The 62,977-nt window shown below is 41.9% G+C and overlaps 1 protein-coding gene across 2 annotated transcripts; it reads right to left on the bottom strand.

The window, feature by feature from the left end:
• Window positions 1-30,598: 30,598 nt before the first annotated feature.
• On the bottom strand, window positions 30,599-56,450 carry LOC309964525 (kynurenine/alpha-aminoadipate aminotransferase, mitochondrial-like). Of its 2 annotated transcripts, XM_082843618.1 has the most exons (13): window positions 56,166-56,450; window positions 55,432-55,600; window positions 54,116-54,248; window positions 50,850-50,924; window positions 45,442-45,651; window positions 44,806-44,871; window positions 43,496-43,578; window positions 42,979-43,075; window positions 41,699-41,760; window positions 41,366-41,430; window positions 39,966-40,072; window positions 32,027-32,128; window positions 30,599-31,115 (listed from the first exon to the last, which is right to left on the bottom strand). In XM_082843618.1, the coding sequence occupies exons 1-13, from the start codon at window positions 56,230-56,232 to the stop codon at window positions 31,074-31,076; spliced, it is 1,278 nt and encodes a 425-aa protein (XP_082699744.1). In that variant the 5' UTR covers window positions 56,233-56,450; the 3' UTR covers window positions 30,599-31,073. The 2 variants fall into 2 exon arrangements, with proteins under 2 accessions (XP_082699744.1, XP_082699745.1); XM_082843619.1 differs by lacking the exon at window positions 50,850-50,924.
• Between the last annotated feature and the right edge of the window lie 6,527 nt (window positions 56,451-62,977).

Genomic DNA, 62,977 nt, shown 5'->3' with positions numbered 1-62,977 from the left:
ATTTACGAAAGAACTAGGGTGCCTTTTTCTTAAGCCATAAAACAAATTGGAGAGTGATTCTTACCCCGTGAGTTATTTATGCAGGGAGATTAATAAAAACATTAAGCATGATGAATGCATGTGCTGTGACAGGGTTACAGCAAGAACGAATAATAACGAATGCCACATTTTTAATCGGGCTGAAGAATTTTACTACACAGCAAATTAAGGAATCTTATTGTTGTCTGGCACAACATTAAAATTGTTTTATCATGCAAACGGCATTGAGCCACATTGCGCATCCCCCCAAACCAGTTGGAACTCCTGGAGGACGGAGGCCACGTCTCCTGTCCATGCAGCCTCTGCATCCAGGGTGTTATCCTACACATGGTTGGTACTGGCTCAGTGTCTGCTGGGTAAAACCTGAACTTAAGAGTGACTTAAACAGTGTTTTTTTCTTTAATTAGTTTTTTTTGGAGTATAGCTGGTTTACGATGATGTGTTAGTTTCAGGTGGACAGCAAAGTGAGTCAAAGCGAGTGGACATACACATATATCCACTCTTTTTTAGATTCCTTTCCCATATACATAGGTCATTACACAGTGTTGAGTGGAGTTCCCTGTGCTATACAGTAGGTCCGTATTAGTTATCCATTTTATATATAGTGGTTTTAAGTGAGCTAGTTTTCATGAGGAAATGTACATGAAAGAAAGGCAATGACTTCCTTTTGAATAGTTGTTTACCTAAAAAACCTGAATGATGATTCGATTAGAAGCAGGTTGGTATTTGGGGAGGTGGCTTTTCATGCATGGCTAATCTCTGAGATTAGTATGTAGTAAAAATTACTCTAGAAAAGCCCGTGCCTTGACCGTAAAGCTTAACATTCCCGTTTGAGTATATAATCTCTCTCCAATGGGAGAGTGAGAGGAACGTCTCTGTACAAATGTCCGGGCAGTCCTATCCACGGTCTTGAAGGAATCCCTCTACTCGTTCTGCCCTAAGGTTAAACCTTTCTTCTTTAGTACATTTCACCATGAGGATTAAACGTAAGGAGTTGCATTTTCTGCATCCCACGTAGGGAAGGGTCAGATGCGGGGTCAGAGACCACATTGCCTTTTGTGCTAAAAGTGGGGTTTCTGTGATGGGAAGGAGCCTGGAAGTCAGGGCAGTTCTTTGATTGAGTTATGTTAGATGAGAAGCGGCCGTTCTGGAGCTGGGCTGCGTGCACTTGTGTTGATCCAGCTTGAACTATTCAAGAAAGGCCTGTTTGGTTGGTTACTGCTCTCAGGTCACAGGACACACCAGCATGACAGTAAAGCCAGGGTATCATTTATGTTTGGAATTTAACCTCACTTTGTTGTGGTTTTAAGATGGTCACAGGAAGTTGCACATGAGGCAGAGCGGACGAGTGTAGCTTGTCACCGATATTAGAAAACCGGGAAGATCGGGTGGGCAGTTGGACGTTGATTTTATGTCTGAATTGCATCATCAGTACTGTCTATGGACCAGAGGTGCAGTATTCCTGCTCCATTGGTACGAGTGCACTGTGTGTTTCTTGGCCTTTCCTTTTAACGATGACCTTGCTAATCTAAGTGTCATCAGGGTCCTGTTTGTAACCTGCTCAGGAACCTGGGTGATCAAAGCCAGTGCGAGATTTACTCTGAAACAACCTGATGGTTTAAATGCCCGGGATGCTGCTTAAGTTTAGGCTTAAGTACCAGGGCCCACAACGGCTTGTCTTCCAGCACAAGGCATGCTGACAGCGGGCTCCAGGTACAGGGAGCCAGGTGGGAACTGCATGTGGAGAGTGTGGATTCCACAAGCTCCGTGAGTTTGGTGTCTTCTCATTTGTATTAATTACATTTAATTTTTATTAATAGTAATTCTATTTAATTTAATAATTTAGTAATAATTAAGTTTCATATTCCCAACAACGAACCCTTCCCGGCGGCCTAGTGTCCCTCGGTGGCCGAGCAGCTGGACCTCCGTGTGCTGAGTTCCTCAGAAGCCAGAGGCTCTGCCTACTGCTTGTCCTGCCGGCGTCCCCTGGCCGTCCTGCCGAGGGGCGTCTCTCCCCCACCCGTGCACTCCTGCCGTCTGAGCTGCCCTGCATTTACCAGGGCGCCTGGTCCTTCCCCGACGTGCCATGACATTGTGCGCGAGCGAGTGTGTGCCCTGCAGGGCCCTATGCGTGGGTGTCCCCGCGTCCCAGCACCTGGGAGGGGGCAGACCCCAAGCCCACTCGGGAGAGTCCCGCTGGGCTTGTACCAACTGTGTGCCAAGGAGTGATGTCCGTGGGCAGGACCGCAAAGGCGGGCAGGCTGGGTCCATCCTTCTCTGTGCTGTGGACGGAGTCCTGTCCGCCCAGAGGTCCCATGTGGAAACCTAACCCCCAGCGGGATGGACTTAGGATGGTGGGGAGGTAATCGGGTGGTGAAGGGAGAGCCCTCCTGCTGGACTAGTGCCCCTGTGAGCAGAGCTGGAGAGGACCTCCCCCAGCATGGGGACATGGCAGAGGCAGCCACGCAGGCGGAGGGGGGCTTCCCGGGAAGCCGGCCCTGGCTTCGGACTCCCTGCCTCCAAACTGCGCTAATAACACCTGCTGTTTAAGCCCCCAGCCTGGGGAATTTTGTTACAGCAGCCTGGGCCGCCTAAGACAGTACGTTTCCAGACAACGTTTTTCTGGAACATGGTTTTTCCCAGACTCCTGTCTCCCAGTGGAGCCATCAGCTGACAGCAGGGCCATGGGGAGACCGTCTGAGGGGGAGTGGCAGCGTTCGTGTCACCTGAGTGCAGGTGCTGCTGGGAGGGGGCAGAGAAGCTTCCTTTTTGTGAGATGCACTGAATGAAGCTTTCAGAGTAGAGCACGCGGTACTGCCATGGGGTCGTTTGTATGTGGTGGTTATGGGACTGAGATTCCAGTGCAAGTACCAGAGATATAGCTTTTGAAGAGATGGTTCTGGGTTTTGCTTGTTTTGAGATCCTTTAGGGTAATTCAAAAGATCTCCTACAGAAAAAGCCTATCATTTACGTGTTCACACTGAAACTCTTGGATTCTGATTTTTTCTTTGAAAATTTTCTTAAAAATTAATTTGTTAAAAATGTAAACTTTTCTAAGTTATTCCCCACTCCTGCCTCTTTTCTTGCATTGCTTTTCTCTGTACAAAAAACTTGTCAGGAATTGTAGTGCTTGAATGGTTATTTCTCTAGAAAAATTGACTCACTCCATTCATTTCCATTTTTCCTATTTCTTTTTGCACTCCTTGTTTTCCTGTTATATATTTGGCTCTTACTATAGTTTTTTCTATCTTTAATTTTTTAAAAAAGTTTGATCACCATTGAGTATACACAAGAATAAGTTAGAAACATAAAAAATATTTTTCTTCCACGAAGTAAGTTTTCCTGCAATATAAGGAATTATATTGTCTTTCGGAGCCTGTTACAGGGGAACGTGATGAGCAGATCATAAGAATGAGTGAGGACTTTTCCCCCCTTTCTCTGCCGTGGACACTAATCAGTTTACCTGTGATTATCTGCTATGTGTAGAGGATGATGTCCTGGCCGATAAAACTTATTTCAGAGTTTGAAACACGTGTTGATCTAGGAGCACAGACAGACGTTTCCAGGAGGTTTCTGAGAAGACCTTACAATCCCATAAGAGCAGACCTTATAAAACGTGTAACAGTTTATAATGTACATGTTGGCCAGGTGTTGTTTTTAAGTTACCTCAAGTCCTTTTTGGAAGTAGGGGTGTCTATTAATAAGTCACCCAAGACACAAAGAATCGTGGCCAGTGTTTTCACAATCGGCATGGTACTGCCACCAGACAGAGGGCGTGAGGGTCAGAGTCAGGGTCACAGCATCTTGGGCCCTCTTTCAGGTTGGCATCGGAGCTGAAAGCCCAGCTCTGCCACACGAGGTGGTCCCTATGCCAGCGGATGCCCTGCTTGACCAAGAGCAAGAAGAACTTCTCAAGGAAAGCATTGTGAATACCTTGATGCTCCAAACAAGCCGCTGATGGACAGAGCAGAGATGCGAGAGGCCCTCCACGTGATGCGGAACCCGCAGGGTGGCCTCATCGGCCCCTTGGCTACTTCACTGGCTGCCACCAGCAGCCATGCTTGATTTTTTAAGGCAGCAAAAGAGGCTCTACCCAGACTCTTTGAATTTAGCCAGCCTCTGCAGGAAAGTTTTTTTTTCCCCCGATCTGTAATTCTATGGCTGACTGCATCTGAATACTTATGTTGGATTTCACCGTGTATGTTTACACATACCAAATATTGAGATGAAGGTAGTGAATTCTGGTTGATGTGTGTTAGTAGTTTGCTAACAAGTAGTTTGTTACTACGTACCACAAACTGAGTGGCTTAAAGGGAAACTTGTTTCTTAGTTCTGGAGGCTAGAAATCCAAGATCACGGTGTCAGTAGGGCCGTTGTCCCTCTGGGGAAGGATGCGTCAGGACTTCAGCATATGAATTTTGGGGGACACAGTTCAGTACATAAGAGTGTGATCGGCATGAAGATACTCAGTTTATGGAGGGGTAGACCCAGTAGGGTCTTGGGAGATGGTTGGGTGCAACCTGATTATTTTGTACGTGAGATCAGTGGGCAGTGAAGATCGTATTATTTTAAAAATTAAATCAGGTAAAGGGTCCTTCAAATGCTGCAAAATAATTAAAGCTCCTTTGTTTGCCCATGTGTCCCTCCAGCCCCAGTGGTCCTTCTCGTCTTTCTCCGACTCTGCCCATCCTCCTGGCTCCAGCCCACCTCCATCACTACCAGGAAACTTTCCCTAGCTGTTCTCACCAGCAGACGGCCCGACTCTGTACCACCAGCCTTTAGTAACTTGGTTCCTTCTGTCTCCTGACTTTTATTAACTGAAATTTGAAATGTACACACCATCTTATGTTTTAATCACGCCATGCGTTTATTAGTCTCCTGGCATTAGTTGATGCAAAGATTTCTGGTTCCGTTATTAAAAGGAAGTCTGATACATAGGCATGTAAAATTTTTCTGAAATACAAGGTGGGTTGTTTTGGTTTGGTTTGGTTTTTGACCATGCCACGCAGCAGGCGGGATCTTACTTCCCAGACCAGAGATTGAACCTGGGCCCCCTGCAGTGGAAGTGTGGAGTCCTAACCACTAGATTGCCAGAGAAGTCCCCTGAAATACAGGTTTTAATCACCTGGATTTTGAAGAGTGGATATGTGGGGCTGGGCTGTGGAGTGGGTGGTAATGGGTGACCCAGGTAATGAGCACCTGGCTGGCCTTTCTTTACCTAAATGTGAAACTCGCTGACATTCTGCACCTTGATGACGTTAAGTCTTTTGTTGGGACTGTAGGTGCAATCATACCTTTGACAGCTTTAGAAAGCTCCCAGGGACATAAGACTCTGATGGTCTCATCTGTATAACAAAGCTATGGGCTCCTTGAAGGCAGGAACCTTCTCTCTCCTGCTTCATGCCAACTTCCTGCTGGGTCAGGGCCATACTTGTTGACCTGTCACACCAGCTAGGGAAGCCAGAGGTTGACTTCATGTAAATAAGGTCAACAGAGGAAAATGTGTTATCTTACTGCACTAGACTCGGCAAATATTTTGAGAGTAAACATATACTTACCATGATTATCCTACAAGGTTTACCATTTTGAGTACTATATGAAATATACTTTTAAATATTATAAAAAATCACAGCCACGTATTAATCTTTCTGAAAAGTTAAAAGTAAATTTTGTTATTTCTCTACAATGAATGAAAACTTGAACTTTTTGATGAAAACTTGCACTTTTTTTTAATTAAATGAGACCCAGGAGTATGCAATATACAGTTAGTGACAGGCCTCACATAGGAAGACAAAATATGTTAAATATCTTAATGGGGAAATCAATGTTTAAATATATTACTTCCTCCCACTATGACTTAGAATGGCCTAGACATTATGCATTACGTGGAGTGTGCAGAAATGTCTTGACAATTAATTCACTTAATACCTACATGTATTATCTTGTATTCTTGCAGTTAATTGAATGAACACATTCAGACAACATTATTCATGAAACGCAAGGCCATAGTATGATTAAACAATGCTGCGTTCATAATTCCTGCTAAATATGAGATACTTTTGGATTTTTGTGGTGGTATCACTCAGAATCAAAAATTTACTGTCATCCTTTCTGTGAACTTTTGAAGTCATCATGAGGCAAGCCTGCCACCTGCTGGTCAAGGCTTGTTACTTCAGTCTACATTTCAAATAACCTGGGTATTACAGCCAAAGAATGTAATGTGGGACTTCCCTGGTGACGCAGTGGTTAAGAATCCGCCTGCCAATGCAGGACACATGGGTTCGAGCCCTGGTCCGGGAAGATCCCACATGCCACGGAGCAACTAAGCCCGTGCGCCACAGCTACTGAGCCTCTGCTCTAGAGCCCGCAAGCCACAACTACTGAGCCCCCGCGCCACAAACTACTGAAGCTCAAACGCCTAGAGCCCGTGCTCCGCAACAAGAGAAGCCACTGCAATGAGAAGCTCGCACACCGCAGTGAAGACCCAACGCAGCCAAAAGTAAATAAATATAATTTAAGAAAAAAAAAGAATGTGATACAGTTTGAAGCAATCCTACATATGGACTTCTGAGATTTCCCAGGCTGTCATGAATTATTGAAGCTTGAACATCCTAACCATTGTCATTCCCACAAGCCTTTCATGTGTATTCTTCCCTTCTGATGACCGATGATGATAAATCTAGGGCCGTGTATTTCTGGGCATTTGATAGAGAGTCCAGGTTCCAGTCAGGCTTCTTTCTCTTGAGCAGTTGTGTGCCAAGTCGGCCCGTAAATGCAGCCCGCCCTCCTGCAGAGTCTCACTCCTCTGCCTCTGCTTTCCTGACCACATTGCACACACACCCTGGTGCAGCCGCCATGGCCCCGTGGCGGACCCCAGCTGGGCTTCCCCCACTCCTCTGTGTGGCCCTGAGCCCAGCCCAGGGTCATTCATCCCCCAGGTGTCCCAGAACCTCAGCTTCCTCATCTGTGAAGTAGGGCTGATGACTCCTCTGGGTTGCCTTGAGCATTAAGTCAGGTAATTGTGGGAAAGCACTTGGCCTCCTGACTGTAAGACTCTGCTGTGCGTGTCCATCGTCAGCAGTTCAAAGACTCGCCAAGATACAGCCCTGTGACTTTTCTCCTCATCTGTGTCATCCAACCTGGCTTTTAGTCCTCATTTTCTTCCCTGTTGTACTTTGAAGACCCGCTTCGTGGGCAGGCAGACTGCAATCCCAGGGACTGGATGTTTAGGGCATCACCATGAACAGCGTAGAAACCGCCTTGAGGCTGGAGAGAAACGTCGGTGGGTCCTGCAAGCATCTGAAGCTTCTCCATGTTGATTCGTCTGCACTCATTAAACCTGACTTTGTATTTGCTAGAAAGGGGGGTAATTGTCACGACTCAGGAAAGAGAGCAAGGGAGATAATTAGTGCAATAAGTGTTAATTAAGTGATAACCATACACAGTGACCAGGGGAGGTGCTGGGAGCACGAGGTCAGGACAGGACCCTGTCCAGAGCCCTGTGAGAAAGTCCCCTGACTGTGTCAACCCCGGTAATAAGGTCCCTTCCGCGGCTGTTTTATGTGTTGTGTTACAGTTGGATTTCCCCAGGTTTTTTACGTTTTTAGGTCTTCTGAGCTTCAAGTGCCTGAAATTTCTGCTTTGCCTGCTTCTCAGTGGAGCTGACGGGTGTGGGTGTGGCTGGCACTGTGCTCATCCTGGGTAAACGTGGCCACAGTGTAGAGTAAGCATTCGGCAACCCCGTTCATCTCCTTAAATGTGGCGTTTAGCACGTTCTTGCTGCATGGAAAGGGTTCCATAAACGTCTGTTTGAATTACTGAAAAGAATCTTCAAGTTGTCAGGGGCCTCATTAATTTCACAGTGCCCCATCACTGAAGTTAGGGAACAGTAGACGGGATGTGCGTCGTCTGGTCTTGTTGGGAATCAGGAGAAGGTGGGCACCGCCTGGGGACTGTTAACTTTGCAACAGTTGAACTGTTATGTACTGGACTGTCTCATGTACCACTGAATTTGACCTACACTTTCTATGGCTCAGACCTGAGCGCCCGGGACTCAGTCAGCCTCAGGCCAGCGCGGGCTGCTTGTGGTTGAAGCATTTAGAGGGGAATGTTGATCACTGTATTTTCGCTTATTATAGACGGATTTGCATGGTCATTTTTAGCTCCCCAGTAGAGAGGTGCAGGGGACGGGACCTCACCTGGAGCCTCCTGACAAGGGCACACTGCCTGCTCACATTTTCATACACGTCGCCAGGTGTTTACAGTGAACACAGCGGTGTGGGGTCTTCCCCTCTCACTCTGTCCCAAGCCCCCTCCAATCAGCTTTTCACGCCGCCTCTACACCACGAAGCTGCTTTCGTCCAGGTCACCGGTGACCCTGCTCCGCATGACGCATGGGTTGGTCCTCGGCGCCACCTGACCTCAGCAGCACTGGGCACGGCGGGTGTTCTCTCCTGACCTTTGCCCTTTGTCCTCTGGCTTCCAGAGTGCACACTGGCCTGGTTCTTCGCCTCCTTCCTCCTCCTGGTCTGACTTGGCCGCCCCCTCGCTGCAGCTGTCTGTGTCGGCTTCCCCAGGCTCAGTTCCTAACTCTCCTCTCTCTCTATCTGGTAGTCATTCAAGTTCAAGGTGGTTTAGATGCTGCCATTTGCTGACGGCTCCCACTGTAAGCAGCTCTTTGTAGGAAACCGCCCTCAACAGGAAGCCCCTTTCCTTGTCACTTTAGCAGAGCTGTATTGTGACTTTTCACCAGGCACCCCATGCTCTACTCATCTCGGGCCCAAGCACACCTTTCAGGTCTTCTCATCACACGATACTTTGCCTAAAGTTGTCCGTTCTTTCTGTAGATCAAAGATGCAGAAATGAATCAGTAATTAATTGGTGGCCAGATCTCTTCCCTAGCATCCCCTCCAGTAATCTCCTGAATGAACCGTGTGACCGAACTTGTGATCGAGAGAACATCTAGAGGAAGATGACGAGGATTCCACGAGCCTGCACACAGTGGGGGACGGCGATGACCCTGACCCCCCATCTCAGTGATTAACTGAGATTACTCCCATCCTTCCCTTTAAAACTCACATGGCGAGCAGAATCTCAGAGATGGTTTTGGGGAGACATGGAGTCCACCATCTCCCCACGTTGCCAGCATCCTGATTAAAGGAACTCTCCTTTCTAGCAACATTTCTCTCTCTCGAGTGTTGATTTTTGAGTGGTAAGCAGCCGGACCTGATTGGGTAACCCCAAGTCTCACCTCCAGCCCCAACGTCTCTCCAGACTCCAGGTGGACACTTCCAGCCACTTCATCCATGCCTCCATCTGGGTGTTCTGTCAGGAAAAGAGATGGTGCTCTCTGCGTTCTGAGTACATAGTTTGTTCAGGGGATTGGGACTTAAGACCATGGTGAGAAGGCCTCGGGGAGGGACAGTCAGCCAAGCTGTCACTCTGTTTCATCTGCAGCAAGCACACACTGGAAGCCACCAGGTGTCAGTGTCCTCCGGCCAGCTCCCTCAGGCTCCCGCAGTATACTGTCCTGAAGATGATGTGAGTATTTGAGCCCTGATCCAGGAAGATCCCACATGCCACGGAGCAACTAAGCCCGTGCGCCACAACTGCTGAGCCTGCGCTCTAGAGCCCATGAGCCACAACTACTGAGCATGCGTGCCACAACTACTGAAGCCCACGTGCCTAGAGCCCATGCTCTGCAACAAGAGAAGCCACTGCAATGAGAAGCCCACGCACCACAACGACGAGTAGCCCCGGCTCGCCACAACTAGAGAAAGCTTGCATGCAGCAACTAAGACCCAATGCAGCCAAAAATAAATAAATACATAATAAATAAATTTAAAAAAAAAGATGCTGTGGGTAACAGGCACCCACCAGCATCCCAGATGTGGGCCGTTATCCCAGAGCTCACTCAGAAGCCACTGCCAACCTCCCTCTGGTACAACCACTCCCAGGGAATTGGGCCTCATGTCTGAGGCCTCTCATTGGCCGACTGATGGAGAAGGGATTCCGGGGAAGTGGTTCCCGGCCGCTGGTCAGCAGATACTTGGTGAGAGGCCACTGCAGACAGTGACGCACAGATGCCTGGCAGGCTCCCCAAAGGTGACACGTCCAAGGCTAAGCCCCAGTTCTTTCAAACTGGCTTCATCCTTTGCTTCATCTTTGTGGTTGTCAACTCCACTCCCGGTTGCTTAGACGAAAAACTGGGGGTTTTGATTCCTCCTTCTGTCACCCCTCACATTCAATCCATTAGGAGACCTCCTTGGCCCTGTTTTTAAAAACCTGGACAGCAGCCTCTCCTAACAACCTGTCTGCCCTCTGCTGGGTCCGAGCCGCCATCCTCCCGGGCCTGGGTTACTGTAGTAGCCTTTGGACAGGCCTCCCTGCCTGTTCCCCTCAATTCCACAGCCAGAGCCACCCACTCAGACTGGAGGTCCCCTCTGTCTTGTGGTCGCAATCCCACCATGGTTCTCCCACTCTCGGAGAGTGAAAGCCACCGTCTTCACCTCGGCAACAAGATGCTCCGGCCACCCCACCCTCCTCTCCCAGTGGGTCCCTGTTGTTTGCTCCGCTGCAGCCACACGGGTGCCCTGGCTGTCCCCTGAACCGAAGAGGCTCAAACCTGGGGTCTTGCTACCCCCTCAGACACCCGCGTGGCTAGTGCCCACTTGAGTCTTCGCTCACCTTCTCAAGGAGCAGGCTAGCACCTTAATTTTAGGCTGCACCATGTTCCTTGCCAGCCTCCCAACCTGCTCTGCCAGGTGACCCCCCATGGCCCTTTGTCCCATCTCACAGGCTATACGATGTGCTTGTGTGTTGTGCTTATTGTTTGTGGTAAACTTCCCGTGCTAAAACGTAAGCCCCATGATAACAAGTGTCTTTATTCACGGATGGGTCACAAACACTTATAACTGTGCCCACAAATACGGGCATTCAGAAATACTGGTTAAACAGTGTATATATCCTTTTGTCAAGCAAAAAAAAAAAAAAAAACCCAAAAGCAAACAAACAAAAAACACCGGGGTCATATTGTATAAATAAACTGCTTTAGCAAAACTCTTTTGCATGGTGTCTCTTGAATATTTTCCCACGTCAATAGACATGCAACTCAAACTTCTTTTTCTAACTACATTAAATGCCACCGTATAGTAATTCTCTTTAGTGTTTAATTAGTTTACTTGTTTTAATGGTAATGTCTTTTTAAAAATTGCTTTGTTGAGACGTAATTCACACACCACAAACTTCCCCATTAAAAGCACGCAATCCAGTGGCAACGCATATTTACTGGAGGCCTGCCCTCAGCCAGGCTCTGTCGCAGGCCTCGAGGACGCAGCCAGGACGAGCATGGCATAGCTCCTGTCCTCATAGATGAGGGCTTGGGAGAGAACATCAGTTAACAAGTGCACACGGGATTACTTCTTGCTGTGGGAAAAGCTACAAAGGAAAAGAGATCAGGCTCCTGGCCTGGCCGTGGGGTCTGGGCCTCCTCTCCAAGTGTGTGGGACCTGAGTCCTCAGGGTGAGTGGGGATGGGGGGGTGCCGGGGCAGGACGGGGGGGCACTAGAAGGAACTCGAACCCCTCAAGTTTGGGTTTTGTTTTTTTTAACATGTTTATTGGAGTATAATTGCCTTGCAATGGTGTGTTAGTTTCTGCTTTATAACAAAGTGAATCAGTTATACATATGTTCCCATATCTCTTCCCTCTTGCGTCTCCCTCCCTCCCACCCTCCCTATCCCACCCCTCTAGGTGGTCACAAAGCACCGAGCTGATCTCCCTGTGCTATGCGGCTGCTTCCCACTAGCTACCTATTTTACGTTTGGTAGTGTGTATATGTCCATGCCACTCTCTCACTTCATCCCAGCTTACCCTTCCCCGTCCCTGTATCCTCAGGTCCATTCTCTAGTAGGTCTGTGTCTTTATTCCCATCTTACCCCTAGGTTCTTCATGACCTTTTTTTTTTTTTCTTAGATTCCATATATATGTATTAGCATACGGTATTTGCTTTTCTCCTTCTGACATACTTCACTCTGTATGACAGACTCTAGGTCCATCCACCTCAGTACAAATAACTCAATTTCATTTCTTTTTATGGCTGAGTAATATTCCATTGTATATATATACCACATCTTCTTTATCCAGTCATCTGCTGATGGACACGTAGGTTGCTTCCATGTCCTGGCTATTGTAAATAGAGCTGCAATGAACATTGTGGTACATGACTCTTTTTGAATTATGGTTTTCTCAGGGTATATGCCCAGTAGTGGGATTGCTGGGTCGTATGGTAGTTCTATCTTTAGTTTTTAAGGAACCTCCATACTGTTCTCCATAGTGGCTGTATCAATTCACATTCCCACCAACAGTGCAAGAGGGTTCCCTTTTCTCCACAACCTCTCCAGCATTTATTTTTTCTAGATTTTTTGAAGATGGCCATTCTGACTGGTGTGAGATGATATCTCATTGTAGTTTTGATTTGCATTTCTCTAATGATTAATGATGTTGAGCATTCTTTCATATGTTTGTTGCCAATCTGTATATCTTCTTTGGAGAAATGTCTCTTTAGGTCTTCTGCCCATTTTCGGATTGGGTTGCTTGTTTCTTTGTTATTGAGCTGCATGAGCTTCATGTAAATTTTGGAGATTACTCCTTTGTCAGTTGCTTCATTTGCAAATATTTTTTCCCATTTTGAGGGCTGTCTTTTCGTCTTATTTATGGTTTCCTTTGCTGTGCAAAAGCTTTGAAGTTTCATTAGGTCTCATTTGTTTATTTTTGTTTTTATTTCCATTTCTCTAGGAGGTGGGTCAAAAAGGATCTTGCTGTGATTTATGTCATAGAGTGTTCTGCCTATGCTTTCCTGTAAGAGTTTGATAGTGTCTGGCCTTATGTTTAGGTCTTTAATCCATTTTGAGGGTTTTTTTTTTTGTGTGTGTGTGTGTGGTACGTGGGCCTCTCACTGTTGTGGCCTCTCCCATTGTGGAGCACAGGCTCCGAATATGCAGGCTCAGCGGCCATGGCTCATAGGCCCAGCTGCTCCGCGGCATGTGGGATCCTCCCGGACCAGGCACGAACCCAGGTCCCCTGCATCGGCAGGTGGACTCTCAACCACTGCGCCACCAGGGAAGCCCTTGAGTTTATTTTTCTGTATGGTGTTAGGGAGTATTCTAATTTCATACTTTTACATGTACCTGTCCAGTTTTCCTGGCACCACTTATTGAAGAGGCTGTCATTTCTCCACTGTATATTCTTGCCTCCTTTATCAAAGATAAGGTGGCCATATGTGCGTGGGTTTATCTCTGGGCTTTCTCTCCCATTCCATTGATCTATATTTCTGTTTTTGTGTCAGTACCATACTGTCTTGATTACTGTAGCTTTGTAGTATAGTCTGAAGTCAGGGAACCTGATTCCTCTAGCTCCATTTTTCGTTCTTAATATTGCTTTGGCTATTCGGGGTCTTTTGTGTTTTCATACAAATTGTGAAATTTTTTGTTCTAGTTCTGTGAAAAATGCCAGTGGTAGTTTGATAGGGATTGCATTGAATCTGTAGATTGCTTTGGGTAGTAGAGTCATTTTCACAATGTGGATTCTTCCAATCCAAGAACATGGTATATCTCTCCATCTATTTGTATCATCTTTAATTTCTTTCATCAGTGTCTTATAATTTTCTGCATACAGGTCTTTTGTCTCCTTAGGTAAGTTTATTCCTAGATATTTTATTCTTTTTGTTGCAATGGTAAATGGGAGTGTTTTCTTAATTTCACTTTCAGATTTTTCATCATTAGTGTATAGGAATGCCAGAGATTTCTGTGCATTAATTTTGTATCCTGCTACTTTACCAAATTCATTGATTAACTCTAATAGTTTTCTGGTAGCATCTTTAGGATTCTCTATATATGTATCATGTCATCTGCAAACAGTGACAGCTTTACTTCTTCTTTTCTGATTTGGATTCCTTTTATTTCTTTTTCTTCTCTGATTGCTGTGGCTAAAACTTCCAAAACTATGTTGAATTAAGAGTGGTGAGCGTGGGCAACCTTGTGTTGTTCCTGATCTTAGTGGAAATGGTTTCAGTTTTTCACCACTGAGGACAATGTTGGCTGTGAGTTTGTCATATATGGCCTTTATTATGTTGAGGAAAGTTCCCTCTATGCCTACTTTCTGCAGGGTTTTTTATCATAAATTGCTGCTGAATTTTGTTGAAAGCTTTCTCTGCATCTATTGAGATGATCATATGGTTTTTCTCCTTCAGTTTGTTAATATGGTGTATCACATTGATTGATTTGCGTATATTGAAGAACCTTTGCATTCCTGGGATAAACCCCACTTGATCATGGTGTATGATCCTTTTCATGTGCTGTTGGATTCTGTTTGCTAGTATTTTGTTGAGGAGTTTTGCATCTATGTTCATCAGTGATATTGGCCTGTAGTTTTCTTTCTTTGTGACATTTTTGTCTGGTTTTGGTATCAGGGTGATGGTGGCCTCGTAGAATGAGTTTGGGAGTGTTCCTCCCTCTGCTATATTTTGGAAGACTTTGAGAAGGATAAGTGTTAGCTCTTCTCTGACTGTTTGATAGAATTCGCCTGTGAAGCCATCTGGTCCTGGGCTTTTGTTTGTTGGAAGATTTTTAATCACAGTTTCAATTTCAGTGTTTGTGATTGGTCTGTTCATATTTTCTATTTCTTCCTGGTTCAGTCTCGGCAGGTTGTACATTTCTAAGAATTTGTCCATTTCTTCCAGGTTGTCCATTTTATTGGCATAGAGTTGCTTGTAGTTGTCACTCATGATCCTTTGTATTTCCGCAGTGTCAGTTGTTACTTCTCCTTTTTCATTTCTAATTCTATTGATTTGAGTCTTCTCCCTTTTTTTCTTTATAAGTCTGGCTAATGGTTTAGCAATTTTGTTTATCTTCTCAAAGAACTAGCTTTTAGTTTTATTGATCTTTGCTGTTGTTTCCTTCACTTCTTTTCATTTATTTCTGATCTGATCTTTATTATTTCTTTCCTTCTGCTAACTTTGGGGTTTTTTTGTTCTTCTTTCTCTAATTGATTTAGGTGTAAGGTTAGGTTGTTTATTTGAGATATTTCTTGTTTCTTAAGGTAGGTTTGTATAGCTATAAAGTTCCCTCTTAGAACTGCGTTTGCTGCATCCCATAGGTTTAGTGTCATTGTGTTTTCATTGTCATTTGTTTCTACGTATTTTTTGATTTCCTCTTTAATTTTTTTCAGTGATCTTTTGATTATTAAGTAGTGTGTTGTTTAGCCTCCATGTGTTTGTATTTTTTACAGATCTTTTCCTGTAATTGATATCTAGTCTCATAGCATTGTGGTTGGAAAAGATACCTGATACGATTTCAGTTTTCTTTAATTTACCAAGACTTGATTTGTGACCCAAGATATGATCTATCCTGGATAATGTTCCATGAGCACCTAAGAAAAATGTGTATTCTGTTGTTTTCAGATGGAATGTCCTATAAATATCAATTAAGTCCATCTTGTTTAATGTATCATTTAAAGCTTGTGTTTCCTTATTTATTTTCATTTTGGATGATCTGTCCATTGGTGAAAGTGGGGTGTTAAAATCCCCTACTATGAATCTGTTACTGTTGATTTCCCCTTTTATGGCTGTTAGTATCTGCCTTATGTATTGAGGTGCTCCTATGTTGGGTGCATAAATATTTACAATTGTTATATCTTCTTCTTGGATTGATCCCTTGATTGTTATGTAGTGTCCTTCTTTGTCTCTTGTAATAGTCTTTATTTTAAAGTCTATTTTGTCTGATATGAGAATTGCTACTCCAGCTTTCTTTTGATTTCCATTTGCATGGAATATCTTTTTCCATCCCCTCACTTTCACTCTGTATGTGTCCCTAGGTCTAAGTGGGTCTTTTGTAGACAGCATATATATGGGTCTTGTTTTTGTATCCATTCAGCCAGTCTGTGTCTTTTGGTGGAAGCATTTAATTCATTTACATTTAAGGTAATTATCGATATGTATGTTCCTATTTCCATTTTCTTAATTGTTTTGGGTTTGTTATTGTAGGTCTTTTCCTTCTCTTGTGTTTCTTACCTAGAGAAGTTCCTTTAGCATTTGTTGTAAAGCTGGTTTGGTGGTGCTGAAGTCTCTCAGCTTTTGCTTGTCTGTAAAGGTTTTAATTTCTACATCACATCTGAATGAGATCCTTGCTGGGTAATCTTGGTTGTAGGTTTTTCTCCTGCATCACTTTAAATATGTCCTGCCAGTCCCTTCTGGCTTGCAGAGTTTCTGCTGAAACATCAGTCGTTAACCTTATGGGGATTCCGTTGTGTGTTATTTGTTGTTTTTACCTTGCTGATTTTAATATGTTTTCTTTATATTTAATTTTTGATAGTTTGAATAATATGTGTCTTGGCATGTTTCTCCTTGGATTTATCCTTTATGGGACTCTCTGTTCTTCCTGGACTTGATTAACTATTTCCTTTCCCATATCAGGGAGGTTTTCAACTATTATCTCTTCAAATATTTTCTCAATCCCTTTCTTTTTCTCTTCTTCTGGGACCCCTATAATTCAAATGTTGGTGCATTTAATGTTGTCCCGGAGGTCTCTGAGACTGTCCTCAGTTCTTTTCATTCTTTTTTCTTTATTCTGCTCTGCAGTAGTTATTTCCAGTATTTTATCTTCCAGGTCACTTATCCGTTCTTCTGCCTCAGTTATTCTGTTATTGATCCCTTCTAGAGTATTTTTAATTTCATTTATTGTGGTGTGCATCATTGCTTGTTTCCTCTTTAGTTCTTCTAGGTCCTTGTTAAATGTTTCTTGCATTTTCTCTATTCTATTTCCAAGATTTTGGGTCATCTTTACTATCATTATTGTGAATTCTTTTTCAGGTAGACTGCCTATTTCCTCTTCATTTGTTAAGTCTGGTGGGTTTTTAACTTGCTCCTTCATCTGCTGTGTGTTTTTCTGTCTTTTCATTTTGCTTATCTTACTGTGTTTGGGGTCTCCTTTTTACAGGCTGCAGGTTCGTAGTTCCCGTTGTTTTTGGTATCTGTCCCCAGTGGCTAAGGTTGGTTCAGTGAGTTGTGTAGGCTTCCTAGTGGAGGGGACTACTGACTGTGTTCTGGTAGATGAGGCTGGATCTTGTCTTTCTGGTGGGCAGGTCCACGTCTGGTGGTGTGTTTTGGGGTGTCTGTGGCCTTATTATGATCTTAGACAGCCTCTCTGCTAATGGATGGGGCTGTGTTTCTGTCTTGCTAGTTGTTTGGCATAGGATGTGCAGCACTGTAGCTTGCTGGTCGTTGAGTGAAGCTGGGTGTTGGTGTTGAGATGGAGATCTCTGGAAGATTTTCGCTGTTTGTTATTACATGGAGCTGGGAGGTCTCTTCTGGACCAGTGTGCTGAAGTTGGCTCTCCCACCCCAGAGACACAGCACTGACTCCTGGCTGGGCACCAAGAGCCTTTCATCCACACGGCTCAGAATAAAAGGGAGAAAAAATAAGAAAGAAAGAAAGAAAGAACAAAAGAAAGAAAGAAAGAAAAGAAAGGAGGAAGGGAGGAATGAAAGAAGGAAAGGAGGAAAGGAGGAATGAAAGAAGGAAGGAAGGAAGGAAAGAAAGAAAGAAAGGATAAAATAAAATAAAGTTATTAAAATAAAAAATAATTATGAAAAAAATTTAAAAAGTAAAAAAAAAAAGAAAAAAAGAATGGATGGACAGAATCCTAGGGCAAATGGTGAAAGCAAAGCTATACAGACAAAATCTCACACAGAGACATACACACTCACAAAAAGAGGACAAGGGGAAAAAATAATATATCTTGCTTCCAAAGTCCACCTCCTCAATTTGGGATGACTCGTTGTCTATTCAGGTATTCCACAGATGCAGGGGACATCAAGGTGATTGTGGAGCTTTAATCCACTGCTTCTGAGGCTGCTGGGAGAGATTTCCCTTTCTTTTCTTTGTTCCCACAGCTCCTGGGGTTCAGCTTCGGATTTTCCCCCACCTCTGTGTGTAGGTCTCCGGAGGGCGTCTGTTCTTTGCTCAGACAGGACGGGGTTAAGGAAGCAGCTGATTCTGGGGCTCAGGCTCACTCAGGCCGGGGAGAGGGAGGGATACAGAGTGGGGGGTGAGCCTGCAGCAGCAGAGGCCCGCATGATGTTGCACTAGCCTGATGTGCGCCGTGCGTTCTCCTGGGGAAGTTGTCCCTGGATCCGGGGACCCTGGCAGTGGCGGGCTGCACAGGCTCCCGGGAGGGGCGGTGTGGATAGTGGCCTGTGCTCGCACACAGGGTTCTTGGTGGCTGCAGCAGCAGCCTTAGCGTCTCATGCCTGTCTCTGGGGTCCACACTGATAGCCACCACTGGCGCCCATCTCTGGAGCTCCTTTAAGCAGCGCTCTTAATCCCCTCTCCTCGCGCACCAGGAAACAGAGGCAAGAAAAAGTCTCTTGCCTCTTCGGCAGGTCCAGACTTTTTCCCGGACTCGCTCCCCGCTAGCCATGGACCAGTAGCCCCCTTCAGGCTGTGTTCACGCTGCCAACCCCAGTCCTCTCCCTGCGATCCGACCGAAGCCCGAGCCTCAGCTCCCAGCCCCCGCCCACCCCAGCGGGGGAGCAGACAAGCCTCTCGGGCTGGTGAGTGCCAGTCGGCACCGATCCTCTGTGCGGGAATCTCTCTGCTTTGCCCTCTGCACCCCTGTTGCTGTGCTCTCCTCCGTGGCTCTGAAGCTTACCCCCTTCGCCACCTGCAGTCTCCGCCTGCGAAGGGGCTTCCTAGTGTGTGGAAACCTTTCCTCCTTCACGGCTCCCTCCCACTGGTGCAGGTCCCGTCCCTATCCTTTGTCTCTGTTTAGTCTTTTTTCTTTTGTCCTACCCAGGTACGTGGGGGAGTTTCTTGCCTTTTGGGAAGTCTGAGGTCTTCTGCCAGCATTCAGTACCTGTTCTATAGGAGCAGTTCCACGTGTAGATGTATTTCTAATGTATCTGTGGGGAGGAAGGAGGTCTCCGTGTCTTACTCTTCCGCCATCTTCTCCTCGAGCTTGAGTTTGGGGTTTTTAAGGCATGAGGCACCCATCTCCTTGCATGGCCCTGCAATAAACCTTTCTCTGTTCCAGACTCTGACATTTCAGTATTGTTTGGCCTCTCTTGTGTATGAGGCACCTGGACTTGTGTTTTGGTAACAATTATAGCGAGCCAGCCAGGATGTCTGTGCCAGTGGCCAGTGGACCCCAGCCAGGGGCAGCCCCTTTCTTGAGTTCTCAGCAGCTTCTGGAGCTCATTTTGCTCCAGGGAACTGGGAGGGGCTCTCCCTGATAGAGGTCAGCCGCCCCAGTGTACGAGGCTGTTGGGAGCAGAGAAGCATCCGGAGCTGTGGTCCACATTTGGTGTCGCTTGGGGGTAAGTCACTCCAGCTTGCGCAGGCTGGGAATTCTCTCCACTCCATTTGGGCTGCTTCTGTTGCAGCAAGTGAGCCACTTTGGGTCCGTTCTCTTGAGAGCTGGACCACTGTGTTTGGAGGCCTCCGTCTGGGAGTGGAAGTGGAATTTTAGACTACCCTTCCTCTGATTTTCTGTCTATGCAACTGTAGGTTATTTGTTGTTTGTGTTTTTGTGTATGTCATTTTGGGGTGAGCCACTCTGGCTTGTGCTTTTGTTTGTGGGACCGTGTTTGTTATTTGTATGTTGTATGTGTGTGAATCAGTACTTGCATTGGCTTGTTGAGACGTCTGTGGTGAAAAACGGAGCTCAAGTGTGATGACACCAGGTATCCTTTCCCATTATGTTCGGTTTTGCCTGTGGCGGAGCTTTGGTTGGGATTTTCCCTTTGCAGTGGGTGGGAATCTCCTTTTTGGTGCTAGGGAACTGTGATCCCGAGAGACCATTTTTTGCACTGCATTTGTTTGTTTGGTATTTGATAACACCTGCTGTGATAATCAGAGCTCTATTCCATCTTATAGTGCCCCTAGCATAAAAGTAAGAAGTTTCTTTGTTTTTGTTTTTTTTTTTTCTGCGGTACGCGGGCCTCTCACTGTTGTGGGCTCTCCCGTTGCGGAGCACAGGCTCCGGACGCACAGGCTCAGTGGCCGTGGCTCACGGGCCCAGCCGCTCCACGGCATGTGGGATCCTCCCGGACCGGGGCGCGAACCCATGTCCCCTGCATCGGCAGGCGGACTCTCAATCACTGTGCCACCAGGGAAGCCCAGAAAGAAGATTTTTTAAACACTGCATGGGCACTGTATTTTTTACACTCTAAAGAAAGATTGGTTAAGATGAAACTCTTTTGGAATTCCAAAATTGTTTTTTTTTGCCTATGCAGTTAGAGAAACCTGGCTTGATGAAATACTTTTTTTTCAGAATTCTGACCCTGAGAAAATAAAAATATTTCTTGGAAAAAGCTTGAAGTTAACTAAGTAAACTTAACTTATTCCAATGTTTATTTTTGGTTTTGCATTTACCAGGTGAATTGCCATGACACTTGTGGTCACGATTCCCTATCTTTCCATTTGCATGTTGTTTGTTGTTAAAAAGAGGGATCTTTGTTTGAAAAAGTTAAGGAAATTGTTGAACTTCACCCTTTTGTTTTTGTCCTGTAGGAAGTAGGCTTTGTTCTTTGTGTGTACGTTTGATTTGGTCTTGTGTGTATGTTTGATTTGGTCTTGTGTTTAGGTATGCTGGCTATGGGAAACTCAGATTTGTTTCCCAAATGCATTGCCTTGAGGGGCATTCTCCAGATTTGGACCATTTTTGGTTACAATACTGCTGAATTAACTTGTAAATGAGCTCTATTTAACTGACTCTAAAGTAAGTGCTTACAAATTAAATACTTCCTAATACTTAGAAAATTGCCCAAAATGAATTTCAGGGCCTCATGATCTGGGTTGATATCTGGTATTGAAGCTAGCTTAAGCTTGTTGGTTTGTTAAGTATAACATTTCTGTTGTACCTAGGTTTATTAGAAATCAAATAAGACCTTATATCTGTTGCAAATTTGTCAGCAAGGAAAATAACTTGATATAATGAAACTTTAAGTCTATCTAGAATAGCCTATCTAGATTTTGGTAACTTGAAACTGAACTAAGTTAAATGACAAGAATTCATTGACTATCTGGGTCATTTCAAATAGGATAAAATATTTGAACGCTGGTTGCTGGGCAAATCTAACTTTATCTACCTTTGCCTTCTTAGGAGAGAAAAACTAAAGCATAAATTTCCAATCAAAATGCTGGACTGACAAACAGTTCACAATTACTTGCCTCTTGGTTTTCTCTAAAAATTAAGGTGTTTAAGAGTTGAGGATTCTAATCTAAATATGTAATTAAAGCTACTAAAAATCGAATGAAAAAATTTTCAGTATAAAGTGAGGAAGTAGGATCTGTGTTTTGAGTAAAAATGGAGTTTTGTGCACGGTTGGGCTGAGATTACATTAAAATTAGGTAAATAGATTTTGTTATTAAAAGTAAGCTCTGCGGGCTTCCCTGGTGGCGCAGTGGTTGAGAGTCCGCCTGTTGATGCAGGGGATACGGGTTCGTGCCCCAGTCCAGGAAGATCCCACATGCCGCAGAGCGGCTAGGCCCGTGAGCCATGGCCGCTGAGCCTGCGGGTCTGGAGCCTGTACTCCGCAACGGGAGAGGCTGCAACAGTGAGAGGCCCACATACCACAAAAAAAAAAAAAAAGTAAGCTGTGCAAGACTAGATTTGGTTCCTCTCTGCTAAGAGTACAAGTTTATTTAGAATGCCGCTTTTGATAAGAGGTTATATGAACTTCCTTGCCTTTAAGTGATCTGTATTTGCTTTTAAGATCTCTTCTCACTTCGGATAAGAAACAAGTATTGTCTTACAGTGACCGATAATCTTATTTGACCAAGTGTTTTGAAACATTTTGACAAACTTCCCAAATACCAAATTTTAATTAAGGTTCTTTTGACCTCCAGCTAACTTCGGGATTCTTCAGGGGGCCCTTAAGTCATGTCAAGGAGGAATATTTAGTAAGTATTATTTAGTGTATTGAATTACTTGGGAAGCATTGTCAAAGGAGTGATAAGCCTTCTAAGATTATCCAGTACATATAAACGTTACTACTATAGATATTCTAGAAATTATATAAAGTGTCAGAAATGTAGATATGCTCTGGTATAATCTATCAGCCATAAGTCTGGTTATATCATTGCAACTTGATTAAGCTTTTTTGTCAAACCATTGTAATCAGATCTTTAACTTTGCCTTTTAAAGTCTTTAATAGACAGTTAAGCTGATGCTTTGCAAAAGTGCTTCATCTTCAAAAGATATAATAATTGTAAATATTTATGCACCCAACATAGGAGCACCTCAATACACAAGGCAAATACTAACAGCCATAAAAGGGGAAATCGACAATAACGCAATCATTGTAGGTGACTTAACACCCTACTTCCACCAATGGAGAGATCATGCAAAATGAAAATAAATAAGGAAACAAAAGCTTTAAATGATACATTAAACAAGATGGACTTAATTGATATTTATAGGGCATTCCATCCAAAGACAACAGAATACACATTCTTCTCAAGTGCTCATGGAACATTCTGCAGGATAGATCATATCTTCGGTCACAAATCAAGCCTTGGTAAATTTAAGAAAATTGAAATCGTATCAAGTATCTTTTCCGAACACAACACTATGAGACTAGATATCAATTACAGGAAAAAATCTGCAAGAAATACAAACACATGGAGGCTAAACAACACACTACTTAATAACCAAGAGATGACTGAAGAAATCAAAGAGGAAGTCAAAAAATACCTAGAAACAAATGACAATGAAAATACAACGACCCTAAACCTACGGGATGCAGCAAACACAGTTCTAAGAGGGAAGTTTATAGCTATACAAGCCTACCTTAAGAAACAAGAAACATATCAAATAAACAACCTAACCTTACACCTAAATCAATTAGAGAAAGAAGAACAAAAAAACCCCAAAGTTAGCAGAAGGAAAGAAATCATAAAGATCAGATCAGAAATAAATGAAAAAGAAATGAAACAATAGCAAAGATCAATAAAACTAAAAGCTGGTTCTTTGAGAAGATAAACAAAATTGATAAACCATTAACCAGACTCACCAAGAAAAAAAGGGAGAAGACTCAATAGAATTAGAAATGAAAAAGGAGAAGTAACAACTGACACTGCAGAAATACAAAGGACCATGGGAGATTACTACAAGCAACTCTGTGCCAAAAAAATGGACAACCTGGAAGAAATGGACAAATTCTTAGAAATGCACAACCTTCCGAGGCTGAACCAGGAAGAAATAGAAAATATGAACCGACCAATCACGAGCACTGAAATTGAAACTGTGATTAAAAATCTTCCAACAGAGGCTTCCCTGGTGGCGCAGTGGTTGAGAGTCCACCTGCCGATGCAGGGGGCACGGGTTTGGGCCCTGGTCCGGGAAGATCCCACATGCCGTGGAGCGGCTGGGCCTGTGAGCCATGGCCGCTGAGTCTGTGCGTCCGGAGCCTGTGCCCCACGATGGGAGAAGCCACAACAGTGAGAGGCCTGCGTACCGCAAAAAAAAAATAAATAAATAAAAATAAAATCTTCCAATAAACAAAAGCCCAGGACCAGATGGCTTCACAGGTGAATTCTATCAAAAATTTAGAGAAGAGCTAACACCTATCCTTCTCAAACTCTTCCAAAATATAGCAGAGAGAGGAACACTCCCAAACTCATTCTACGAGGCCACCATCACCCTGATAGCAAAACCAGACAAAGATGTCACAAAGAAAGAAAACTACAGGCCAGTATCACTGATGAACATAGATGCAAAAATGCTCAACAAGATACTAGCAAACAGAATCCAACAGCACATGAAAAGGATCATACACCATGATCAAGTGGCGTTTATTCCAGGAATGCAGGTGTTCTTCAATATACACAAATCAGTCAATGTGATAAACCATAATAACAAATTGAAGGAAAAAAACATATGATCATCTCAATGGATGCAGAGAAAGCTTTTGACAAAATTCGACACCCATTTATGATAAAAACCTTCTAGAAAGTAGGCATAGAGGGAACTTTCCTCAACATAATAAAGGCCATATATGACAAACCCACAGCCAACATCGTCCTCAATGGTGAAAAACTGAAAACATTTCCTCTAACATCAGGAACAAGACAAGGTTGCTCACTCTCACCACTCTTATTCAACATAGTTTTGGAAGTTCTAGCCACAGCAATCATAGAAGAAAAAGAAATAAAAGGAATCCAAATTGGAAAAGAAGTAAAGCTGTCATTGTTTGCAAATGACATGATACTATACATAGAGAATCCTAAAGATGCTTCCAGAAAACTACTAGAGCTAATCAATGAATTTGGTAACGTAGCTGGATACAAAATTAATGCACAGAAATCTCTGGCATTCTTATACAATAATGATGAAAAATCTGATAGTGAAATTATGAAAACACTCCCATTTAGCATTGTAACAAAAAGAATAAAATATCTAAGAATAAACCTACCTAAGGAGACAAAAGACCTGTATGCAGAAAATTCTAAGACACTGATGAAAGAAATTAAAGATGATACAAATAAATGGAGAGATATACCATGTTCTTGGATTGGAAGAATCAACATTTTGAAAATGACTCTACTACCCAAAGCAATCTACAGATTCAATGCAGTCCCTATCAAACTACCACTGGCATTTTTCACAGAACTAGAACAAAAAATTCCACAATTTGTATGGAAACACAAAAGACCCAAAATAGCGAAAGCAATCTTGAGAATGAAAAATGGAGCTGGAGGAATCAGGCTCCCTGACTTTAGACTATACTACAAAGCTACAGTAATCCAGACAGTATGGTACTGGCACAAAAACAGATGTATAGATCAATGGAACAGAATAGAAAGCCCAGAGATAAGCCCACGCACGTATGGTCACCTTATCTTTGATAAAGGAGGAAGAATATACAGTGGAGAAAAGACAGCCTCTTCAATAAGTGGTGCTGGGAAAACTGGACAGGTACATGTAAAAGTATGAAATTAGAACACTCCCTAACACCATACACAAAAATAAACTCAAAATGGAATAAAGACCTAAATGTAAGGCCAGACACTATCAGACTCTTACAAGAAAACGTAGGCAGAACACTCTATGACATAAATCACAGCAAGATCCTTTTTGACCCACCTCCTAGAGAAATGGAAATGAAAACAAAAATAACCAAATGGGACCTAATGAAACTTCAAAGCTTTTGCACAGCAAAGGAAACCATAAACAAGACGAAAAGACAACCTTCAAAATGGGAGAAAATATTTTCAAATGAAGCAACTGATGAAGGATTAATCTCCGAAATTTATAAGCAGCTCATGCAGCTCAATAACAAAGAAACAAACAAACCAATCCGAAAATGGGCAGAAGACCTAAATAGACATTTCTGCAAAGAAGATATACAGACTGCCAACAAACTCATGAAAGAATGCTCAACATCATTAATCATTAGAGAAATGCAAATCAAAACTACAATGAGATATCATCTCACACCGGTCAGAATGGCCATCATCAAAAAAATCTGGAAAAATTAAATGCTGGAGAGGGTGTGGAGAAAAGGGAGCACTCTTGCACTGTTGGTGGGAATGTAAATGATAACAGCCACTATGGAGAACAGTATGGAGGTTCCTTAAAAAACTAAAAATAGAACTACCATACGACCTAGCAATCCCTGTTTTGGGCATATACCCTGAGGAAACCATAATTCAAAGAGTCATGTACCAAAATGTTCATTGCAGCTATGTTTACAATAGCCAGGACATGGAAGCAACCTAAGTGTCCATCAACAGATGAATGGATAAAGATGTGGCACATATATACAATGGAATATTACTTAGCCATAAAAAGGAATGAAACTGAGTTATTTGTAGTGAGGTGGATGGACCTAGAGACTGTCATACAGAGTGAAGTAAGTCAGAAAGAGAAAATAAGTACAGTATCCTAGCACATATATGTAGAACCTAAAAAAAGAAAAAAAATGGTCAGAGGAACCTAGGGACAAGATGGGAATAAAGATGCAGACCTACTAGAGAATGGACTTGAGGATACAGGGACGGGGAAGGGTAAGCTGGGACGAAGTGAGTGAGTGGTGTGGACATATATACACTACCAATCGTAAAATAGATAGCTAGTGGGAAGCAGCTGCATAGCACAGGGAGATCAGCTTGGTGCTTTGTGACCACCTAGAGGGGTGGGATAGGGAGGGTGGGAGGGAGGGAGATGCAAGAGGGAAGAGATGTGGGGACATATGTATATGTATAACTGATTCACTTTGTTATAAAGCAGAAACTAACACACCATTGTAAAGCAATTATAATCTAATAAAGATGTTAAAAAAAGTGCTTCATTTTCAAGAAGATTCATAGGAAAGACTTTTTGACAAACACAGATCTAGAGTAAATTTCAGATTATACCGCTGAACTGAGTAAGAAATTTAAAATCCTAATGGAAGATCTGATGGCTTCATAAAAAGTAAAAGGATTGGTTATTGTGTAAACTGGTGTATATGGTTATGTTTATGGGTTTTGTCTGGAATATTACTGATTTTGATCTGTGTTCTCCAGATATAGGGAAGCCCTTCCCCTCAAGTTACTCATGACTTACAGCAATTTGGTAAATTATACTTCTGTGAGTCTGGCTATCTGGCAACCAGTGTCCCACAGAGTGCAAGATCCAGACTGGTTTTCAGTCTTATTTTCCTGAATCCCTTATACAAGATCTTTCTTATATAAGACTTGGATCCAGGACTTGGAACTTGGGATTATTTCCAACTTGGTATCCATTCCCCAAATCAAGGTAGGACTACACCCCATTTCAGCAGGAATTAGCTAGAGCAGTCATCGTCCGATTCCCTGAAAGACTTGGGGAAGGATGAAACAGGATTGGAAGTGGAGACCAAGTCCCACCAAAACCGAATTCCTCTGCCGAGTTTATGATTAGCCACTCTGTCCAAAACGTACCCACGTGCTCTCCTCAAGACTGAGGAGTATCAAAGAAAACGGGGGAATTGTAATAGAGCACAGCAGCGTGCAGCCCCTAGCACAGCCATGGCTGTTATCACCCACCCCCCCATGCTGTTACCAGGCAGTGGTTACCGGGAGACCACAAACACCATGGTTAGAGCTGTGTCAGAGGTCCCACTCAACCATTTGTCGCCACTGCTATGGGCCCCTCCCCCAAGTGACCGGCTGTCAATGAGCCTCCGTTAGTGGGCCCATTCAGCCAGTGCTCCTCGGGCGAGAGTGAGGTAAGAGACGGATCTGGGCCTTCTCCCTGGGGCCCTCCAGCTCACCCGGCCTCGGGCCTGGCAGGTGAGCTGGGGGGCCCAGGGAACAGACTGGGGCTGTGTCCTGCAGGGCTCCAGAGCCCTCACCAAGGCCACCCACTGAGGTGGTCACTGCGGTGACCCTCATCCCCATCCCCACCACTGGGACTAATGGCAGCAGCAGTTTGGATGGGACACGGTCTGCAGGACCTGACTTTGCCATCTGTGTGGCCTGAGGAGCCCGAGGGCCAGTTGGGTCCTGGGCGCCTGGCTCCCTCAGTGATGACGGCTGGGCAGGGTCTGGGGACCCGGCCCTGAGGGTGCCACCAACTGAGCTCTGCCTCTTCAGCAGAGCCTGGGCACTGGCGGGAGGACCCAGACCTGGTGCTGGACGAAGGCTCCAGGGCAGGGTATGCACCCCCTCCCCAGCCCCCCGCAGGGGGACCCCTTCCTCTTAGCCAGGGCCTGGACCTCGGAGGGCGAAAGTCGAGCCTTGGGACCTTGCCCTTTCTTTTTTTTTTTGCTGTACGTGGGCCTCCCACTGCCGTGGCCTCTTCCGTTGCAGAGCACAGGCTCTGGGCGCGCAGGCTCTGCGGCCATGGCTCACGGGCCCAGCAGCTCCACGGCATGTGGGGGAGGTTTACAGGAATATTGTGACCTGACCATGACCCGACCTCAACAACAACGGATCTGACACCAAGAAGCCTGCAACAACTAACTACGCCCCTCCCTCACCTTTCCTGTAAGGGGGCTTTGCTGAAAGCTTTCAGGGACATAAGGGTTTTTAAGGCTTGAGTCATCCGTCTCCTTGCAGTGCCCTGCAGTAAACCTTTGTCTGCTCCAAACTCCAGTGTTTTGGTATTGTTTGGCCTCACTGTACATCGGGCAGTGAGGTAACAGTTTGTGTACACTTTTATACCCTGACTTTTCATCCCATATAATCATTTTACCATACTGGTGTTTAGTGGTGGCCTAAAACTTAGTTAAGTGGATGAACCATAATTGATGTAACATCTTCCTATTGTGAGACCTCTAGTCACCAAACCTCTACTCCCACCCCCAGCTTTTGGCTGTTTTAAATTACAATTACTCTCTTTGTAGTTTTTAGTGTCTTGCATATTTCGGGTAACTCTTTACCTGTCCAGAAGTGGAATTCCTCGTGGGCAGGAGAGGGTTAAGGCAGCAGCTCTGGGTCCCTGGGACCGTGCACATACCCAGGAACGGGCTGCTTCCATGTCCGCCCTTGGCTGGCTCCTGGCGACCGAGCTCTCGGGGTACATGGACTGGAGGAGTGTTCTGCATGCGTGGGGGCTGATCCCTGCTGTCATGGTTTCTGCAGGTGGTTTATGCTGAACACCTGCTCTCCCTCTGCGGCAGGTGGGGCAGTCTTGCAGCCACGGCGTCATCCATCCTTGCTGAAGGAATTAAGTGAGTCCCGTGGCACTGCTGGGAGAGGACTCTCAGAAGCTTCTGTCTGGTTTCCCCTAGACTTTGCCCACGTGACTTTCCCTTTGAGATTTTGCTCTATCCTTCTGCTATAATAACCTGTAACTGTGAATAGAACAACTTCTGGTCCTCTGAGTCCTTCCAGCGACCCATGAAGCCCAAGGGTGGTCTTAGAGACCCCGACATACCTGGGCTGGTGGGCATTCAGTTGCAGATAACGGAAACTACTCTGGCTAGTTTAAGCAAAAAACATTTTTATCATGTATTCTGTGGTTTCCAAATGGTTGGCATGACTGAAAATGTGGATGGAGCGTTTTCCACAGGGCTGGGGACAATTTCTAGCCCCGCATTTCCCTATTTCTGCCAGAAGAAGCAGACCCACCCAGCCGGGCAGCGGCCTGCTGTGAGGTCCTGTTGCCTTAGCTGTGCCAGGAGACGGGAACCCCATATCCTGCCCGCTCACCTCCTGACTCAGTTCTGAACGCAGGCGTCTGGGGGACAGAGCTCACACCTGGGGCTGTGTCTGCAAGGCCATCTGGAAATGTGGCATTTCACCTTCCAGAGCTCAAAGACACAGGAAGGAGCTCAGCCTCTGAGCCAAGCCACAGCATCTGATACGCTGTGTCAAAGACTACAAACCTGTTAGTGTTTCTGGATCCTGCCAGACAGCGTTCCCAGACTGGAAAGGCGCACAAGGGCAAAGGCACCAGGCGAGGCTCCTGTCTATGGTGCTTTAACATTTGAGAGGCAGGAAATCTCTGGCAATGAAAGTGAACCCTGAGTGATAAGGGGCAGCCTGCCCATCTCCTGTGCGTCCTGTCTCTGCCTTTCTATTTTCCTATGAAGAAGCAGATTCCCATAGACTGTCGTTAGAGGGCATGTTTCCCAGCTTGAAAGGGGGCTGTACATCAGCTCCCCTATGTCGGGGACTTAACAAGAAAAACTAGGTCCTCCTGTGTATAGCCCAGGCTGAGCAGTTTGGCTCTTGTTGGGAAACTACTGAATAAAATACATGGAAGGCCGGTTTTACTTTTACGAATTAATTTGCACTTTCCTCTCTCTTGTCCCACTTCACAGGCTTGTCAGCTCCCCCATCTCAGCTGTCCTCTGCTGCCCGCGTGTCTCCAGTCTCCCAAAGAACCACCACCGCTTGTCCTAGAAAGGGGATCCAGGCTTGGAGCCAGCCGACTGTATTTGAGCTTTAAGGTAAGGTTTTTGTTCAAGAACTGTAGCTGCCAGAGATATAACATGTCATTCAGATGCTGGGAAAATAATAACCATGATGGAGATGTTTATATACACAAGGATGGTGGGAATGATAAAGAGGTAAACTTCCTAATTCCTCAGAGGACCACATAACTTTACAAGGACTGGGTCTTGGAATGCTGGTAAACTGTTCTACAGCAATAGAAAATATATACAGGGTGTTTACGATACTGTCCTAATGAGATCCCATTCTTGTACGTATTACATGTACATGCATAGAAAACATCTAAAACGATGGATATGAACGTTGGGGGTGAGACACCCAGTGGCTTTTACTTTATTCCTTATACTTACTGGATTGTTTGAAAAAAATTAAGTGAGCATATATTTAATAATCGGATGGGGAAAATAAAGATCTTAAAGATGAGAAAGGAAATCATTAAAAGTATTTCCTAAGTACCTCAAAGGAGTCTAGTAGAGTGAAATTACGTAACTGATAAGAATGCAATTTTGAAAGTTGTGTAGTTTCATAAAAATACAATGTAGTACCTTTTTCTCAGTCCTTAATCTCTCCTCCTTACTTAGAATTAATAGGCAGACGTTTAGGTATGTTTAGATTCAGAATTTTATTTTAAATAGATTTCTGTGCCATAACATAACGTCTGTGATACTCTTACTAAAAATTATGTATAACGGTCAAATTCTAACAATTTTTGCAACAAGCTCTCATTACATTTTCTTCAAAATAGGAGAAGTTCACATTACATACCATTTTGAACATGATTGTTTGCTTACAAATAATTTACTGTAAAAATGTTATTTTCAAAGAAAATTTATGGGAAATGATAAAGCAACTACAAAAATCTTTACATAAAATCCAGGATAAAAATATTTTTTTGTGGATTGAAAATTTATCAACATGTATATGTGGATTATAAATATATTTTGGCAATCTGATGCATTCAAGGGCACTTTAAAAGTTGTCTAGTTAAATTACTACAGATATGACGTATTTGGTGAAACCCAATCTGTAAGTCTGACACCAACAATCATTTCTTCCTGCTAAAACATAGAAATAATTTATCTGAAAACCGTGAGTGCTATGAAGAGTTCGATTTCTTCATAAAGATTCCTTTATAAGTTGGGCTAATCCCTGGAAGGCCTAAAAGCGAACAGAGAGAAGAATTAATAAAATTAGGATGCTGTTTAGGAAAAGTCTGTCATAACTTGAGAAATTTAAACAAAGAGTATCCATCTTAGGTTGAGATCAGACAGTGAAAAGTCAGGATTAACCTCAGTTTTATCTGGGTCAGAGGCCGTCATGTCCACTAATATACGTAGACGGAAGCACATCAGAGGCGCAGGAAATTTTTCAAATCCTTATTCCCTCAAGATCATCATCTTCTCCCAGAACACGAATTATTTTTTTCATATACTCTCTCACCTGCACATGCCTTCTGTATAGTTTCAGTTGTCCAGCTCTATGCATATATAACTTATGAAAAGCATATTTAATGACATGAGAAAGGAAGTCAATCAAGAACACAGCCAGAGACAACCCATCTCCAGGGATAAGTATACACTCTTCTTACACTTCCTGGACTCTTCAGTTTATGGCTCTTCTGTGGGTTCCCGACACACAGTTCTTAGGAACTTGCTTCTTGGTTTCCTGTAATCCTGGTTAAAGCTGGACTTTGTGATTAAGCAATTACTTAACTCCAATCATTCATATTATTCTATTTGACCCTTCCACCAGAGATAGAGATGGATGGCTTCACGAATTTGTACTATGGCTCATGTTAATTCCAAGAAGGAGCGAAAGAGGTTCTCTTTGTAACGTGTTGATAATCTGCCAACACTGTTGAGCAGGTCTGAAATCTATTCGACTCCAACTTGGTCGCATCATTTGTCTATAGAAGCCTGGCAACTTCTCTGAATGGTAGTTTGTGACTTTCCAACCAATACCCATTTTGCAGAAACCCAAGAAGATATCAAATAATGTTGTAACTCACAGAATGAACACAAAAAATAAATGGATATCTACTTTTACTCTAAAGAGAATATTGTACTCACCATGTCCATCTGCTCTGGAGAAGCTAAAGAGAAGGATGCTCTGAAGTAGGGGCAAGGAGCTGAACTATCAAGGTAGAAATGATATCCAGGAAGCATGAATATCTAAGAGAGTTTATGGAAAACAGGTGATGTACCATTAAAGAAAACTAAAAGAAAATATAGGTGAATCTAATCTCAGAGTGGAGGATGACTTTTAAACTTAAAAAGCAATGAAAGAAATCACAAGCGAAAAATCAATTTATATAAAATTACTGCATGTCGTACAATAAAACTAAAAGCATAGAAATCAGTGTTTACAATAAATATAGCAATTCTACTTCTTCTCCATATATTATAAAAAATGCACAGACACAGAGGAAAAACTTTAAAATGGACAAGGACAGCTTATTCAATAAATAGAAATGGTAATAAACATGAATAAATGTTTAACATAACTAGAAAAGTAAAATAAATCCAATGAAATATCATTTTTAAAAATATTTCTTTTTTTTAAGTTAAACTATAGTTGATTTACAATGTTGTGTTAGTTTCAGGTATACAGCATAGTGATTCAGTTATACATATGTGTATATGTATATCTATCGATCTATCCTTTTTCATATTCTTTTCCCTTATAGGTTATTATAAAATACTGAGTATAGTTCCCTGTGCTATATAGTAGGTCTTAGTTGGTTATCTGTTTTATACATAATAGTGTATGTATGTTAATCCCAAACTCCTAATTTATCCCTTCCCCACTTTCCCATTTGGTAACCATAAGTTTGCTTTCTATGTTTGTGGGTCTATTTCCATTTTGTAAATAAATTCATTTGTATCATTTTTTTAGATTCCACGTAAGTGATATCATATGATATCTGTCTTTCTCTGTCTGACTTACTTAGTATGATCATCTCTAGGTTGATCCATGTTGCTGCAAATGGCATTATTTCATTCTGAGTAATTCTGGCTGAGTAATATTCCATTGTATATATGTACCACATCTTCTTTATCTGTTCCTCTGTTGATGGACATTTAAGTTGCTTCCATGTCCTGGCTATTGTAAATAGTGCTGCAATGAACACTGGGGTGCATTTATCTTTTTGAATTATACTTTTCTCCATATATATTCCCAGGAGTGGGATAACTGGATCATATGGTAACTCTACTTTTAGTTTCCTTATGAACCTCCATGCTTTTCTCCATAGTGGCTGCACCATTGTACATTCCCACCAACAGTGTAGGAGGGTCCTGTTTTCTCCACACCCTCTCCATCCTTTATTATTTGTAGACATTTTGATGATGGACATTCTGACCGGTAAGAAGTGATACTTCATTGTAGTTTCGATTTGCATTTCTCTAATAATTAGTGATATTGAGCATCTTTTCATGTGCCTGTTGGCCATCTGTATGTATTCTTTGGAGAAATGTCTTTTTAGGTCTTCTGCCCAATTTTGGATTGGGTTGTTTTCTTTTTTGATATTGCGCTGTATGAGCTGTTTGTATACTTTGGAAATTAATCTCTTGTCAATCCCATCATTTGCAAATATTTGTTCCCATTCTGTAGGTTGCCTTTTTGTTTTTTATGCTTTCCTTTGCTGTGCAAAAGCTTTTAAGTAGGTCCCATTTATTTATTTCTGTTTTTATTTCCATTAATCTAGGAGACAGAATGACAAAGATATTGCTGTGATTTATGTCAAAGAGTGTTCTTCCTGTTTTGCTGTAGTTTTGTATTATCCAGTCTTACTTTAGGTCTGTAAGCCATTTTCAAGTTATTTTTGTTTATGGTGTTAGAGAATGTTCTAATTTCATTCTTTTACATGTACCTGTCCAGTTCTCCCAGCAACACTTACTGAAGAGACTGTCTTTTCTACACTGTATTTTCTTGCTTCCTTTGTTGCAGATTAATTTGCCATAGGTGCATAGGTTTATTTCTGGGCTTTCTCTCCTGTTCCAGTGGTCTATATTTCTGTTTTTGTTCCAGTACCATACTGTTTTGATTACTGCAACTTTGTAGTATAGTCTGAAGTCAGGGAATGTGACTCGTCCAGCTCCATTCTTCCTCAAGACTGCTTTGGCTGTTAGGGGTCTTTTGTGTTTCCATACACATGTTAAAATTATTTTAGTTCTGTGAAAAATGCCATTGGTAATTTGATACAGGGATTGCATTGAACCTGTAGTTGGCCTTGGATAATAAAGTCATTTTGACAATATTGATTCTTCCAATCCAAGAACATGCTATATCTTTCCATCTGTTTGTGTTGTCTTCAGTTTCTTTATCAGCATCTTACAGTTTTCCAAGTACAGGTCTTTTGCCTTTTTAGGTAGGTTTATTCCTAGGTATTTTATTTTTTTAGATGTGATGGTAAATGGGATATTTTCCTTAATTTCTCTTTTTGCTCTTTTGTTGTTAGTGTATAGAAATGCAACAAATTTCTGTGTACTTATTTTGTATCATGCAACTTTACTAAATTCATTGATGAGCTCTAGTAGTTTTCTGGTAGTATCTTTAGGATTTTCAATGTATAGCATCATCTCATCTGCAAACAGTGACAGTTTTACTTCTTCTTTTCCACTTTGGATTCCTTCTATTTCTTTTTCTTCTCTGATTGCTGTGTCTAGGTCTTCCAAGACTTTGTTGAATAAAAGTGGCGAGTGGGGCATCCTTATCTTGTTCCTCACCTTAGAAGAAATCCTTTCAGATTTTCACCATTGAGTATGATGTTAGCTGTGGGTTTTTCATATACAGCCTTTATTATGTTAAGGTGTGTTCCCTCTATACCCACTTTCTGGAGAGTTTTTATCATAAATGAATGTTGCATTTTATCAGAAGCTTTTCTTGCCTCTATTGAAATGATCATATGGTTTTTATTCTTCAATTTGTTAATGTGGTGTATCACACGGATTGATTTGTGGATATTGAAAAAAACTCAAAAAACACAAACATGTGGAGGCTAAACAATATGGTGCTAAACAACCAATAGATCACTGAAGAAATTAAAGAGAAAATCAAAAATACCTAGAGATAAATGAAAATGAAAACACAAGTATCTAAAACCTATGGGATGCAGCAAAAGCAGTTCCAAGAGGGAAGTTTATATCAATACAATCATACCTCAGGAAACAACAAAAATCCCAAATAAACAACCTAACCTTACACCTAAAGCAACTAGAGAAAGAAGAACAAACCAAACCCATAGTTAGTAGAAGGAAAGAAATCATAAAGATCAGAGCAGAAATAAATTAAATAGAGATTAAGAAGACAGTAGAAAAGATCAATGAAACTAAAAGCTGGTTCTTTGGAAAGATAAACAAAATTGATAAACCTTGAGGCAGACTCATCAGGAAAAAAACGGAGGGCTTCCCTGGTGGCGCAGCGGTTGAGAGTCCGCCTACCGATGCAGGGGACACGGGTTCGTGCCCCAGTCCAGGAAGATCCCACATGCCGCGGAGCGGCTGGGCCCGTGAGCCATGGTCGCTGAGCCTGTGCATCTGGAGCCTGTGCTCCGCAGCGGGAGAGGCCACAACAGTGAGAGGCCCGTGTACCATAAAAAAAAAGAAAAAAGAAAAAAAGGGAGATGGCCCAACTCAGTAAAATCAGAAATGAAAAGAACAAGTTACAACCAACACCACAGAAATATAAAGGACCATAAGGGACTACTACAAGCAAGTATATACTAATAAAATGGACAACCTAGAAGAAATGGCCAAATTCTGAGAAAGGTACAACCTCCCAAACCTGAAGCAGGAAGAAACAGAAAATATGCACAGAGCAGTTACCAGCACTGAAATTGAACCAGTGAGTTAGAAACTCCCAACAAGCAAAAGTCCAGGACCAGATGGCTTCACAGGTAAATTCTATCAAACATTTAGAGAAGAGTTAACACCTATCCTTCTGAAACTATTCCAAAAAATTGCAGAGAAAGGGACGGTTCCAAACTCATTCTATGAGACCACTATCACCCTACTACCAAAATCAGACAAAGACGCCACAAGAAAAGAAAATTACAGGCCAATATAACTAATGAACATAGATGCAAAGATCCTTAACAAAATACTAACAAACCGAATCCAATAACACATCAAAAAGATCATACACCATGATCAAGTGGGATTTATCCCAGGGATGCAAGGATTTTTCAACATCTGCAAATCAATCAGTGCTAAATACCCTTTTAGAGTTAGCAAATTTGGGGGTGACCTTTCAGCCTGGAGTTGAAAGATAAGTAGGCATAGGCCAAGCAAAAAGTAGGGGATGTGTCTGTCAGGGAGAAGATACAGAGTGTAGTGTCCCCGAGGTGCAAAGAAAATTGGTCACTCATAGAGGTGGAAACACTTAATACATAGAGTGAAGGAATAAAAATGATAGGTAATGGTGTCAAAACGGTGGGACACCTGCTCTTCTTGGTGACTTCTGTGGCCAATAGCTCGCTGCCCCAGAGCATGTGTCTCCTGCTTCCTGTGCATGAAAACACACTGTCCGCAGCCTCTTTCTAGATGCCTGTGGCTGCGTGATTGAATCCTAGCCAGGAGAGGGGAAGTTGTGGTGCTACTTCTTGGCCTGGTCCTGAACGTCTCCCTGTGTGACCCACCATGCCCTCAATGCTGCGGTCATCATGGATCCGTGTGTTGAGAAACTCAGAGCAAGAAGGTGGCAGGAACCTGGGTCTCTGACTCACGGCAGGAGCAGAGGAGCCTGTAGACCACATCTTTGAAAACTGTGCGTGAGTCAGAACTGGGTTGTGACTGGATTGTGTTAAGTCTTTGAGATTGTTGTCTAGTAAAATCATGACATTCAGAACTTTAAGAAACTGCTTGTTTTTTCATGGTGTAAATCTGGCCCCTGGTTGTTGAAGTTAGGTGTGCTGGGAATGAAATGATTTGGGGGCATTCTGGGGAGAAAATTTCAAGGCTGAAGATGAGTTTTTTTTTTTTTTCCTGATTAACAATGAAATGAAAACTGTCATTCCTACCAACATTGGGGAACAGTTTAGGGATGTGCCCGAAGCACGTTTCTGTGGAGAAGGAGGGAGTGGTAAGAATCTTGCAAGGTGACCAAAATCTGGGTTAAGAGAGTTGTGTTAAAGATAGAGATTATTTAGAAAAGTTGAAGGTCCATGCAACAGGGTATATGGAATAAATAAAAGGAACTGAAAAAACTATAATAAAATATGAAGCCTGTATCCTTATCTCCTAGCTCAGGGATACAAACAAATAGCCACTTATCAAATATTGTGAATAATAATGGCAGTGATAACAAAGCAAAGAAAATGTAATAAAATTGATTTATTGTACTAAAATGCACTTACATGAGTTAAGTCATTTAAGTATTTATTAAGCACTTTCTATGTGCTGTTATTAGCATTAAAACAATTAATAAAGCATGAGTCCTGCGGTCAAGTATGATGATTACAGGGAATGAGTGACTTTCCCAGGGGAGTGGATTGGCTCTTGGGTCCAGGCAGCCAGTTCCCAGTTCTGACCTCTAGACTGTCTCTTATGCTCTAGCACAGGAGTTTGCCAACAACAACACGATCTGTTCTTTGTACTCACTGCCTCAAGACAGAAGTGATACTAGAAACAGATCTTGGTGTTTACAAAAGAGTGAGGAACATGATAAAGGAATTAATTAATGGAGAACGGTTGATTGATTTGCTAAATTGGAAAGCTACACAGAAGCATATTTAGATGTCTCAGCTTAATTAGTGCCTCTGAATGAAATCTAAGTAGACATGATTTAAGTATAAAAGGAGAAAAAAAATTAGAAATCCTTGTGGGCTAATTTTAAGTGAAAAAAACAGGATATAAACTTTTCTGTGTAATTTTAATCCTGTAAAATAATTGCACAGCCATATCAAACAAACAAACCACCCGGTTAAAAAATGGGCACAAACCTGAATGTACGTTTTTCCAGAGAAGACATACAGATGGCTAAAAAGCACATGAAAAGATGCTCTACATCATTAATCATCAGGTTAATGCCAATCATTAACCATTAATCATCAATGCAAATCAAAACCACAATGAGATATCACGTCACACTTATTAAAATAGCAGCCAGCAAATGGACAACAAATAACAAATGCTGGCGAGGATGCAGAGAAAACGGAACACTTGTAAACTGTTGGTGGGAATGTAAATTGGTGAAGCATTATGGAACATTGTATGGAGGTTCCTCAAAAAACGAAAAATAGAACTACCATATGACCCAGCAATTCCACTTGTGGGTATATGTCCAAAGAAAATGAAAACACTAGTTAAAAAAGATACATGCTTGGGGCTTCCCTGGTGGCGCAGTGGTTGAGAGTCCGCCTGCCAATGTAGGGGACACGGGTTCGTGCCCTGGTCTGGGAAGATCCCACATGCCGCGGAGCGGCTGGGCCCGTGAGCCATGGCCGCTGAGCCTGCGCGTCTGGAGCCTGTGCTCCACAACGGGAGAGGCCACAACAGTGAGAGGCCCGCGTACCACAAAAAAAAAAAAAAAAAAAAAAAAGATACATGCACCCCAGTGTTCATTTCAGCATTATTTATAATTGCCAAGATATGGAAACAACCTAAGTGCCCATCAACAGATGAATGGATAAAGAATATGTGATATATATATATATATATATATATATATATATATATATATATATATATAGTGATGTGATACACAAAGTTATAAAATGAATGAAATAATGCCATTTGTGACAGCATGGATGGACTTGGAGGGTATTATGCTTAGTGAAATAAGTCAGAGAAAGACAAATATGCACTTATATGCAGAATCTAAAAAAATAAAATGAATAAACAAAAAGAAAGAGACACACATAATAGAGACAAACTGGTGCTTACCAGTGGGAAGAGGGAAGGGGGAAGGGCACGACAGGGGTAGAGGATTAAGAGGTACAAACTATTATGTATAAAATAAAGAAGATCCAATGATATATTGTACAGCACAGGGAATATAACCAATGTTTTATAATAACTTTAAGTGGAGTCTAATTGTTAAAAATATTGAATCACTATGTTGTACACCTGAAACTAATGTAATATTGTAAAGCATTATACTTTCATAAAAAAACAATTTCATAGACAAACTACTAGATATATACAAGCTGTTCAAGAAAATATTTCACAAATGGTCATAAAATCTGGGTGGTAAAATTATGGGCTATTTAAAAAATTTTCAATATGCTTTAATGAAGAATCATGTTACCATGAGTATGCTTTACTTTCCTAACCAGGAAAAAAATCCTTTTATTTTAACACTAATGGCTTATGGTTACCAGTGGGTAAGGGGAGGAGGGTTAAATTGGGAGTTTGGGATTGACATATACAACTACTATATATAAAACAGATAACTAATAAGGCCCTACTGTATAGCACAGGGAACTCTACTCCATACTCTGTAATGGCCTATATGGGAAAAGAATCTAAAAAAGAGTGGATATATGTATATGTATAACTGAATCTCTTTGCTGTACACCTGAAACTAACACAACATTGTAAATCAACTATACTCCAATAAAAATTTTTAAGAAATAATAAAAAATATTACTGGCTAATACTCATCAAGCATTTACTATGTGCCAGGTATGGGTCTAAGTACTTTATCCATATTTATTGCTTTCATCATCATAGCAACCCTAAGAGGGAGAGGTTCTTATTATCTGCATTTTACCCAACGCCACATATAAGGGCAGGGCTGGAGCTGGGATTCACACCCAAGGACGTGCCTCCAGAGACTGTGCTCTTAGCCACTAAGCTAATCAGTAGCTGAGCTGAATGACTGTATTTCCCCTGGTTTAGACCAGGAGACTAATTCCGTAACCCAAAATCTATTATGTTCTTAGTAAGGAGTTAATGTATCTGATAGGCAAACGTTATGCCTTGGGTTGGTGGGCAACGATAGATATCTCTTGACATTTTATTAAGATATTACTTTAAAGAAAAAATGTAGCTTTTCTTCCTGTTTTACCTCTTTCTTAAAGGCTTTCTCTTCAATCAGTTTTCTTACATCATGAAGGCCCTTAATTTTAACCCATAAAAACATTCCAGCAGTAGGAACTTGCCATTCTGCCAAACCTACAAACAAAAGAGAAGAAATATTTCCCGAGACCATTTTTGATGATGTCAACTATATCGCTGAAATGACAAATTGCAGTAACTATAAACTAATGTTTCCAGAAAAGTTCCTTCAGGGATAGCATTTTTAAAAATACAGTTTTATGAGTTCTGAAAATTGATGCTCTGAGTTTTATTTTAAAAAGTAAGGTGAGGGTTTGAAAGGGAGAGAGGAGACTCGTGTGTTTATTTCTGATTTTAGTGGGTCTCAGGGCAGTGCAGGAAATCCAGTGCCATGCCCACCTCCCTTCCTTAGAATTGCCCCTAAGCCGAACATGGCTCTTTCAGTTTTAGGAGCAGATTCCTCAACTCTTTCTAGAGGCTTCTAGTGTTTCAATAAATCCAATCATTTATGTAATTGTTCATAAGTCTAATGAATTGAAGTTTTTATCAGAATGTAGTTAATTATGAAAGGAGTACATAAAATTAAGAAATTCTGGTCATTGCTAGGCTTTATGCTTCATTGAACATAAGGATAGAGAAACCAAGAAGGAAGAATAATTATTTTGATTTTGATTTTTACCTTTAAAAAAAAAACCTTGATGTTGATTAAAGGCTTTTTTTCAACTTCACTATAGGAAGTGGTAGAATAGTACTCTTAACAAAAAGATAGTAATTGTGTTTTTACCAGGACTACGTAGGGAAAAAGATATGAGGGAAATAAGAAGTGAATACTTTGTATTTACTGTTATTCTTGCCAAAGGCATTTTTAGTGGTGTAATTAAAACCATGCAATTCATTTTACTTTCTTCCTTAATAGAAAATTAAATCTAAACCATTCTGAAATCAAATTAGCAATAGAAAATATTAGATAAATGAGGTTAATGATTAAAAGGCAAATTGTCTGTAATGAGAAACCTGCCTTAGATTGTACTGTTTTGTCTTTATAGAGTTAGTAAAGGAGTATGTTGTTGATTTCACAGTTCCTCTTCTATTTGGAGCAAAATTTTGAAAACCTTTTGAGTACGGGTATTATTTAACTTTAAGTAGGTTATTGCTGGTGTTAGACTAATTGGCCGTTTTTCTTCAAACCACAGATTCTTTGCAGCAGTCAGTTATAGTAGAAATGCATAGAATTGTGCCAGGGTTTATGCTCTTACTTCTGAGATAATTTATAGGGTAACATTTTCTTGACAAGAATACTCCTGGACCCTGTTTCCTTCCCCAGGGTTATTAACAATACTCTGTGGTGTGTATCACTCACTCATATAAGGGCTACTGTTCATCCCAGGACAGGATGTAAGTTCCACTCACCACTTAACCACTTGTCTGCAGCTGCCAATAATGCATCCCTCTGCTTCCTATAGAAATCAATAACCCTAGAAGAAGAAAACAATGAAAAGGATGTGTTTGCTACATTGATTGCAGACACTAAAAGGCTCTGGAGTCCATTCTGTAAGAATCTATTTTCTATCTTGATGAAAATGTTGAATCCTTGATGAGGAAATAGAGCGTATTTATTTGACCTGTCTGATGGTAAACATTTTTACCATTGTGGGCTTTCCATTATTTTGGAATAATTCAAAAGTGAAAATTAATAGAGCAAAGTCCATTTCTATATAAAGCATGGAACCTAAAATACAGTACCTCTCTACATGAGCCAGGAAGCCCTCTTCTCCCCATTGGTGTAGAAGCTGTGATACCAGCAGCTAAAAGGGATGAGACAGTTATAAGGTTCATCCTCTAAAATGTGTTTTTTTGCCAAACATAACAGCAAATCACTCTTGATTATGTGCAAACGACCCTAAGAAGATGCAACAACCTGCACGAAGCCTTATAGGGTCAGCGACTTATAACAACGTTGATTAATAACAATGACAACAATAATAGTAAAAATAACAAACATTTATATGGTCCTTGCTATGTGCTGGAAACTGCTGTACCATATGAATATATTTGAGCTAAGTTGATCTCTGTAATACCCTTATTAGGCAGGTCATTATTTCCACTCTTCTGATAAAGAGAATGAGGCACAAGGTGAAATTAACTTTCCTGCAGCCACTGCTCATCACAGAGCCTGGACTTAGGTCAGACTGTCCAGCCCCAGATCCACCCAATAACTGCCGCCCTGGATGGCCTCTCTAAATATAAAACACATACAGTCTATATATGAAGTTATACAATATATTTAGAGATCTTTGTATCCAGAATGAAAGTCCTAAATGTTCTAAATGGATAGTGAAATTTGGTCGATAACAGATAATATAGAAAAAGCCCCCAACTTGATAAAACATGGGATATCTGCACTTCGTGGAACGTATAATGTCAAAGAAATGTCCATTCTACATAAACTTCCCCTTTTGCGTTCTTAGGTAGCAGTTCTGTCCTTAAGGTCTGATTCTCAGGATTGCCTTAGGGATGGGTCCAATAATTTCTCAAAGCTTGTAAAGAAAGTTATACATTCTCCAAAAATAATTTTACTGTATTTTAGTTAAAATACATTCCAGCCGCTGTTTGTAGGGAGCTTAGCACATGGGCAGTGAAGGCAGACATCGGGCCACGATGTGGGTTTGGAACCCTTGCTCTCAGATTCCAGGACAACGAAGCTAACGGTGCATTACTTCACCAAACCTCTTCCGCCCTGTTGAGTCCAACGCAGTTTTTATGGGATTCCTGGGCTAGATGCCAGGACACAGCTGAATAAGAAGATCTCTGAGCCTCAAGGAGTTTGGTCTACACTGTGAAACGGCACCAGGTCCATTCCAATCTCTTTTGCTATTTAGAGCAAACATCTGCTGTGCGTGGTCTCCTAATTCAGTCCATGCGGATCTAGAGATGCAATCAGTGATTTCTCTCTCTGCCATGTTCACTCAGTCATATTTGCCAACATCTGTTTTATTTTATGATCTGATTCAAAAAATTCCTACCTGAGTGAAAGTGCTGGTGTGCATTGTTGAAACTTCTGTGTGTAAAACAATTCTCTCGATCAAGGGCTTTGGACCAGTTATAAACCCTATTCGCAACCTGCACAAAGAGAGAAAAGGCACAATACCAACCCTGCATTAACAATTAATACCTTGTTAGTGATTTCATGGGGAAGAAAGTTGTGACCTGGGGACAAACACACAGTTAACACATTCTAATAAAACTACTTATTTAAAATACACATTTAAACTTAATTGTACACTTAAAATAGACCACATATTTCTAAATGTGCTCTTTCGTATATGTAACCAAAAACCTGACCAGTCCCCCTACAGCTATAAATTTAATGGCCAACTATCTTTGACCACTGGGGACAGATGGGGAGAAAAGCCCGGTATTAATAGATAAAATCAAACGGGAATACAGGTATCTTAAATGAGAACTGTTTGCAGTAAAAGATGCTGAGGTGCAGCCTCTGTCACCTTTAGATGCAGCCTGCAGGCACAGCCAGGGCCTTACCCAGAGGACAGGACTTTGGAAAAAGAGTCAGCTCGGATGACACGCCCATCAACGTCCATGGAGAGAAAAGTCGGTGCCCAGGGCTTGAAATGGAAGAAAAATACTGTTGGTTTGGGAAGTCTGTTAGAGACCGTATCCCTACTTTGTGCAGAGACTGGGCAGGAATGGATTTGGAGAACAGTAGGACAAACATCCTTTTCCTTGTCTTCATCTCAGCCCTTTGAAATGGAGTAAGAACCAGAGATGCACGTTCTTCTATTCGTATCTGCCGATCTTCACGGCTTTTCTGCCAAACACACACGTCCTCGCACTTGCTCACGCTGCCACTCCCGTGAGTTTAGAGGAACCTCACACAGGACCTCCTCGTCCCAAGGCTTGAGATCCAGGATGAACAGATTTCGAGGAAGGATTCAAGAAAAACTAGTTTGGAAAAGACCAAAGCGAAGAGGGCCGTCAGCATTCAGGGCTGTTTAGGAAGAGATGCTGAGCCTTAGACCAACTAGAAACACAACAAAGGTGCAAGGGAAGACGAGCAGTGTAGTGGGTCTGCAATGCTGCAACTTCCATATTTACTTCAAACGTAAATGCCAACAAGAAAGGGGGCCATGGTCGTGTTGAAGGTGCGCGGCAGGCAGACATGGTATTCAGGCAAACTAGATAAAAAGCCAAGAGTTCTGTTTCTTCTCCGTAGATATAGAGTGGGGACTGAGTGCATGTGTTTGTTCTGTGCAGCCCTGAGAGCAAATACAGTGTTGGATTTTGCGGAATTGGGCATTGGGAGTCTGTGCCACTACTGTTGTCTCCTAGGAAACCGTGCTCGTGGACAGTGGTGTACATATATAGTGGGAAAGGATCTGAAAGCCATGATTCTGCAGGGAAGTCCCCGACCCTAAGTGACAGGGATGGCGAGCGGGCAGCATGATGCTAGGCACGCCCCTCCTCTGCCCACCACCGCCTCATGACCGAGCGCGGCCGTCCTTCTCCTTCCGCCTGGACACGCCTCCCAAGTCCTCCGCCCGTCAGCCACCCCCGAGAGACTGAGGTTGACACCCACTCCGTAACCCTGGCACGATGTCTAAGGAGCCACGACCTGGATTTGGAGTCCAGACGACCCTCACCCTTGACTCACTCGACCCTCCACGTGCCTGGCACAGAGAGCCAGCCGCTATTCTAAAGGAAAGGAATTTCTGGAAAGAGCAGTAAGTAATACCAGAGATGAAAATGCTCGGCAGCCCGGCTAAACTCACATCAGCACAGTAACTTACAGCCACTTGTCTACTGATTGTGGGCTGAGTTGACACTGCACTTACCTTGTTGAACTGCATAAAATAGTAAGGATCGTCTTCTATGATGAGGAAGTCGTATTTTCTTGCGAGCTAAAAAAGGTTAAAGGAGCATATTTATTTCTTCAGAGCACTCGAAGATGAAAGTCACTTGGAATCATAGTTCTTTGTACTTGTTTCTGTGTAGCTTAATATGTGATTTTACAACAGTGTTTATAGTGAAAATCTTAGGCATCACGTTCAGCTACCTAGAGGAGACTTTACCAAAGGAGCCTGCCTCCTATTTTAAAGGAATGTCTTTGTAACCTGAAATGACAAGAAGTAGGAAAGGGAAGGGACAGGTTGAAAATACAAACATAAAATAATGAAAATCAAACTTGGGGCCAATTATTAAATAGCCTCATAGAGTTTAACATCACACCAAGAGTAACATTTCCTTCAATGAAAATATCAATTAAAGGGAAAGAAAAAATCTCATAGTCAACAAGAGTGTAATAGTTTCTTGAATTTAAATTCATGGCGACCCTGGCATAGATGACTTCCTTTTATTAAAAATCATCTTCCTTGAGAGCAAGGGGTAGTGAGAAGGAACTTGCAGAGCACTCTTCTAAAGGGTCAGAACAAAACAAGAACACAGCCACATAGCACATTCTTTGAAAATACCTCATAAATTTCCTTCTTGCGGTTAGTTGTTAATGAGTTCCCAGCAGGGTTGTTGCCATTTGGGACAGTATAAAGAAATTTGGGGGTGTTTTTCTCGGGGTTCTTTGAATCTTCTGGTTTCCATTTGGAGAGTATTTCTCTGAGGGAGTCTGGAATAATCCCGTGCTCATCACTGGAAACATTAATCATGTTGCAGCCCAGGGGTTGCAGCTGTCCAGTACAAAGAGAAAAGAAAGCCAGAGACTCAGACTTGATACAAAATATCAGTGTCACTGGTTCTTACACTAAGGAGAATGTTACCATTTATACCCTTAAACACAAAGCTGTTACCATTTATACCCTTAAACACAAACCTGCACTCAGCTCTACGCCCACAGTGCGTTATCTTTATAATTATGGTTAGAACTGGTTCATAAAATAGGTGTTTATTAAGGAATGTTTTTTGACAAAGTAAATTAATCTTATAAAGCATCTATGGTTCTAATACATAAAATAGTTATAAGCAGAGGTGATATTCAAAATATTGGACAGGTGGTGTAGCATGGGCACGTCAGATACAGAGCAGGCTGGAATGGGGTCCTGGAGGCCCCCTACCATGCCAGCATTGGCTCTGTACTATGGGGTGTTCAGGTTGGTCTTAGGAGAGGGACCAGGGGAGCCAGGGTGGTGCTGGGGCACCAAGGAGCGTCAGGGCAGCGGCTCACCAAGGCATGTGGATAGTATACTGTACCGATTGCAAAGGCTGAAGTCACAAGTAGTGGCCTTGTTTATAGACATTGTTTTATGAAAGGTTTGTGTTTTTATGTTTTATGTCTGTGGACAAACATAAAGAAAAAAATCGGAACTTAATAAGTAACAAGCAAAGGAAATCATCAATGAATGGAAAGACAACCTACAGAATGGAGAAGCTATTTGCAAACAATGGAACCGACAAGGGATTAATTTCCAAAATATACAGACAGCTCATACAGCTCAGTATCAAAAAAAACCCAAGCAACCCAGTCCAAAATTGGGCAGAAGATCTAAACAGACATTTCTCCAAAGAAGACATGCGATGGCCAACAGGCACATGAAAAGATGCTGAATGTTACTAATTATTAGAGAAATGCAAATGAAAACTGCAATGATGTACCACCTCACACCGGTCAGAATGGCCATCATCAAAAAGTGTACGAATAATAAATGCTGGAGAGGGTGTGGAGGAAAGGGAACTCTCCTACACTGTTGGTGGGAATGTAAATTGGTGCAGCCACTATGGAGAACAGTATGGAGGTTCACCTTATGATCCAGCAGTCCCCTTCCTGGAGAAAACCATACTTCTAAAAGACACATGCACCCCAATGTTCATTGCAGCAGCATTTACAATAGCCAAGACATGGAAGCAACCTAAGTGTCCATTGACAGATGAATGGATAAAGATGTGGTATGTATATGTATGTATGTATATACATATATATATGTACACACACACACATATATACACAACGGAATATTAGCCATAAAAAGATTGAAATAATGCCATTTTCTGCAACATGGATGGATCTAGAGATGATTATAGTAAGTGAAGTAAGTCAGATGGAGAAATACAAATATCATATAATATTGCCTATATATGGAATCTAATAAAATGATACAAATGAACCCTATTTACAAAACAGATAGACACACACAGACATAGAAAACAAACTTCTGGCTACAAAGGGAAAGAGGAGTGGAGGGATAAATTAGGTGTTAGGGATTAACATATACACAGTACTATATATAAAATAGGTAACCAACAAGAACCTATTGTATAGCACAGGGAACTATACTCAGTATCTTGTAATAACCTATAATGGAAAAGCATCTGAAAGTTATACATATATATGTATAACTGAATCACTTTGGTGTACATCTGAAATGAACACATTGTAAATCAAGTACAATATATTTCAATAAAAATTAAAAAAAAATAGCAGTAACTGAGTGAAGTTCTCAGAAAAAATATTTTCAAAGGATAAGCAAACACTTTTCTTAGCAGTCAAATGTAGAATTATGCACTGAGAATAATCCAGACTCCACTTATGGTAAATTTAAAAGGTCTTAGACTTAGAAATCACATAAACATGCAATAAAAGAAGTCAATATTGGACCATGAGATAAACACACATGAACCGTCGGCATATTCCCTCACAGCCTGGCATTGGTCTCTGTTTGGATGTGTGAAAACGTGTGTGTATGTGTGCTGTTTACATAGACAAAAATTTTATATTTATAGGCATTGTGTAATCTTATGACTTAGGAGTTTAGGAAAATAATTAACAATTAGTATCCAGTCACTAAGAAAAGGTAATTATTTTAGTTTTTTAAATTACGGGAAAATAACAAAAATTTGCCATTTTAAAATGTGAGACTCAGTGGCATTAATTACGTTCACAATGTGTGCATCCATCGTCACTATTAATTTCCAAAATCTTTTCATCACTCCAAACAGACCCCCTGTACCATTAAGCAATAACTCCCCACTTCCCCCTCCCTCAGCCCCTGGTAACCACTAAGCAACTTTCCATCTTTATGAGTTTGCCTATTTCAGATATTTTGTACAAGTGGAATCATACAGTACGTGTCCTTTTGTGTCTGGCTTCTTTCACTTGGCATAGTGCTTTCAAGGTTTATCCATGTTGCAGCAGGTGTCAGAACTTCCTACCTTCTTCTGGCTGAATAATATTCCATTGTGTGAATGGACCACATTTTATTCGTGCATTGATGTACACTTGGGCTGCTCCATGTTTTGGCTATTGAGAATAATGCTGCTATGAACGTTTATGTTTCTGTTTGAGCCCCAGTTTTCAAATCTTTTTGGGTACATACTAGGAGTGGCATTTGTGTGTCCACAGTAATTCTACGTTTAATTTTTTGAGGCACTGATAAACTGTTTTCCACAGGGGCTGCACCATTTTACATTTCCACCAGCAAAGTACTGCGGTTCCAATTTCTCTACATATTCACCATTACTTACTATATTCCATTAAAAAAATAATAGTCGTCCTGGTAGGTGTGAGATAGTATCTCACTATGGTTTTGACTTTCATTTCTCTAATGACTAGTGATGTTGAGCATCTTTTCATATACTTACTGGCCATTTATATATCTTTTTTGCAGAAATGTCTATTCAAGTCCTTTGTCTATTTTTATTATTATTATTTTTTTGCGGTACTCGGGCCTCTCACTGCTGTGGCCTCTCCCGCTGCGGAGCACAGGCTCCGGACGCGCAGGCTCACGGGCGGCCATGGCTCACGGGCGCAGCCGCTCCGCGGCACGTGGAATCTTCCCGGACCGGGGCACAAACCCGCGTCGCCTGCATCGGCAGGCGGACTCTCAACCACTGCGCCACCAGGGAAGCCCCCCTTGTCTATTTTTAAATTAATCTCTTTGTATTTTAATTGTAGGAGGTCTTTATATACTCTGGATATTAAACTCTTACCATATATATATGATTTGCATGTATTTTCTCCCACTCTGTAGGCTGTTTTTTCACTTTCTTCATAATGTCCTTTGACGCTCAAAAGAGTTTAATTTTTGATGATGTCCAGTTTATCTGTATTTTTGTTGCTTGTATTTTTGTTGTTATATCTAAGAATAGTGCCAAATCCAAGGTCAAGAAGATTTGCCTTATGTTTTCTTCTAAGAGTTTTAGCTCTTAATTTAAATGTTTGATCCATTTTGAGTTACATCTTTATATGGCATGAGGTGAGGGTCCAATTTCTTTCTTTTGCACGTGGAAATACAGTTATCCCAGCGAAATTTGTTGAAGAGACTTTTTTTTTTTTTCCTGTTGAATGGTTTTGGTACCCTTGTCAAAATCAGTTGGTCACAGCTGTATGGTTTATTTCTGAACTCTCAATTCTATCCCATTGGGATATGTATCTAGCCTTAATGCCAGTACCAGCCGGTTTTGATTACTGCAGATTAAGGCAGTTGGTTTTGAAATTGGGAACTGAGAATCTTCTAACTTTGCAGTTTTTCAAGATTGGTTTGCCTATTTGGACCCTTTCCAATCCCAAATGAATTTGAGGATTGGCTTTTATATTTCTGTAAAAAAGGCTATTGGAATTTTGGTAGGGATTGCATGGAATCTGTAAATTGCTGTGGTAGTATTGACACCTGAACAGTATTAAGTCTTCCAACCCAGGAGAAGGTGATGCCTTTCGGTATATTGGCATCTCCTTTAATTTCTTCCAGCAATGTTTTTTAGTTTTTAATGAGGAAGTCTTTCACCCATTTTGTTAGATTTATTCCCAGATATTTTATTCTATTGGATGCTATTACAAATGGAATTTTCTTAATTTCCTTTTCAGATTGTTCATTAGAAAAGCAATGTTTATAATATATTTTTACCCCTACTTGGGAGTGTTGAGGGAATATGCCTTTCATCAAGACTAGCTAATTGCTTTCTATATACATTTTTCACAAAGATAATATTAAATTAAAAAAAAAGATAATCCATGAAGTTAGATTCAGTAGAGCATAGCGGTCATCTCATTAAATCCCCTACTCTAAGCTAGAATTACTTTGCTAGCATTTATGTCAGGTGGCCATTGAGAGTTACTCTGAGCCCCTGCAGTGATGGCCAGTGCTTTACTCCTCATAGAACTGGTAAGGCTGATGGTTAGACAGTTGTTACATTGAGTTGAAACTGTTTCCCTGTAGTTTCCACCCTTTGGTTCAAGTTCTATGAACCTGAGGACATGCACAGACAAATCTAACTCCTGTGTCACATGGCTAGCTTTAATGTACTTGAGGACAATTCTCATGCCCCTGTGGAGTCTTCTCTCTCTGCGGAAAAGAGCATAGTTCCTAAAACAATTCAACCTATGGTATTATTTCCATTTCTTTGTTCACTCTGGTCGCTTTTCTCCGACTGTGCTCCAGTCTGTATTCACATCGACCCAAAAGTATTGTGCCCCCGACAGTGGTGTGTTCTGACCAGGGCACAGCAGAGCAGGTGATGCGACTCCTCATTCTGGATATTAGAGTCCCGTTAATTAACACTGGAGAGGAAAGTCCTGATCGTACCATGTTACTGTACAGTTATCCTACACTGACATATGGCCATCCTTACGCATGTGGTCATATAGGTGGTAGTGAAAAAATGTCTTTGTCAATTAAGTCACATTTCAGGTGGAATATTAACAAATCTGGACATGATTTTGCACAACCCAATTTTAGCACCTCTACATTTAGACTTTGTAAGGAGAAATGTATAAAGCAGAGGGTACATTTCACATATTTTGCATATATTAATGATTCTCCTGTTTAAGAAGAAAGATGCTATTTTATGTTTCAGTGGGCAGAGAATTCTCAAGGTGCAGTGGTTTCTTATTTGTTAGAAGAAAAGAGAGTTGCCTTTTGTAGACATGTGTACTCACAGCATGAATTGTTCCTGAATAAATAGGTTCATTTACGAGGATATTATCTCCAGGATTAACGATCATCTCAAATACCTAACAAAAGAAGCATAGGTTAGCTTCGTTAGTCTGGTTTCCAGTCTTAGAAAACACCCCCCCTTCTTTTTTTAGTTTGGGCTCACTAGGATTCTAGAGAAGGAGTTGGCAAGTTTTCTGTAAATGCCAGATGGGATGTGAGCCCTGGTGTCTCCATTGCAACTACTCATCTCTGCCTCTATGGTGAGAAAGCTGTAGACAATACGTCAGCCGATGGTGTGGCTGAGTTCCAATAAAACTCTATTTACAGAATCAGACAAGGGCTGGCTTGGCTCTCAAGCCACAGTTTGCAAACCTTCGTTCTAGGTTGGAAAAAAAAAACATAACTACTTTGGCTCCTAAAATTTATTTATTCCTTTTATTCCTTTTCTGAAAAATTTTAAAATATTTGCTATAAGCCAGGCCTGTGTAAAGGATGGAGATAAATGATGAGCCTAAAGGCATGGTTTTTACCCTCACGGAGATACTAGTCCACCATTCTGATTAATCTTATACGAGTCACAGAATCATTCTTTCCTGCCCTGTGATGTTTCACAATCCCCAGGTCAAGCCTCTCCTCCCTATTATTTTAACAACCTAGAGCTCTTGATAAACAGCACGGCCGTTATACATTGGGACAGAAGATTGGACTTTTGTTTCCTGATTTGGTCTAGGATATTCCATTTACTTTTCCTTATGAGCTTTTTGCATTTTATGACAGTGTCATCCTCTGACAAGTTTCTAATTGATTCAGGATTTATAGGACCTCCTAGGACCAAACAAATCACTGGGTGGCTTGTGTATTATTATCCATGGATCAGATGAAAACCTCATCACATACATTGGGACATGAGAAAGTCATATATCCTAAATGAGGAGGGAGGGCTGTTCATTATCTGAGACACGGACACCTAAAATAATATCCATCCTGGAGAACAAAGTGAGAGAAATATTAAACTGGATTCCCAGGAGGCCTCTGGAACAAGCATGGCTATAAGCCAGTGAGTTACTGATGCATTTGGCCATCTATGCTCTCTTCCTCTTTGATATGACTGATGTTGCAACAGACAAAGAAGAAACTTTCTTCTGCATCTTTCTGGGAAAAAAAATGCGCATAATGTCCCTTCCTAAGAAAAGAATTTCACTGAAAAGAACTTTTTTGTCCTACTAGTCTGGAGCATCACAAATGTTTCTCTTCAAGAAAAAAAATCAAACAGCAGCTAATCCTTTTATTTTTCCTAATTCAGTCCAAGAAGGGGGAGGAAAATTATAAAGTCTTACTTTAATACCTTATTCTGTAAAAATAATTTAATTGAAATTCATTAAAACTAACCGGATTATAACATTCACATTTACATAAGAAAGAAGAGCAAGAAAGCTACTCTGGTTTGAGATAAGCAAGAGTCATACTTTCATCTAGATGTGAGGACTGAATGTAGCGCTTCCTTATCCAGGACTAATTATTCATGAAAAAGAAAAGAAACAAATAGATGAAACTGAGAACCATATATGCAGTCTCTTTATCTGGGGACCCCCCAGTGGTGGTTACCTCTGTGGAGTTCCTGGAACCCAGGAGAGAGGCAGAGAGAGAGAGAGAGAGAGAGAGAGAGAAGGAGAGAGAGAAAGTAACCCAGAGGAGAAGTCAGCCACAGACACAGACATATACGTAGACGTGGAGAAGCACAGCCAAGAGGGAGTCAGGGCACAAGGGGCAGCCGGCACAGACGATGACACCAGCAGACACACAAAGGAATGACGTTTCATCTCAGGAGTATCAGGATACACCCTCAAAGGATTTAAAAGTCATACACTGAAATGTTATAGCCACAAGCAAAACTGAAATTTAGCCTGAATCTCTGAGTCAGATGAAAGTAAGCAGCGCTCACTAAGCTGCAGGTAGGGGTTGAGTTCTCCCTGAATGGGAATCTTGTCCTAATGACTCAGAGCTCTGGGTCAATGATGATGGGATCTCTGTTTAAGAGAAATCAGGTTGCAAATGAAGCAACTGACAAAGGATTAATCTCCAAAATATACAAGCAGCTCAATATCAAAAAAACAAGCAATCCAAAAATGGGCAGAAGACCTAAATAGACATTTTTCCAAAGAACACATACAGATGGCCAAGAAGCAGATGAAGAGATGCTCAACGTCACTAATCATTAGAGAAATGCAAATCAAAACCACAGTGAGTTATCACCTCACACCATTCAGAATGGCCATCATCAAAAAGTCTACAAATAATAAACGTCAGAGAGGGTGTGGAGAAAAGGGAACCCTCTTGCACTGTTGGTGGGAATGTAAATTGATACAGTCACTATGGAGAACAGTATGGAGGTTCCTTAAAAAACTAGAAATAGAACTACCATACGACCCAGCAATCCCACTACTGGGAATATAACCTGAGAAAACTGTAATTCAAAAAGGAACATGTACCACAATGTTCACTGCAGCACTGTTTACAATAGCCAGAATATGGAAGCAACCTAAATGTCCATCGACAAAGGAATGGATGAAGAAGATGTGGCACATATATACAATGGAATATTACTCAGCCATAAAGAGGAACAAAATTGAGTTATTTGTAGTGAGGTGGGTGGACCTAGAGTCTGTCATATAGAGTGAAGTAAGTCAGAAAGCGAAAAATAAATACCGTATGCTGATGCATGTATATGGAATCTAAAAAAACCGGTACTGATGAACCTAGTGGCAGGGCAGGAATAAAGATGCAGATGTAGAGAACAGACTTGAAGACCCAGAGTGGGGAAGGGGAAGCTGGGATGAGGTGAGAAGGTGTTATGGACATATACACACTACCAAATGTAAAATAAATAGCTAGTAGGAAGCTGCTGCATAGCACAGGGAGATCAGCTCGGTGCTTTGTGACCACCTAGAGGGGTGGGATAGGGAGGGTGGGAGGGAGGCTCAAGAGGGAGGGGATATGGGGATATATGTATGCATATGGCTGATTGACTGTTGTACAGCAGAAACTAACACAACATTGTAAAGCAATTATACTCCAATAAAGATGTGAAAAAAAGAAAGAGAGAAATCAGGTTGGTGAATGTCTTTACGTTCCATTTATGATTCTAGGTGAAGACAAGGAAGACTTTGTAGGCCACAAAACATGATGCTCTGTGGCTAAGGGAGAGATGGCTGTATGGGTGAACGTAGTATTGGATGCTTCCCGCGGGTGCCTTTCCTTCCAGTCTTACCTTACAGAGACCTTCTTGGCTGCCACAGGTGACACACATGTCCATTTGTCCTTGGCTGGGTGGATAATGGATGGTGGGAGGATTATGCAATTTTACTTGTAACTGTTTTAGCCAGGATAACAGCTCTGGGAGTCTAAAGCATAAAATGCACGTAAAAATCGACAGTAGTGAAAGTCATGATAATAGTAGACAGGAACTAGATGGTGGCTTTATAGCAGGCGCTTCAAAGGTCCTCAAATGCTTTTCGCCAATATTAACATCTTTACTTTAAAGACAAGGCAACAGACTTAGAGATTAAGAAATCCACATAAGTTAATCAGTTGGTGATTAAAAGAGCTTTCTCATTCCAAAGCCTGTACTTTTTCTTTCACATTAGAGCACTCACTGAGTAATTCATTTTTTGTTTCCCTTAGGGAGATTTCTGTAGGATACCTAGAAGCGCAGGTTCAGTAAGTTCTTCGCATCATGGAAAGAAAAGCCTAGGTATACATTATATACAATACAATTTTTATGCACCCAACATGCATTATTCTTCAATCACAGAGCAAACAGGCTTTAATAAAGTATAATTCATAGACACTCTGCAAGTTACCCTTTATCACTGGAAGAAGACCAGCTGAGGAAAGCCTTAGAATATGTGTTCCAGTTTGCCTTTATGAAATTAAATACATCTGAACTGAGGGCAACACACTTACATAGCTGCCTGTTTAGAAAGGGAACATAATCATTAAAAAATTTCCCCAGGGGCTTCCCTGGTGGCGCAGTGGTTGAGAGTCCGCCTGCCGATGCAGGGGACACGGGTTCGTGCCCCGGTCCGGGAAGATCCCACGTGCCGCGGAGCGGCTGGGCCTGTGAGCCACGGCTGCTGAGCCTGCGCGTCCGGAGCCTGTGCTCCGCGGCGGGAGAGGTCACAGCAGTGAGAGGCCCGCGTACCACAAAAAAAAAAAAAAAAAAAAAAAAAAAAAAAAAATTCCCCAGGACCTAAACTGGCTGCTTGCTGGGTCATCCTTTTCCTCCTTTCTCCTACCCTGCTTCTTCACCAAGCTATATTCTCTTTCTTTTCCCAGTCTCAGATCAAATGGAACCACCTTCCTAAAACCTCTCCTTCCCCTAGTCGTATAAGGTTGAGAACAGTCCCTGGCCTCTTAGGCATTCAGTATCATTGCTGCAATTATTTTTTCTTCTAAAGCTCTTCCCCAAACCTTCCTCACTGCTGAATACCCAGTTAAAAAACACACACGTCACTCTATCAGCGGGCTGTAGAATATTGCTCATGAAAATGAACCAACAAGGTTACATTATCTACTGATCAGTACCCAGCACTCTGAGAATACTGCAGTGCTCTCTTCATCATCTCTTCATCAAATTGGATGGTCTCTCCGTTGTCTATGGTGATAACCGCAGACTTGAAAGGGAACGTGTTGGGGTTTGGTGCTCCAGTCGCCAGGGAGAGGACAGATTTCGATGACTTGCCCAATATCTCAGCTACAACAAATAAGGAGGAGAAGAAACACTTTCAGTGAAGACCTTCCTAAACAGAGATGGTTCAGCATGCTGCATTAAAGTCAGTAAAACTTTAAAGTGTAACGATTTCTAGTGATAGAATGCTAGTCCGAAAGAAACACAGAAGATGCCTTTTTTGTGGGCCGACCTCACCGGTGGAGGAACTAAGGAATAGACACGTGCATCTAAGAAGGCGGAGTGATCAGGCAGACAAGCCAAGGGTCACAGTAAGAGAAGACGGGCTTCCACTCGGCCCGTCCGTGCCCGGCTCCGCGCGCACCCCTCTCTCTCCGGCGAACCCGCCCTCCCCACTCCGCACGCGCCCGCACGCTGAGCCGAACCCCGACTCCTGTGGCCGGAAGAGCCCTCTGGAGCCTAAACAGGACGTGTCCACAGCGGCCTGCCCTCTGTCTACTGCTGATGGCCCACACTCGTGCCCGTTCCAGCGCGCCTTCTGTGCCAGGTCTGCGCAGAGCCGGGCTCAGGCCGCCCGGAGCAGCTCTGCAGGGACCGCTCCCTCCAGTGGGAGAGCAGGGCCCGGACTCACCCATGACTCGAAGGGCAGAAGGCTTTCTGGCCGCGCTCGCAGCCGTGATGAACCGTGTGTAATTCATTCTCGGATTCCAAGCGGCAAGCCCCGCCTTAGGTGGTTGAAGCCTGGGAAAACCAAGGATCCGCGTCAATCCTGCCCCCTAATCCCTGCCCTGGAAAGGCCACCTCTGCTGTCCCCCGCGTGTGGTCTGGCGCGCGGAGCCAGGAGAGGCCGCCGAAGGCCCGGCTGGTGGCCGCGCGAGAGCCTGGTTAGGATCCGGCCTGGCGCGTAGCAGGACTGGCAAAGTCCACTGGCAAGTTAGCTTGCGTGTCCCTCCCACCCCACTCCCTTTGGTACCTCCCCGTGCCGCGCCCCTCCATCCCAGCCCCGCCCGCCCCGCCCCTCCATTCCGGCCACGCCCCTGACACGCCCCTCCACCCCGCCCCCGCCCTCCTGTGCCTTTAGCCCGTCCAGCTCGTGACCGCCTGTCCTGCTGGGGACCTAACCACGCGCCTGCAGCCTGCTCTCTTTGTTGGCGCAGGCAGTGCGGGAGGCCGCATTTAATGATTTACCACTGGGTGTTTTGCACAAGGTACTTAATCTTTCTGGGCATCAGTTTGCTCACAGGGCTGTGGGCAGGATGAAATCAGGGAATCTCAGACACTCCTCAGCACAGTGACTTGATCTTACAAAAACCTTCAGTAACTGTTAGCTATTATTATGACTAGTAACAACGTTCTTAGCAAAACTAAGGGCTCAGTTTCCTAATGGTTTTTGCTGGAGAAACTGGCAACTTTTAAGGCAGATTATGTCCTTAGTTCATTCATGTAGGCAATTAAGGGTCTTTGTGAGGTTACCTATTTAAAGAAGTGTTGCCTCTGCATTTTTCTAGAAATTAGCTCAAGAAGCTCTAACTAACCTCTAAATTGTAAACCATAGTTAATTATTAAATAAAAGTGGAGATTTTGATGTTACTGGAGATTCAGGATTCCCCTCCCACCCCCTTAGTGTGGTTCCCTTGGATACTTAGATACACAAACTTAAACTTCTTCCCTTTGGTTGTAGGAACCTGTTTGTGAAAGGTCTTTCGTGTTCTCAGGTCTATGCTGCTTATAATATTTATTACATAGAGACTTTTTTTTTTTAAGTACGGAACTAATATCCGCCCATATTTCCAATCAATAGCAATAAAACTAAAGGATGAAAAACTAAAGAGATTTCAGGCCAGCTCATCATAAGATGCAGGCTCTCAAGCTTCATGGGTTTGCTGAATTTTCTGCTTGGCTGCTGGAGTTGGACAGGTGAGAGGCTGAGGGTGCTGATTCATTATGAGGTGGTGATGATTTAGGTCAGGTAGGGAGGCAGAGAAGTGGCCCATCAGGGCGGCTACTGGAACGCAGGGGACCTGAGGGTTGTGCTTAGAAAATGCAGGCAGAGGATGACCACAGTGGTGGGAAAGGGTAGGCAAGGGCTGAGTTGGGGACAGCTTACCTGACAATCAGAAGCTGAAAACTGAAGAGATAGTTGATTGCCAGAGAAATCCAACAGACCAGACTTTGAAATTGTCAGGAGCAACCGCAGAAGGAGTTGTTTCCCGGGTGTGGGGTGAGTGAGCAAGGTCACAGCTCAGGCTGCCTTTTAAAGACTTGGCTTAGGACTCCTGGGGACAGCATGTATGAAAGGGCCAGGGCTTGTGGACCCAGTCATCCTCTAAACAATTGTTGAGTGCTTCCTCTGTGCTGGGGGCTGTAACACGTCTAAAGAGATGGTGGAGACCAGCCACAGGTCTGGAGGTTGGAAGTGCAGGATGAAGGTGTCAGCAGGGGTGGGTCTCCCTGAGACCTGTGACCAGGAACCTGTTCCAGGCCTCTCGGCTAGATACTGGTGGTTTGCTGGTAATGTTTAATGTTCCTTGGCTTCTGGTTGCATCTTCATCTTCACATGGTGTCTCTCTGTTGTGTGCATGTCTGTGTTCAAACTTCCGTTTCATATGGACACCAGTCACGTTAGACTAGGGCTCACCTTCATCACCTCACGTTAACTTGGTTACCTCTGTAAGGACTGTATCTTCAAAGAAGGTCACATTTCTAGTTACTAGGGGTTAAGACTCCAAAGTATCTTTTTTTTTTTTTAAATTGCAGTATAGTTAATTTGCAATGTTCTGTTAGTTTCAAGTGTACAACAAAGTGAGTCAGTTATACATATGTATCTGTTCTCTTTCAGATTCTTTTCCATGATAGGTTATTACAAGATTTCAAATATAGTTCCCTGTGCTATACAGTAGGACCTTATTGTTTATCTATTTTAGATATAGTAGTGTGTACATTTTAATCCCAAACTCCTAATGTAACCTCCCCCTCCCTCTGCCACCACCCCTCGGGATCCCCTTTGGTAGCCATAAGTTTGTGTTCTATGTCTGTGAGTCTGTTTCTGTTTTGTAAATAAGTTCATTTGTATCTTTTTTTCTTTTTTAAGATACCGCATATAAGTGATATCATATGATATTTGTCTTTCTCTGTCTGACTTACTTCACTTAATATGATAATCTCTAGGTCTCCCCATGTTGCTGCAAATGGTGTTATTTCATTCTTTTTTTTATGACTGAGTAATAGGTACCACATCTTCTTTATCCAGTCATCTGTCATGGGATAGCTAGGTTGCTTCCATGTCTTGACTATTGTAAATAGTGTTGGTATGAACATTGGGGTTCACGTGTCTATTTGAATTAGAGTTTTCTCCAGACATATACCCAGGAGTGGGGTTGCATGACCATATATTAACTCCATTTTAGTGTTTAAAGTAACCTCCATACTGCTCTCCTTAGTGGCTGCACCAGTTTACATTCCCACCAAAGTGTAGGAGGGTTGATTTTTCTCCACACCCTCTCCAAAATTTATTATTTGTAGACTTTTTAATGATGGCCATTCTTATTGGTGTGACATGGTACCTCATTGTAGTTTTGATTTGCACCTCTACAATCATTAGCGATGTTGAGCATCTTTTCATGTGCCTGTTGGCCATCTGTAGGTCTTCTTTGGAGCAGTATCTATTTAGGTCTTCTGTCCATTTTTTGATTGGGTTGTTTGTTTTGTTGATATTAAGCTGTATGAGCTCTTTGTATATTTTGGAAATTAATCCCTTGTCAGTAGCATCTTCTGCAAATATTTTCTCCCATTCTGTAGGTTGTCTTTTTGTTTTGTTCATGGTTTCCTTTGCTCTGCAAAATCTTTTAAGTTTAATTAGGTCCCACCTGTCTATTTTTGTTTTTATTTCCATTACTCTAGGAGAGGATCCAAAACGATATTGCTGCCGTTTATGTCAAAGAATGTTCTGCCTATGTTTTCCTCTAGGTGTTTAATAGTATCCAGTATTACATTTAGGTCTGTATGCCATTTTCAATCTATTTTTGTTTATGGTTTAGAGAGTGTTCTGATTTCATTCTTTTATATGTAGCTGTCCAGTTTTCCAAGCACCACTTACCAAAGAGACCGTCTTTTCTCCATTGTATATTCTTGCCTTGTTTGTCGTAGATTAATTGACCATAAGTTTGTGTGTTTATTTCTGGGCTTTCTATCCTGTTCCATTGATCTATATTTCTGTTTTTGTGCCAATACCGTACTGTTTTGACTGTAGCTTTGTAGTAAAACCTGAAGTCAGGTAGCGTGATTCCTCTGCCTCTGTTCTTATTTCTCAAGATTACTTTGCCTCTTAGGGGTCTTTTGTGTTTCCATACAAATTTTAAAATTATTTGTTCTAGTTCTGTGAAAAATGCCATTGGTAATTCGATAGGTATTGTGTTGAATCTGTAGATTGTCTTGCATAGTATGGTCATCTTAACAATATAGATTCTTCCAGTCCAAAACACAGTATATCTTTCCATCTGTTTGTGTTGTCTTCTATATCTTTTATCAGCATCTTATAGTTTTCAGAGCACAGGTCTTTGCCTCCTTAGGTAGGTTTATTCTTAGGTAGTTTATTCTTTTTGGTGCTGTAGTTAATGGAATTGTTTCTTTAATTTCTCTTCTGATATTTCCTTGTTCATGTATAGAAATGCAACAGATTTCTGTAAAGTAATTTTGTACCCTGCAAATTTATGGAATTCATTAATGAACTGTAGTAGCTTTCTGGTGGTGTCTTTAAGATTTTCTATGTATACTTCATGTCATCTGCAAACAGTGAGAGTTTTACATCTTCTTTTCCAATTTGGATTCCTTTAGTTTCTTTTTCCTGTCTGGTTGGTGTGGCTAGGACTTCCAAAACTATGTTGAATAAAAGTGGTGAGAGTGGGCATTCTTGTCTTGTTTCTGAACTTAGTGGAAATGCTTTCAGCTTTTCACTGTTGAGAATGATGTTAGCTGTGAGTTTGTCATATATGGCTTTATTATGTTGAGATATGGTCCCTCTATGCCCACTTTCTGAAGAGTTTTTATCATAAATCGATGTTGAATTTTATGAAAAGCTTTTTCTGCATCTATTGAGCTGATCATATGGTTTTTATTCTTCAGTTTGTTAATGTGACGTATCACATTGACTGATTTCCGAATGTTGAAAAATCCTAGCATCCCTGGGATAAATCCCCTTGATCATGGTGTATGATCATTTTAATGTATTGTTGGAGTTGATTTGATAGTATTTTGTTGAGGAATTTTGCATCTATGTTCTTAAGTGATATTGGCGTGTAAATTTCTTTTTTTTTTTTAACGATATCTTTATCTGGTTTTGGTGTCAGGGTGATGGTGGCCCCATAGAATGAGTTTGGAAGTGTTCCTTCCCCTGCATTTTTTTCTGGAATAGTTTCAGAGAATGGGTGTTAACCCTCCTCTAAATGTTTGGTAGAATTCACCTGTGAGGCCGTCTGGTCCTGGACTTTAAAGTTTCTGATTCAGTTTCAGTACTGGTAATTGGTCTGTTCATATTTTCTATTTCCTCCTGGTACAGGCTTGGTACCTTCCTAAGAATTTGTCCATTTCTTTTTCCATTTTATTGGTGTATAGTTGCTTGTAGTAGTCTCTTATGGTCCTTTGTATTTCTCTGGTGTCAGTTGTAACTTCTCCTTTTTTATTTCTGAGTTTATTGATTTGAGTCCTCTCCCTTTTTTTCTTGATGAGTCTGGCTAACAGTTTGTCAATTTTGTTTATCTTTTCAAAGAACCAGCTTTTAGTTTCATTGATCAATAGGGAAGCATTAACGACTTTCTTACATGGGTGGCGGGGGGGGGGGCAGTTTCCTAAAGTGGACAAGTCAATATTTAAATTTAATTCAGAAGGAAACCATGCCAAATGACAGCTGTTTTCTTTTTATGGCTGTTCCTATTTGCCTTATATATTGAGGTGCACCTATGTTGGGTGCATATATATTTACAATTGTGATATCTTCTTCTTGGATTGATCCCTTGATTGTTATGTAGTATCTTCTTTGTGTTTTGTAACAGTCTTTATTTTAAAGTCTATTTGTCTGATATGAGTATTGCTACTCCAGCTTTCTTTTGATTTCCATTTGCATGAAATACCTTTTTTCAACGTCTCACTTTCAGTCTGTGTGTGTCCCTATATCCGAAGTGGGTCTCTTGTAGACAGTGTATATAAGGGTCTTGTTTTCGTTTCCATTCAGTCAGTCAGTGACTTTTGGTTGGAGCATTTATTCTGTTTATGCTTAAGGTAATTATGGATATGTATGTTCTTATTGCCATTTTATTAATTGTTTGAGGTTTGTTTTTGTAGGTCATTTTTCTTCGCTTCCTCTTTTTCTCATCTCCTCTGATTCGATGACTAAGTTTAGTGCTGTGGTTGGATTCCTTTTTCGTTTTTGTGTGTGTATCTATTGTAGATTTTTGGTTTGAGGTTACCATAGGTTTTGATATAGCAGTCTGTATATAAACAAGATTGTTTTAAGTTGCTGGTCTTTTAATTTCAAATGCATTCCAATATCCTGCATTTGTGCTCTTTTCTTCTCATGATTGGTGGTTTTGCTATCATACGTGTTTGTGGATGATTTCCTATGTTTGCTGTATGTTCGCCTTTACCAGTGAGCTTTTCCATTCATCATTTTCTTGTTTCTAGTTGTGGCCTTTTCGTTTCTGCCTAGAGAAGTTCCTTTAGCATTTGTTGCAAAGCTGCTCTGGTGGTGCTGAATTCTCTTAGCTTTTGCTTGTCTGTAAACTTTTGATTTCTCCATTGAATCTGCATAAGAGACTCTGCTGGCTAGAGTATTCTGGGTTGTAGGTTCTTACCTTTCATCACGTTAAAGATATCATGCCACTCTTTTCTGGCCTGCAAAGTTTCTGTTGAGAAATCAGCTGGTACCCTTATGGGAATTCCCTTGCATGTTATTTGTTGCTTTTCTCTTGTTGCTTTTAATATTTTTTCTTTGTCCTTAATTTTTGTCAATTTGATTACTGTGTCTTGGCGTGTTCCTCCCTGGGTTTATCCTGCCTGGGACTCTCTGTGCTTCCTGACAACTGTTCATTTTAGGTCAACTTGAAAGAGCCATATTGATTCCCACCAGGACCAAACACTGCAGCTCATTCATATGCTGGGAAAATACTAACTGTGATGGAAATGTTTACATACACAAGGATGGTGAGAATGACAGTGACATAAACTTCCTAGTTCCTTAAAGGACCTGATGACCTTACAAGGATGGGGCTTGGAATGCTGGTAAATTGTTATATAGCAATAGAAAATGGATACAGGGTATTTATGATACTGTCCTAATGAGATCCCATTCTTGTACATATTACCTGTACATGCATAGAAAACATCTAAAACGATGGATCTGAATGTTGGGGGTGAGACACCCAGTGGCTTTTACTTTATTCCTTATACTTA

This window comes from Leucopleurus acutus (genome assembly GCF_964270905.1).
Source record: "Leucopleurus acutus genome assembly, chromosome: 7".
In the NCBI taxonomy this organism is placed as follows: domain Eukaryota; kingdom Metazoa; phylum Chordata; class Mammalia; order Artiodactyla; family Delphinidae; genus Leucopleurus; species Leucopleurus acutus.
This window is presented reverse-complemented; position numbering and strand designations above follow the sequence as displayed.

Excerpts from the sequence above, each read along its gene's own strand:
- LOC309964525 (XM_082843618.1), bottom strand. The coding sequence starts at position 56,232 with ATGAATTACACACGGTTCATCACGGCTGCGAGCGCGGCCAGAAAGCCT. Across the intron at positions 41,431-41,698 it reads TTCCTGGCTCATGTAGAGAG|GGTTATTGATTTCTATAGGA; the intron begins GTACTGTATTTT and ends TTCTTCTTCTAG. Across the intron at positions 40,073-41,365 it reads TGCAGACAAGTGGTTAAGTG|GTTTGGCAGAATGGCAAGTT; the intron begins GTGAGTGGAACT and ends TTTTGTTTGTAG.